Source organism: Ranitomeya variabilis, chromosome 8 (assembly GCF_051348905.1).
Source record: "Ranitomeya variabilis isolate aRanVar5 chromosome 8, aRanVar5.hap1, whole genome shotgun sequence".
In the NCBI taxonomy this organism is placed as follows: Eukaryota; Metazoa; Chordata; class Amphibia; order Anura; family Dendrobatidae; genus Ranitomeya; species Ranitomeya variabilis.
In genome coordinates, this window is record NC_135239.1 from 205,993,220 (window position 1) to 206,065,308 (window position 72,089).

Genomic DNA, 72,089 nt, shown 5'->3' on the forward strand with positions numbered 1-72,089 from the left:
ATTCTTCGGGTCAGTACGATTACAGCGATACCTCATTTATATTTTTTTTATGTTTTGGCGCTTTTATACGATAAAAGCTATTTTATAGAAAAAATAATTATTTTGGTATCGCTTTATTCTCAGGACTATAACTTTTTTATTTTTTTGCTGATGATGCTGTATGGCGGCTCGTTTTTTGCGGGACAAGATGACGTTTTCAGCGGTACCATGGTTATTTATATCTGTCTTTTTGATCGTGTGTTATTCCACTTTTTGTTCGGCGGTATGGTAATAAAGCGTTGTTTTTTTGCCTCTTTTTCTTTCTTAAGGGGTTAACTAGTGGGGCAGTTTTATAGGTTGGGTCGTTACGGACGCGGCGATACTAAATGTGTACTTTTATTGTTTTGGTTTTTTTATTTAAAGAAATGTATTTATGGGAATAATATATATACTTTTTTTCTTTATTTAGGAATTTATTTTTTATTTATTTTTTTACACATGTGGAAAAATTTTTTTTTTTTACTTTGCACAGCACTCTTGTCAGATCACCGATCTCACTTAGAGTGCAGCAGGCTTACCAGCGCCTGCTCTGAGCAGGCACTCGGTAAGCCACCTCCCTCCCTGCAGGACCCGGATGCCGCGGCCATCTTGGATCCGGGACCTGCGGCGAGGAGGGAGGTAGGAGACCCTCGGAGCAACGCGATCACATCGCGTTGCTGCGGGGGTCTCAGGGAAGCCCGCAGGGAGCCCCCTCCCTGCGCGATGCTTCCCTATACCGCCGGTACACCGCGATCATGTTTGATTGCGGTGTGCCGGGGGTTAATGTGCTGGGGGCGGTCCGTGACTGCTCCTGGCACATAGTGCCGGATGTCAGCTGCAATATGCAGCTGACACCCGGCCGCGCCCCCCCCCCCCCCCCATGAGCGCGGCCGATCGCGTATGACGTACTATCCCGTCGGTGGTCATACAGGCCCACCCCACCTCGACGGGATAGTACGTCAGATGTCAGAAAGGGGTTAAAAAAAAGAATTTCGGAACATATAGCAAATATAAAAAAATCATAATTTAGGTTATTCTGGGGCTACTAAACATTTTATTTCTGTGCACAAAGGCGATCAGATTTTTTTGGGGGGCATTGAAAGGGTTAGTCAGTCACCTAGAGGTGGAGATTGGAGGAAGCAATTAGCTCTGCGGGAAGCCTTTTGGATTCTAACTTTAGACACCAAATATCCACACGGTATGAATTACAAAAACGATCTTTTTTATATATTGAATTGACAAACAGATTTTGTGGATATTTAAAACATTCATGTATTTTCAATATATTTGGAGAAAAATAAGATAAAGTTCTGTTATGTGAGTCTAGCTGCAGCCTTTTCCAATGTAATTGATTGCTATGTCTGTGATTGGTTCCCTGTCACATACAAACCTGTTTATCCATGTTGTATTAGTTCCTATGACTAAGGGCGCTGTGGTGCGCCAGACAAAGAGGGTTCTTCTCTCTTTTTTTAAAATTGTCTTTTAAAATGTTCTAATAAATTTTGGTTATTTTACTTACACTGGATGGACGTGCTGAATATTCCCATTTCTCCTCTCTTCGACCTTTAGTGACACTATGGTCACATGTTCAAAAAGGTCCTTTATATTGCAGGAATATGGAAGAACTGAACAGGGGAGAACCACAATCTGCGTCGATCACACTTCAGGAAGGGTTAAACACAGGGATTGGGAATTTACCCATGTACTTCATGATACAGAAAGGGTTTTTTTATTTTGCTTTGTAAGTTAACAAGCTAATGAAAATTTTGCAGCTTTGATAAGAAAGGGCCAGATGCAAACCTATAGAAATCAACAAGATAGTATTTGTTCTTACCTTCTTCCGAGAAGATGGGTGTGACAAAAAGGCAGCGTCATGTAAATGGCAGCAGAAGGCTACGTTCAGATGAGGGCTGAAACTATTGGAGCAGTCATGTCTGCAATTAGAGGTCGAGACTAGGCCTGTGCACATTGCAGAAGGGCGCAAACACCATCATAGTGACTTGTGCGTCACCCATCACAGACCCTTGTGCTAACGGACAGGACGCAGACGGAAAACATTATCGACTTATGCTAATGGCACATTCAGATGACCACCGATCAGCCCATCTAAAGCAACCCTAACAGTATGTGCATGTGGGGGCAGGCAGCAGATTTTTCATAGCAAAACTTTTACAAGACCATAAATTGAGCTGCACTACGTTAAATGATGCAAGTTGTGTCCTTTGCAATAGAAAGGGGGTAATTGAGCACCAAATATACGGCCTTTGCCGAATGGCAGGGGCATCTGCATTAATTGCACCCGTCATTGGCCTCCTATGGGTGCCGGGCTCTGACATATGGCATATGTACATATGTGCGGACAGGCAGCCACCTCTCGCTCTGCTCACAGGTCCCATCGGTGCATATTCATCACAAGCAGAAGTAAATGTCGTTTTTAGGCATTTTTTTCCCCCTTCTTTTGGTAATTGCTCCACATTGTGCCGGCTCGGATAAGTCGCCACCAGATGGTCACATACGATACCAACATCAGTTCTTCCCCTCATCAGTGAAAGGGTTAAGAGCCAGAGGGATGAAGCACAAAACCTTAAGTTATCATCTTGCTTTATTTTAATAATCAAACATTGCATACCCAAATGTGTCAGAAAATGACGCACAGCTATTCAGGGAGCCGAGCAACCGCGCCGCATCCAATAAACCCCCCCAAAAATCCCCAAACCGAAGACCCCGTCGCACAGTGTATCAAGAGATCAGAGGAGCTGAAAGACCATGGACCAGACGACTCAATAAGAACTTTGCCATTTATTAATAAAACTTAAGTCGCAGAAATCCTGTGGAAAGGAGCGGTCACATGACGGCGCAGGAAGTTCAATTCTCCATCGCTTCCCTTTCTCTGGTAAATACTGTTGGAGTGAAAAGGACATGAAAATCCAAGAACAGAACCAAACTTTTTCTTTTATTAAAGAGGATCGGTCACATGCACGCGGTGTAGGCAGCCATCGTGCGGGAAGTGGACAACGTCGGCCATCAATCTGATAGGACTTAGCAGAAAATCACCAGGACAGACCCCTTTAAATTAGGAATGACACCCAACTTTCTCATAAAGCCAAATCAAAGGGCAAAAAGCAGTCACCTGACCACACAGCTGTCACTTTAAGAATGAAAAAAAAAAACATGGCTGCCTTCCTACAAAAACAAAACCAGCGTCACCTCTGTCCACAGGTTGTGAGATTTTGCAGTTCAGCCTCATTTCCTTTAAGAGCGGAGATGCAATACCACACGCAACCTGTGAACATGGGTGGCGCTGCTCTTGTAGACAACCGTGTTTATAGATTACTGGAGAATCCCTTTAACGAAACGATGTCTTACATTTGTATAAAGCGAACACCCCCCCCAAGTTGCCCCAGTAGTCAGTTAGAATTTTCACAATAGCATCAGGTTGGAGGATGCCCGATTTAAAGGAATTGTCCAGAAGTAGAAAAAAAACAAAAACATGGCTGCTTTCTTCAGAAGACAGCAGTGCGTGTCTATGGGTGGTGGCAGGTATTGCAGACCAGTTGCATTGATGTGAATGGGTAGAGGTTGCAATACCGCGCACAACCCTGTAGACAGACGTGGCGCCATCTTCAGAAGACATCAGCCATGATTTTGAATCCCGGTCAACCCCTTAACAGGCACAAACTGCACCAACGAACTCTGTCCATAAAGAGAGTCTGCCCCGGTGATCAGACCCCTTACTCATTAGCCAAATACCAGTGCATTAGCCCCGATGGCCGCCTGCGTTGTGCTCTAATGACAGGTACAGATCAATGCAACACAGAAATGAGCAGTAGTAACACGGGGGCGCATTCACAGGTGAGATCATTTCGCAAAGCACTTAACACCTTGAGGTAGCTTCTTTTAGGCAAAAAGTCAGTTGTGTGTTGGTAGAAGCAAACTGGGGGAGGTAAAAAATAGTATAGTGTATTTCCACTTTTATTTTTTTTCCCCTCAAAAATCACACTAAGATTACGGAATACGCGGAGCCGTCCCCGCATCCCTCGATATAGCCCTGTAGCGTGAACTAAAACGATCGCTATAAACCAAAAGGAAGGCCTCAAGGAGAAAGAAATAAAGGTGACCCATGTAAAAACATCCTGCAGCGGAAGATACAGCAAAACCAAAGCTGCAAGACCCCCCTGGAGCTGAATGGAATTTTAACATGCCCCTCTCCCCCCCCCAAAAAAAAAAAACTATTTTGGCAAAACTGGTTTACATACACGTCGATATCACAAAAAAAATAAATAAATAAAAGAATCACAAGTTCATCTGAAAACAGGAGAAGAATGAAGGTGACATTCAGAGTTGTAATTTTTTTCTATTTTTTTTTTGTAAGTTTTTATCTGTGCAGAACAGTTTGTGTTTCAACAAGAGCAAACTTTATATATTAAATTGTTAAAATGTGAAATCTGTGCGGTGACATATAAAAAAAACCCAAAAAGACAATAGAAGTGCGGTCGGCCAGGAAAACGTGTGAATCCTAAGAAGAGGGGGGGGGGGGGGAATAAAATAAATAATAGATAAGAGAAAAAAACCTCCTTCCACCAACAGCAAGAACGGACGACGTTTCCCCTCCCCTAGACACACTTTTTGCTGCTGAGTTCTCCCTATTGACCTCTCTGGTGTTTCTGAAGCCGTCGTGTCCCCAACTAATTAAATCACAAGACTGCAAAGAAGAAAAAAAAAAACGTGCAGAAAGCAATGCGGAGTGTGAACACGTCTATCACGGCAGCTGACAGATGCATTTGCGGTTATAGGGATATTCTATTAAGTTTTTTTTTTTTTTTCTTTTAAAAGGGAATGTTAGCAAAGGAGTCCTCCAGGAATAAAAAATAAGCAGGTGTGTCTGGGAAGGGTGGACACAAGGACTCCGTCATGCTTCTGCATTGAACATGACGTAGTATTAGTTTTACCTGGTGCGTCCCTTTAAGTGGAGAGGCAAGCTGGCCACAACATTAAAGTCTGTTGCGACTGTCAATCCTTGCACATGAGGGTCACCACGTACCTCATTAATACTCCTAAGTTCTCCGGGACAGAATATGGGGGTCCTAAGCTCCACGACTGCATTTTCAGTACTACATGCACTAGTTGGTTGGCTCTTAGTCGCCAGTCTAGGTTACATCCTGAAGAAGCCTAACAAAGAAATGGAAAGGCTTAGAAGTCTGCATAAGGCACTAGGGAAAATTGTAATATGCAGTCAGGCAGCTTAGGAACACGAGGAGGAAGAGATCCCATCAGAGAAGCGCAAGAACATGTGCGTCCCATCTTATGGGGTCAGTGCCGACAGTGTCACCACGGCAGGGACCGTCTTCACCTTTATGTAATAGTGACTACTCAATACCTGTAATGTCAGCACCCGAGCCTTTACCAATCATCTCCAGCTAACCCGAGACAATATGGCGGGGAATTCGCTTCCTGGAAATACTGCACAGTGTGACGCAAAAAAAAATGCAAATTTATTACTTATATTAATACTTGACCCAAAGGGGGACAAAAAGAGGAATGCAGTGAAAACTGAGTAACAAATCCTGCCAGATAAAATGGGTACCGTACAAAAACCAAGGACGGGGGAAGGGAGAGCTAGCAATCTGACTTTAATAAATACTTTCAAGTTTAAAAGTGTTCTAAAACTAGTACGCCAACCCCTGCAGGATGAGCAGAGCCGTCACTGCGCTCCACAGGATGCAGGACCCCCACCGGGTGGCACAAAGTCACGGCCGTAAGACAACGTCACAGGGAAACATCATATAAAAACACTGGTTTCCTCTTATCAGATGGTTTTGTGTTTCTGGCCTTTCAGGAAGGTCTGCTAAAATGCTGACTTGATAAAATCTGAAAAGTGGGAAAAAAGTGCCAACATATAAGGTGATAATTTTAGTATTTAACAAAGCTATTAAAGGGAACCATCATTTCATAAAATGGAAAATTTCAGAAGTCCAAATCGGAGAGGATCTTTGTGGTGAAACTAAGTGGCAGAAGTGCTTAGAGGAGCACCGTGCCCCTTTGGTGCAGTGAGAGGTAAGCCCATACATCCACCAGCCCAATACCTAGCTGAGCGCTTCTGCCGCATTGTGGGGGCTCAGCATTTGGTTCCTACAGATTGAAGCTTCTGACATGGGTCAAGTTTTTGAAAATGATAGGTTCCCTTTTAAACAAATCAGTATTAAAGGTGGATGTGGTGGGAGAGGAATTAGGGGCGGGGGAACTTGACTCAAAACTGAGAGTCACAAAGCTAAGCAAAAGCAAACCTAACAAGCCTGTAGGGACGGTGGAGCAGCAGCCAGCTGGGGGTCTGCAGGGGGTTATGCTGAGACCCGTTCTGGAGCAGGGCAGTATACTCTTTTATAAAAGGCACATTTATAGATGGTCTTATAATGGGATCTCAGCAGCAAAATGATCGCACAGATTGGATTTCTACCCCAGCCTCTGGTGCTGAATTCTTCCATTTGTAAATTGTTTCCTAATATTTAAAAAAAAAAATGCCCAAGACAGCAGCAGTGTCTGTCCATGGCGGCGCTTTGTCCCTTGTTGTACAGCTGACAGGAGGCTTCTGTCTGTGTCTTGAACAGAGAAGGCACTGAGGTAACAAGGTGCCTACTTTCCGGGATCCCGGAGGTCCATACTAGAACCAAATAACGCCACCAGCTGCTCCTCGTAATGTGTGATGTTTCTCTTCATAATGTCCTTGCAGGGGCCCAGCAATCGCTCAAAGGCCTGTACATCCATAACTGAGAAAGGAAAACAAACAAACATAAGATTACAATAAATTGTTCTCTGAATTCAATTTACTATTCTCTGTTATCAGCCATTTCAACCATAAGAGTTATTTTAATTTTTTTTTTAACTTTTTTTGAAAACTATATATAAAAAAAAAAAAGTTCACAAAAAATAAATAAATGGTATACAGAACAAATCTCACCTTCCCATTAAATCTAATAACTGGTTACACGTTGTGCATTGACAAGTTAGAAAACAGAATATAAAAATAATACGACAGTCCAATTTCCCTTGAGATCAGTGAAGTATCACAGCAGCACAACAAACAAGAACATGAATCACTTAATTAAAAAAAACAAAAAAAAAAACAAAAAAACATAACAAAAAAACACATAGAATTGACAGAAGAATGTCATCCATTACGATTTTTCCCAGCAGGTTACACACGCTCATACACACTTGGCGGATTTTCCACTCCGGTGATGGTTAGACCCATAGCAGTCGGCACAAGATTTCCTGCATCTTTCCTTCTTAAGGTACCTTCACACTGAGCAACTTTACAACGAGAACGACAACGATCCGTGACCGTTGCAGCGTTACAGCTCAGCTTGCCTTCTTGATAAGCTTCTTAGCATCAGACACCCGCACTAAACATCCCCAAGGATGGCACTTGCCACTACAGACTGGTAGAACTTTTCTAACATTTAGATGCACACACTAAACGACCTTAGCTTCTGTAAGACGTACAGTTTGCTCATCCCCTTGTTGTAAGCCTACTCTATATGGCACCTCCAATCAAGTTTACGATCCAAGCGGACCCTCAAATATTTTTAAACTGTCCACCTGCTCCACTTCCTGACCAGCTACATGACAGGAGAACCTTCCACCGTTCTCCAGCTATAGTTCACCAACAACTACTAGTTTTCTTTAGGTTTAGTTAAAAATAGTTAGCCTGGCACCAGTCACCGTTCTAATACTCCTCATCACCCCAGCCAGCCCTCCTAATATAACTAATATATTTGACTACCACGGACTCATCCAAGAGTTTTTGAAAGTGGCTCCTTCCAATTGTTACAAATCCATCAAATCAGAATGAGTGCACCTCCAATGCTTCTTAACCCCTTCACCCCCGGAGCTTTTTCCGTTTTTTCGTTTTTCGCTCCCCTCCTTCCCAGAGCCATAACTTTTTTATTTTTCCGTCAATATGGCCATGTGAGGGCTTATTTTTTGCGGGACGAGATGTACTTTTGAACGATACCATTGGTTCTACCATGCCGTGTAACAGAAAACGGGAAAAAAATTCCAAGTGTGATGAAATTGCAAAAAAAGTGCAATCTCACACTTGTTTTTTGCTTGGCTTTTTTGCTAGGTTCACCAAATGCTAAAACTAACCTGCCATTATGATTCTCCAGGTCATTACGAGTTCATAGACACCTAACATGTCTAGGTTATTTTTTATCTAAGTGGTGGAAATAAATTCCAAAGTTTGCAAAAAAAAATAAAAAATTGTGCGATTTTCCGATACCCGTAGCGTCTCCAATTTTCGTGATCTGGGGTCAGGTGAGGGCTTATCTTTTGCGTGCCAAGTTGGCGTTTTTAATGATACCATTTTGGTGTAGATACGTTCTTTTGATTGCCCGTTATTGCATTTTAATGCAATGTCGCGGCGACCAAAAAAACGTAATTTTGGCGTTTTGATTTTTTTTCTCGCTACGCCATTTAGCGGTCAGGTTAATCCTTTGTTTTTGTTGATAGATCGGGCGATTCTGAACGCGGCGATACCAAATATGTGTAGGTTTGATTTTTTTTTTATTGTTTTATTTTGATTGGGGCGAAAGGGGGGTGATTTAAACTTTTATATATATTTTTTTTTTTATATTTTTAAACACTTTTTTAATTTTGGCATGCTTCAATAGCCTCCGATCATGTGACGGGGGCCAGCGGTGCGAGCACGTACGGCCGCGCGGCCGGGAGCGCTAGTTAAATGCCGCTGTCAGCGCTTGACAGCGGCATTTAACTAGTTAATGGGCGCGGGCGGATCGAGATTCCGCTCGCGCTCATTGCGCGCACATGTCAGCTGTACAAAACAGCTGACATGTCGCAGCTTTAAGGTGGGCTCACCGCCGGAGCTCGGCTCCGTACATGGTTTATATCCAGCTACAGCTAATAACCGCTAATCACTGGGGGTGTCGGACTTCCACAGATCTGATATCGATGAGCAATCCTAAGCTTAGATCATCAATATCAAACACCATTAAGCAGAAGTGTGCACACTTAATCTTTCACGATTCTTACCTAAACACTTGACATTATCTACTGCATATGCAGAGGCAGCGCGGGGCTTGTTGGTAACAAGAGCAAGTTCTCCGAAATACTGGCCTCTCCTACAGCGAGTGAGCTCCACTTCTTGGTTGCTTTCTTGGCCAGACTTTGTCTAAAAGAGGAGAACAGCACATTACAAGCGACGTCACCACACCGTCCTGGGGCCCAAGAAATGCTTTCATCTGACATCGGTTTCTGGCAGACATAATTGTGACAAGGGAAGGAGATAAAACAACGAGAAAACTCCATGGACTGTTCGCATAGTGTTCATTCCCCTAATACAGTTTCCAAAGGAATAAGTGTGACTTTATAGAGTGCACAAAGTGTGATAATTCACATCTACACATCACAGGACTAATAGGCAGCAGATTAGCACCATGCCTGTGTCAATGTCATGAGCACCGTTTACCTCCAGATACAGGAGAGAACAATGCCAAACAAACAATCCTATTAATGAAGGACCTTAATTGCACCATAATAGCGTGCTGTAGGTAAAAAACAAACAAACACAAGTTTAACTTTTTACATTGTTTTCGCTCTGGCAGAGGATATAAGAAATAACCCCTCCCCCACTCACCTTGCTTTTCATCATTATTTTTACTTCTCCCGATTCGACGATGTAGAAGCAGTCCGCCTTGTCACCCTGCAGAATAAAACACAATCTTAGGATCGCAGATGACCCTCATTCTCTCGGGCTCGAAGTGCAAACGTGGGCGGCTCTCACCTGTGCGATAATGCGGTCTCCATCTTTATAAATCTTCTCACCTATTACATCTACAATTTTCATTCGCTCAGAAACCTGGGAGGAAAAAAAATTTTTTTTATGTGGACAATGTAAGAAATCATTGAACGCACTATAGAAGATAAGTGACCAAGTCTCACCTCTAATGACTTTAGAATGGGCACAGATTCTACAAAGATCTCATACATCTTCCTTTTTCTGGCATTGTTTTTCAGAATTATTCTTCTGAAAGTGACTCGATCCTGTTAAATTAAAACAAATTATATATACATAATATATAAACACACACAAAAATGCAGAATTTTCTAAACTAATGTACAACCTCTATATTATTTTGTAGAGCCTGCAGATCTAGACAAACAATCTATGGTGACCTGTATTTATTACTGTACTTACAGGGCTGTTGCCTAATGTAGTTATATACAGAAAGGAACCTGATAAAATTAAAGAAAATACTACATATGCTGGAAGCATCACATCCTGCAGCCTCTCGTCCCGTTCTAAGGGTAGTTTCATTAGTCGTCCACCAGGTGGCTCTGTTCCATTACACAAGTCCCATCAGGTGACCCCATCGCAGCCCACAAGCTTATAGATCACTAGATGGTGGCCCGATTCTAACGTACCGGGTATTCTAGAATATGTATGTAGTATATAGCACAGGCTACGTACTATATTGCACAGTGACGTAGTATATAACACAACCAACATAGTATATAACATAGCTACGCAGTATATAACAGAGCTACGTAGTATGTAACAGCGTACGTAGTATATAGCAGAGCTATGTAGTATATAACAGCGTACGTAGTATATAGCAGAGCTATGTAGTATATAACACAGCCACATAGTATATTGCACAGGTATGTAGTATATTGGTCAGCCACGTAGTATATAGCAGAGCTACGTAGTATATTGTAGGGCCACGTAGCATATTGCACAGGCACGTAGTATATAGCACAGTCACGTAGTATATAGCACAGTCACGTAGTATATTGCACAGCTACGTAGTATATTGCACAGCTATGTAGTATATTGGTCAGCGACATAGTATATAGCAGAGCCACGTAGTATACTGTAGAGGCACGTAGTATATTGCACAGCCACGTAGTATATAACAGAGCCACGTAGTATATAACAGAGCCACGTAGTATATTGCAGTCGACTTAGTATATAAACAGAACCGACACAGCCACATAGTATATTGCACAGCTACATAGTATATAACACAGAGCACGTAGTATATTGCACAGCCATGTAGTATATTGGACAGTCACGTTGTATATTGCCCAGCTACATAGTATATAGCACAGAGATGTAGTATATAACAGAGCCCACGCAGTATGTAACACAGCCCACGTAGTATATAGCAATGTGGGCACTATATGCGTGGTTAAAAAAAAAAGACTTAAAATAAAAAATAAACATATACTCACCTTCCGAAGGCCCCTTGAAGTCCTGGCGCCTGTGTGCGGTGCACGTGGCAGCTTCCGGTCCCAGGGTTGGTATGAGCGCAGGACCTGTGATGACGTCGGTCACATGACCGTGACGTCATGGCAGGTTCTTCTCGCATAGCATCCTTGGCACCGGAACCTGCCGCTTGCACTGCCGAGGACAGCGCGCGACGTCTGAGGGTGAGAATAACCTTTTTTTTATTATTATTATTATTATTTCTAACATTAGATTTTTTTACTATTGATGCTGCATACGCAGCATCAATAGTAAAAAGTTGGTCACACAGGGTTAATAGCTGCGTTAACCGAGTGCGTTACACCGCGGTTCGTTAACGCTGGCATTAACCCTGTGTTAGCGCTCAGCGCTGACTGCAGGGCAGTAAAGCAGCGGCCATTTCGCTGCCAGACTATGGCCGTCGCTGACTGGTCGTGGCAATGGTTGTGGGCGTTTTGCCACGACCAATCAGCGACTTGGATTTCCATGACAGAGGCCGCGACCAATGAATATCCGTGACAGACAGAAAGACGGAAAAACCCTTAGACAATTATATATATAGATTTCCAGATGTGGAATATCAGACGTTTTTTTCTCCTCCATCCCAATAATGATGATTCTGCACACTGGTGCATTAAGTGGCTGCATCGCTGCGAGAGGCTGGAACTTTCCACCACAGGGAATGTCAAGTGAAGCTTCACCTTTGACAACACACTTTACATCCATGAGATTATCGTAACAGGCTGGGGTATGCTGATATGTGAGCTGTCAATAAGCGGAGACCTCATCTATGAAGACCACATGCCCTAATAAAGTGGAAAACTACCAACATTAACAGTCCCGGGATAAGGTCTAAATTCCTTGGAAACACCGGGACATCACCCTCCAGCCAGTCTTGTACAAATCTGTCCTGTTTCTGATTATTTGCCGCTAACAAAGGCTTTCCTCCACAATGGCAGAAACTGAACCACTTCATTCATTCCGATTCCACACAGAAATGGTAAGAATACAATGGATCTACTGTTCACTTGCAGAACACAACCCGCCCCTCTGGTAGCAGGAGGAGGTGAGGCCGTGGGCACACAATACCAGCGAGGATGCACTTCTGGCACAATGTAATGGGCAGTAGCAATATTGAACGTATAGGGTTAACCCATAGCTACAATAAGAGCAAAGACCCTTAAATGCCCAGCTGTGCAGGTATACAGCTGCAACGATGGGGGCCAGAGCACTGGTAGCAGCTCTGCAGAGACCCATCTGGGACACCTATTGCTGGACCCACAGCGATCAGAAAAAGTTACCCCATCCTATAATTTTCAGGTAAGAACCACTCCAGCAGCTTTTTTTATTATTGACACCCTTGTTAGCAATCAGTCATTTTGTACAGCACATGGATTAAAATACTCACCGCTTGCAGTCTTCTGCCATTTCCAGCAAAGCTCTGGTCCCCGCCTGCATCATCTGATCGCAGTTGTGACCAGCCGACTGTCACAACGTTTCTGCGTGGACCGGAAGTCACTTTCTCAGTGCAAGTCTATGCGACTTAGACCAAAGCACTCATAATAATAATAATAATCATCTTTATTTTATATAGCGCTAACATATTACGCAGCGCTTTACAGTTTGTACACATTATCATCACTGTCCCCGATGGGGCTCACAATCTAAATTCCCTATCAGTATGTCTTTGGAATGTGGGAGGAAACCGGAGTGCCCGGAGGAAACCCACGCAAACACTGAGAGAACATACAAACTCTTTGCAGATATTGTCCAAGGTGGGATTAGAACCCAGGACTCCAGCGCTGCAAGGCTGCTGTGCTAACCACTGCGCCACCATGCTGCACTCATAGGTTTATTCTAAGAAGGGAACGAACAGCAACACAGCCAGAAAAAAAACTGCAGTCACATAATGCAGGAACGGACCGGAGCAGTGCTGAAAACAGCAGAAGACAACGCCAGGTAGGAATGTTAAGGCACATACTACACATATTACTGACTGCTAACAGAGGGGGCAAAAACCCGCTGGAGTGGTCCTTTAAATCTTGGCACAAGTCCTGTAAGTCTACGTTACCTTCCACAATGCACCAACTTCTCATACCCCGACACAATTAGGACTCCTGCTGATTACAGGCAATTGTTATAACAATAAAGAAAAGCTAGAATGTAGACACTGCCGGCTGTGGAGGACAAGTGCATTTCTCTTTAAAGCTCTATCTGTATAATGCAAAAAAAAATAAAAAAATTTCAAAATGTGTCCTAAGCCTTTAGTTAGGATGATCTAAGGAACAAAGACCGAATATATATATATCTGGTGCTTTTGTTGCCACTATGACTTCACTTCTCCACCTGATCTCAAGGATCTGTACAATTCCCTCTCTGAAGATTTATGGTCGGTGTTACAGATAACATCAGTATTTAGGCATAGAGGCCAGGTGCGGTTAGTAAGTCAGATATGACCACCTCAGATAGTCAGCATCTCTTCACTCACCAGCCCCCACAGAGCTCCATCAGTTGTGGCTACAATCGTAGCAGCCCTCGGAGTGTTGTACATCAAGGCGAGCTCACCAAAGCTGCCATGATTATCGTATCTTCCTACACAGCGGGACTGTCCATCTCTAGCTACAAAAATGTCATACAGCCCCCTGGAGAAGAAAGTCAAAGAGACAATGTTATTATAGTTTCAGAGTTTGTTATTACATCTCTTGAAGCAGCGACAGAGAAATTGCTGTAAGAAATGAAACCCCGACACACGCTCATTACATCAGGCTAGAGAGCAACTTACCGCTCAATAACATAGAAGTTATCGCCGTCGTCCCCCTGGTCGATCACATGTTCCTGAGGTTCTACTCTCCGCTCAAACATTGCATCAAGAACCTGAGAGAGCTGCTCCTAAAGGGGAAATCAAATGTACGGCAGCGTTATACAGGAACCATCGATGGAGCCAGTATCTACATAGAGCTGTGTGCTGAGCCGCTATGAACACTGATCTGCGGTGCAGACGGGTGCAGGAGCTGCCCGTTATTACATGCGCTCTTCTGGTCTATATGGTCCGTGTGCACCGCAGACAAGACACTGAGGGAACGTTTCGGGTGATGTGCTATACTTATATACAAAGATGTGAAATCCTACCTGGTCGAGGTTTTTAAAGATAAGAATATCTTTACACGCCTCCTGTAATCTACATCTCTGCTCATCTGTTTTCGGGTGAACTACCTAAAGATAAAAATATAAGAATGAAGAACAAGGAAGAGAAAAATAATAAAACCGACATGTATCGATGCACAAAATCAACATAAAAATTACAGGACGTAGAAAAGTAGGAATGAGTTTAGATTTACCCGAGGTTCTGTGTCCTCCTCATCTTCATCTGGGTTAAAGGCTTCAGCACAAACTAATTGGAGGAGAAAATAAAACTGGTTTATTCCTGAGTTTGAGGCACTGACAATTGTTAAAGAAAATGTACCATGATTAGATGTTACCTCCCCCCAGCCCTATATTGGAAACTCCACCAGTCCATGGTTATCCTAGATATATTAGCATCTCGTACACAGAGCTCTGCTCTTTTCACTGGTGTCAACCATTAATCTAATGTCTAAGGGTGCGTGTCCACGGTCCGTAATCACGGCGCTTTGGAAGAAACGGAAAACCCGCTCCGCCTAAAGCGCCGCCCCCTTCTGTACACACGGTGATTCTGGATGTGTTCATTGCACACATCCAGAATCTCCGCACCCCATATATAGGGCCCTGTGATTTACATTGTGGCGACGGAGCGTCGCTGCAAGGTAAACAGATATGCTGTGTTCTAAAAAGACGCGCCACATGTCCGGAAACGCAGGGCCGCCGGGTGCATGTTCGCACGCATAGTGGAGACGGGATTTCATAAAATCCCCTCCACTATGCTGTAACATCTGGATGCTGCGGGTTGAACGCTGCGGCTGTACACAGTGTTCAATCCGCATGTAATCCTGAACGTGGACACATACCACATGTACATGACTTGAGCGGATACCAATCGAGGATGGGAATTAAAGAATAAAATCCGACAGGCTAGCGAGCACATCGGCAGTGTGCGGGTATTGCCACATGGAGGTGTACTGATTATAACGTGATTTTCCAGATGTTTAGCTGCTAGTTAACCACTTGCTGTGCTGGATGAGCTCTGCCGCCATTTGTCCGCTGTAGCCCTTCGTTAGTAAATCGAGATGTGCATTTAATCAGAATCGTTCCAGGACATGACCATAAATAATGTCCCATGAAACACATTGGGTCACACTAACAGACCGCTGATAGAAGCAGCTCCACCACAGTGAGCAGGAAAGTGTCTCCATCTTTGCGGTATGTTTATTTTGTTTTTTTTTTTTTTTTATTGAAGGCCGTGCAGGAATGGAAGGTCACTCCAGCTGTTATCAAGACCTCAGGATTCTACGGCGACAGAACAGACTGATATTTTCCCTTTGTATCGGCCTTGAGTGCCAAGAAACTATTTTCTCAGCAAGGTCAAAATCGGGCTGAAAGTTGCCAACGTTATGAAATGGATTTCATATATCTAAACAATAACCAGCAAATTCAGAACCTTTACAAGAAAATCATGTGGCAAAAAGGCATTAAAAGGTAAAAATACAAGTCTGTTATTACCGGCCAGTCCAGCACAGGAGACCAGGATGGAGGGGGAACCTTGGAATCTACTAAAAAATACTTTTTTTGCAATGGGAGTCAATGAGTGTATGTCTATGGTATATAGAGCGTAAACGTGAATAGACATGAGCAAATTGATTCTCAGGACCCTGGTGCAGCGGACATGTTAGTAGTCTGTGATTGGTGGATGAGAGTCCTACGACCATCCTCCTAGCTGCTGGAACCCCTTCTGATTTGTAGTCCCAGCATGACGACATTGTTGCGACCTCATGCACCACGCCAACTAATCAGAAGCGTAGGGGATGCCGGCAGGTTGGGGATTCGAGGAACTCCTGACCTGCAGCCACAGACTAATAACATAACCGCTGGACCAGGGTCCAAAGAATATCTGCTCATCACTGGTATAAAGTAACATGTATGCCACAAAGTATAGAAGAAAGAAACGTAAGCATGAGTGGAGGACTCCAGACCTGCACCCATATGATGCCATTACAGCAAGAATCAGGTCAGCGCTGCGGACACTCACCTGACACTCTTCTACTGTACCGATTGATGACCGGAGCTGCAAAACAAAAAAACAAAACCAGAAATGAAATAAACCAGAAGAGAACAAAGTGACCTGCAAACACACACAGGGCAGGATTACAAATCCCTATAGTTAGAACAGATTATGAGATTATTACAGGACAGTAACAAACACAGCTGTAGCCCCATTCTAACCTTACATATTTGGACTAATTTAATCATCTAAAGGGTTTATTAGAACAATATGGCTGCCATCTCCCAATAAGACCCCCTGACGAAGGCAGACGCCGAAACGCGCGTCGAGGAAGACACTTCATCGCCACACTCATTTCCCTCTGCTATACAGGTACAGTCTACCAAGGGTTCTATGTTATGTATATTATTGGATATAGCCCGCGGGTAATCCTTATGACATATACCATGTATGTTCTTTTCATAATTGGAGAATGAAAAAAAAAAAAAAAAATATATATATATATATATATATATACACATATATATATATATATATATATATATATATATATATATATATATATATATATATACATATACATATACATATACACACATACATATACACACATATACTCGAGTATAAGCCGACCCGAGTATAAGCCGACCCCCCCTAATTTTGCCACAAAAAACTGGGAAAACTTATTGACTCGAGTATAAGCCTAGGGGGGAAAATGCAGCAGCTACCGGTAAATGTCAAAAGTAATAATAGATACCAATAAAAGTAAAATTAATTGAGACATCAGTAGGTTAAGTGTCTTTGAATATCCATATTGAATCAGGAGCCCCATATAATGCTCCATACTGTTCATTATGGCCCCATAAGATGTTCCATATTAAAATATGCCCCATATAATCCTGCATAAAGGTTAATAAAGGCCCAATAAGATGCTCCATAGACACATTTGCCCAATATAATGCTGCACAAATGCTGATTATGGCCCCATAAGATGCTCTATAAAGATATTTGCCCCTTATAGTGCTGCACAAACGTTATGGCCCTATAAGATGCTCCATACAGACACTCGCCCCATATGCCGTAGTGCCCTACAAATGTTAATTATGGCCCCATACAGACACTTGCCCCATATAGTGCTGCACAAACATTATGCCCCTATATAGTGCTGCAGGAACGTTATGGCCCCCATATAGTGCTGCAGGAACGTTATGGCCCCCATATAGTGCTGCAGGAACGTTATGGCCCCATATAGTGCTGCAGGAACGTTATGGCCCCATATAGTGCTGCAGGAACGTTATGGCCCCATATAGTGCTGCAGGAACGTTATGGCCCCATATAGTGCTGCAGGAACGTTATGGCCCCATATAGTGCTGCAGGAACGTTATGGCCCCATATAGTGCTGCAGGAACGTTATGGCCCCATATAGTGCTGCAGGAACGTTATGGCCCCATATAGTGCTGCAGGAACGTTATGGCCCCATATAGTGCTGCAGGAACGTTATGGCCCCATATAGTGCTGCAGGAACGTTATGGCCCCATATAGTGCTGCAGGAACGTTACGGCCCCATATAGTGCTGCAGGAACGTTACGGCCCCATATAGTGCTGCAGGAACGTTACGGCCCCATATAGTGCTGCAGGAACGTTATGGCCCCATATAGTGCTGCAGGAATGTTATGGCCCCATATAGTGCTGCAGGAACGTTATGGCCCCATAGATGCTCCATACAGACACTTGCCCCATTTGCTGCGATAAAAAAAAAAAAAAGAATCACATACTCACCTCTCCGTCGCTCAGGCCCCCGCACTTTCAATAGTCACCTGCTCCTCGTTCCGGGCGCCGATCTGTCTCCAGCACTGACGTTCAGCAGAGGGCGCGCACTGACCACGTCACCGCGCCCTCTGACCTCAGCGTCACTGCTGGAGACAGATCGGCGCCCGGAACGAGGAGCAGGTGACTATCGCGCAGCGCTGCGCTCCCCTCCCCGTATACTCACCTGGTCCTGCCGCTGTGTAGATCCTGCTTCCCCCGACGCCGCAGCGCTTCATCCTGTACTCAGCGGTCACATGGTCCTGCTGATTACAGTAATGAATAGGCGGCTCCACCCCTATGGGAGGTGGAGCCGAATATTCATTTACTGTAATGAGCGGGACCATGTGACCGCTGAGTACAAGAAGCAGCTGAAGCTGCCGGCGCCGGGGAAGCAGGGACCGCGCCTGGACTAGGTATTTTTAGACAGCCCCCGCTCCCCCTCCCCTGCCGACCCCCGGTATGACTCGAGTATAAGCCGAGAGGGGCAATTTCAGCCCAAAAAAGTGGGCTGAAAATCTCGGCTTATACGGTATGTATGTATGTATGTATGTATGTATGTATGTATGTATGTATGTATGTATGTATGTATGTATGTATGTATGTATGTATGTATGTACACACACATACATACACACACACACACACACACACATATATACACACATATACACACTGGCACATGCAGCTTTTTTCAAACACTTTTTCCAAGTACTTATGCTTCCTTTATTATTAACTGCATGCATTGATATAGACCAATGGTCAATAAACAGTGTTGATATCTTTATACTAATGTCAGCTATAGCACACTTGCACTTTAACAAATTTCTTTTCTCATTTGGATTTATACTTTTATACCAATGTTTATTACTTATAGCAACTATTAAGAATATGTCCTTAATTATACATTTTTTGAGAGTTTTCTTGAAATTGCGTCCGTTCTACTACCAATTCCTTTTTCTCCTCATACCTTTTAATATACCGTATATACTCGAGTATAAGCCGAGATTTTCAGCCCAAATTTTTGGGCTGAAAGTGCCCCTCTCGGCTTATACTTGAGTCACGGTCGGCGGGTGAGGGGGAGAGAGGTCTGTCACATACTCACCTGCTTCCGGAGCACCCCCTGCCTGTCCCATGGTCTTCGGGTGCCGCAGCTCTTCCCCTGTTCAGCGGTCACGTGGGACCGCTCATTAAAGTTATGAATATGGACTCCACTCCCATAGGGGTGGAGCCGCATATTCATTTCTCTAATGAGCGGTAACGGTGACCGCTGACAGAGGAAGAGGCTGCGGCACCCGGAGACCAACTGTCCGGGATAAGGAGCCAGGGACGGGAGCAGGTGAGTATGTCATATTTACCTGTCCACATTCCACACGCCGGGCGCCGCTCCGTCTTCCCGTCCTCTTGCTCTGACTGTTCAGGTCAGAGGGCGCGATGAAATACTAGTGTGCGCGCCGCCCTCTGCCTGAACAGTCAGTGCGGAGAGACGCCTAGACGGGACGCTGAGGACCTGTGGGCAGCAAGAGAGGCGAGTATGTCTTTTTTTTTTATTGCAGCAGCAGCATTATATATTGCACACCTTTATATGGAGCATCTATGGGGCCATAATGAACGGTGCAGAGCATTATATATGGCACAGCTTTATATGGAGCATCTTATGGGGCAATAATGAACAGTATGGAGCATTATATGTGGCAGTTTTATGTGGAGCATCTGTGGGGCAATAATGAAATGTATGGAGCATTATATGTGGCACAGTTTTATATGGAGCATCTTATGGGGCCATAATGAAATGTATGGAGCATTCTATATGGCAGAGTTTTATATGGAGCATCTATGGGGCCATAATGAAATGTATGGAGCATTATATGTGGCACAGTTTTATATGGAGCATCTTATGGGGCCATAATGAAATGTATGGAGCATTCTATATGGCAGAGTTTTATATGGAGCATCTATGGGGCCATAATGAAATGTATGGAGCATTATATGTGGCACAGCTTTATATAGAGCATCTTATGGGGCAATAATGAACGGTATGGAGCATCTATTTTTATTTTTGAAATTCACCAGTAGCTGCTGCATTTCCTACCCTAGGCTTATACTCGAGTCAATAAGTTTTCTTAGTTTTTTTGTGGCAAAATTAGGGGGGGGGGGGTCGGCTTATACTCGGGTCGGCTTATACTCGGGTCGGCTTATACTCGGGTCGGCTTATACTCGGGTATATACGGTATTTGACTAAATAAAGTTGCATATTTTTAAGTTACACAATTGGACTTGTATGCTCGGTTCTTCCTTCTTTTGCATGTATGTTTACCGATGAGTCCACAATAGATCCATAAATACACGTGTTGTTAGTAGAGGATATCTTCTTTTATTTCATTTCACACTCTTATTGCAGTTGCATCCTACCTACATGCGTATTCTACTTTCACATTCACCCTCCCCTCTTTTTCTGAACTCTTGGAGCCACTCTTGCCTGTGGGTTCTGTCATATACTAGAGTTAAATCCACTCCTGTCACCAGATCAAAAGGGATCAGTTTTTGCTCGTTTCATTTCTGCTGCCGATTATAACATTTTTGTTTAAAATCATATATTAACCCCTTAAGCCCCGAGGGTGGTTTGCACGTTAATGACCAGGCCAATTTTTACAATTCTGACCACTGTCCCTTTATGAGGTTATAACTCTGGAACGCTTCAACGGATCTTGGCGATTCTGACATTGTTTTCTCGTGACATATTGTACTTCATGTTAGTGGTAAAATTTGTTCGATATAACTTGCGTTTATTTGTGAAAAAAATGAATATTTGGCGAAAATTTGGAAAATTTCGCAATTTTCCAACTTTGAATTTTTATGCCCTTAAATCACAGACATATGTCACACAAAATACTTAATAAATAACATTTTCCACATGTCTACTTTACATCAGCACAATTTTGGAACCAAAATTTTTTTTTGTGACGGAGTTATAAGGGTTAAAAGTTGACCAGCAATTTCTCATTTTTACAACACCATTTTTTTTTAGGGACCACATCTCATTTGAAGTCATTTTGACGGGTCTATATGATAGAAAATACCCAAGTGTGACACCATTCTAAAAACTGCACCCCTCAAGGTACTCAAAACCACTTTCAAGAAGTTTATTAACCCTTCAGGTGTTTCACAGGAATTTTTGGAATGTTTAAATAAAAATGAACATTTAACTTTTTTTCACACAAAATTTATTTCAGCTCCAATTTGTTTTATTTTACCAAGGGTAACAGGAGAAAATAGACCCCAAAAGTTGTTGTACAATTTGTCCTGAGTACGCTGATACCCCATATGTGGGGGTAAACCACAGTTTGGGCGCATGGCAGAGCTTGGAAGCAAAGGAGCGCCATTTGACTTTTCAATGCAAAATTGACTGGAATTGAGATGGGACGCCATGTTGCATTTGGAGAGCCCCTGATGTGCCTAAACATTGAAACCCCTAACAAGTGACACCATTTTGGAAAGTAGACCCCCTAAGGAACTTATCTAGATGTGTGGTGAGCACTTTGACCCAACAAGTGCTTTACAGAAGTTTATAATGCAAAGCCGTAAAAATAAAAAATCATATTTTTTCACAAAAATGATCTTTTCACCCCCAATTTTTTATTTTCCCAAGGGTGAGAGAAGAAATTGGACCCCAAAAATTGTTGTGCAATTTGTCCTGAGTACGCTGATACCCCATATGTGGGTGTAAACCATTGTTTGGGCGCAGGGCAGAGCTCGGAAGGGAAGGAGCGCCATTTGACTTTTCAATGCAAAATTGACTGGAATTGAGATGGGACGCCATGTTGCATTTAGAGAGCCCTTGATGTGCCTAAACATTGAAACCCCTAACAAGTGACACCATTTTGGAAAGTAGACCCCCTAAGGAACTTATCTAGATGTGTGGTGAGCACTTTGACCCAACAAGTGCTTTACAGAAGTTTATAATGCAGAGCCGTAAAAATAAAAAATCATATTTTTTCACAAAAATGATCTTTTCACCCCCAATTTTTTATTTTCCCAAGGGTAAGAGAAGAAATTGGACCCCAAAAATTGTTGTGCAATTTGTCCTGAGTACACTGATACCCCATATGTGGGTGTAAACCATTGTTTGGGCGCAGGGCAGAGCTCAGAAGGGAAGGAGCGCCATTTGACTTTTCAATGCAAAATTGACTGGAATTGAGATGGGACGCCATGTTGCGTTTGGAGAGCCCCTAATGTGCCTAAACATTGAAACCCCCCACGAGTGACACCATTTTGGAAAGTAGACCCCTTAAGGAACTTATCTAGATGTGTGTTGAGCACTTTGACCCAACAAGTGCTTCACAGAAGTTTATAATGCAGAGCCGTAAAAATAAAAAATCATATTTTTTCACAAAAATGATCTTTTCACCCCCATTTTTTTATTTCCCCAAGGGTAAGAGAAGAAATTAGACCACAAAAGTTGTTGTACAATTTGTCCTGAGTACGCTGATACCCAATATGTGGGTGTAAACCATTGTTTGGGTGCATAGCAGAGCTCAGAAGGGAAGAAGCGCTATTTTACTTTTCAATGCAAAATTGACTGGAATTAAGATGGGATGCCATGTTGCGTTTGGAGAGCCCCTGATGTGCCTAAACATTAAACCCCCCCACAAGTGACACCATTTTGGAAAGTAGACCCCCTAAGGAACTTATCTAGATGTGTTTTGAGAGCTTTGAACCCCCAAGTGTTTCACTACAGTTTATAACGCAGAGCCGTGAAAATAAAAATATTTTTTTTTTTCACAAAAATGATTTTTTAGCCCCCAAGTTTTGTATTTTCACAAGGGTATCAGGATAAATTGGACCCCAAAAGTTGTTGTCCAATTTGTCTGGAGTACGCTGAAACCCCATTTGTGGGGGGGGACCACTGTTTGGGCGCATGACAGAGCTCGGAAGTGAAGGAGCGCCATTTGGAATGCAGACTTAAATGGATTGGTCTGCAGGCGTCACGTTGCATTTGCAGAGCCCCTGATGTACCCAAACAGTACAAACCCCCCACAAGTGACCCCATATTGGAAACTAGACCCCCCAAGGAACTTATCTAGATGTGTTGTGAGAACTTTGAACCCCCAAGTGTTTCACTACAGTTTATAACGCAGAGCCGTGAAAATAATATTTTTTTTTTTCCACAAAAATGAAATTTAGCCCCCAGTTTTGTATTTTCACAAGGGTATCAGGATAAATTGGACCCTAAAAGTTGTTGTCCAATTTGTCCTGAGTACGCTGATACCCCCTATGTGGGGGGGAACCACTGTTTGGGCGCATGACAGAGCTCGGAAGGGAAGGAGCGCCATTTGGAATGCAGACTTAAATGGATTGGTCTGCAGGCATCACGTTGCATTTGCAGAGCCCCTGATGTACCCAAACAGTACAAACCCCCCACAAGTGACCCCATATTGGAAACTAGACCCCCAAGGAACTTATCTAGATGTGTTGTGAGAACTTTGAACCCCCAAGTGTTTCACTACAGTTTATAACGCAGAGCCGTGAAAATATTATTTTTTTTTTTTTTCACAAAAATGAAATTTAGCCCCCAGTTTTGTATTTTCACAAGGGTATCAGGATAAATTGGACCCTAAAAGTTGTTGTCCAATTTGTCCTGAGTACGCTGATACCCCCTATGTGGGGGGGAACCACTGTTTGGGCGCATGACAGAGCTCGGAAGGGAAGGAGCGCCATTTGGAATGCAGACTTAAATGGATTGGTCTGCAGGCGTCACGTTGCATTTGCAGAGCCCCTGATGTACCCAAACAGTACAAACCCCCCACAAGTGACCCCATATTGGAAAGTAGACCTCCCAAGGAACTTATCTAGATGTGTTGTGAGAACTTTGAACCCCCAAGTGTTTCACTACAGTTTACAACGCAGAGCCGTGAAAATAAAACATATTTTTTTTCCCACAAAAATGATTTTTAGCCCCCCAAATTTTTATTTTCCCAAGGATAACAAGAGAACTTGGACCCCAGAAGTTGTTGTTCAATTTGTCCCTAGTACGCTGATACCCCATATGTTGGGGTAAACCCCTTTTTGGACGCACGGGAGAGCTCGGAAGGGAAGGAGCACTGTTTTACTTTTTCAACGCAGAATTGGCTGGAATTGAGATTGGACGCCATGTCGCGTTTGGAGAGCCCCTGATGTGCCTGAACAGTGGAAGCTCCCCAATTCTACCTGAAACCCTACCCCTAACCTCACCCCTAACCGTTTACTGAACATTTTCTGACAGTCATAAGTGCCACGTATATAAGTGCCACGTATTTAAGAGCCACGTATTTCAGTGCCACGTATTTCAGTGCCACGTATTTCAGTGCCACGTATTTCAGTGCCACGTATTTCAGTGCCACGTATTTCAGTGCCACGTATTTCAGTGCCACGTATTTCAGTGCCACGTATTTCAGTGCCACGTATTTCAGTGCCACGTATTTCAGTGCCACGTATTTCAGTGCCACGTATTTCAGTGCCACGTATTTCAGTGCCACGTATTTCAGTGCCACGTATTTCAGTGCCACGTATTTCAGTGCCACGTATTTCAGTGCCACGTATTTCAGTGCCACGTATTTCAGTGCCACGATATTTCAGTGCCACGTATTTCAGTGCCACGTATTTCAGTGCCACGTATTTCAGGCACTGAAAAATACGTGGCACGTAAATACTTCAGTGCCACGATATTTCAGTGCCACGATATTTCAGTGCCACGAATTTCAGTGCCACGAATTTCAGTGCCACGAATTTCAGGCACTGAAAAATACGTGGCACGTAAATACTTCAGTGCCACGATATTTCAGTGCCACGATATTTCAGTGCCACGAATTTCAGTGCCACGAATTTCAGTGCCACGAATTTCAGGCACTGAAAAATACGTGGCACGTAAATACGTGGCACGTAAATACGTGGCACTTAAATACGTGGCACTTAAATACGTGGCACTTAAATACGTGGCACTTAAATACGTGGCACTTAAATACGTGGCACTTAAATACGTGGCACTTAAATACGTGGCACTTAAATACGTGGCACTTAAATACGTGGCACTTAAATACGTGGCACTTAAATACGTGGCACTTAAATACGTGGCACTTAAATACGTGGCACTTAAATACGTGGCACTTAAATACGTGGCACTTAAATACGTGGCACTTAAATACGTGGCACTTAAATACGTGGCACTTAAATACGTGGCACTTAAATACGTGGCACTTAAATACGTGGCACTTAAATACGTGGCACTTAAATACGTGGCACTTAAATACGTGGCACTTAAATACGTGGCACTTAAATACGTGGCACTTAAATACGTGGCACTTAAATACGTGGCACTTAAATACGTGGCACTTAAATACGTGGCACTTAAATACGTGGCACTTAAATACGTGGCACTTAAATACGTGGCACTTAAATACGTGGCACTTAAATACGTGGCACTTAAATACGTGGCACTTAAATACGTGGCACTTAAATACGTGGCACTTAAATACGTGGCACTTAAATACGTGGCACTTAAATACGTGGCACTTAAATACGTGGCACTTAAATACGTGGCACTTAAATACGTGGCACTTAAATACGTGGCACTTAAATACGTGGCACTTAAATACGTGGCACTTAAATACGTGGCACTTAAATACGTGGCACTTAAATACGTGGCACTTAAATACGTGGCACTTAAATACGTGGCACTTAAATACGTGGCACTTAAATACGTGGCACTTAAATACGTGGCACTTAAATACGTGGCACTTAAATACGTGGCACTTAAATACGTGGCACTTAAATACGTGGCACTTAAATACGTGGCCACTGAAATATCGTGGCACTTATATACGTATATACGTATATAAACGTATATTTCAGTGCCACGTATTTCAGGTTAGGGGTAGGGTTAGGGGTAGGGTTAGGGTTTTTTGTTTTTTTCTTGTTTTCTTGTGTTTTTCTATAAAAACGCATGCGTTTTACCGCGTTTACATGCATTTTTTCACACATGCGTTTTTTTTAAAAAACGCATGCAGATAAAAACGCAAGTGTGAAACCAGACTAAAAGACGCTTTTTATAGCAAAAAAGTTTTTGCGTCTCCACATTTTGAGACCTATAATTTTTCCACATTTTGGTCCACAGAGTCATGTGAGGTCTTGTTTTTTGCGGGACGAGTTGACGTTTTTATTGGTAACATTTTCGGACACGTGACAGTTTTTGATCGCTTTTTATTCCGATTTTTGTGAGGCAGAAAGACCAAAAACCAGCTATTCATGAATTTCTTTTGGGGGAGGCGTTTATACCGTTCCGCGTTTGGTAAAATTGATAAAGCAGTTTTATTCTTCGGGTCAGTACGATTACAGCGATACCTCATTTATATCTTTTTTTATGTTTTGACGCTTTTATACGATAAAAACTATTTTATAGAAAAAATAATTATTTTGGCATCGCTTTATTCTGAGGACTATAACTTTTTAATTTTTTTGCTGATGATGCTGTATGGCGGCTCGTTTTTTGCGGGACAAGATGACGTTTTCAGTGGTACCATGGTTATTTATATCCGTCTTTTTGATCGCGTGTTATTCCACTTTTTGTTCGGCGGTATGGTAATAAAGCGTTGTTTTTTGCCTCGTTTTTTTTTTTTTTTTCTTACGGTGTTTACTGAAGGGGTTAACTAGTGGGCCAGTTTTATAGGTTGGGTCGTTACGGACGCGGCGATACTAAATATGTGTACTTTTATTGTTTTTGTTTGTTTTTTTTAGATAAAGAAATGTATTTATGGGAATAATATTTTTTTTTTTATTATTATTTAGGAATTTTTTTTTTTTTTTTTTTTACACATGTGGAAATTTTTTTTTTTACTTTTTTACTTTGTCCCAGGGGGGGACATCACAGATCGCAGATCTGATAGTGTGCACAGCACTCTATCAGATCCGCGATCATACTTTCATTGGAGCAGGCTGCAGCTTTCATCTGCAGCCTGCTCCGACCCGGAAGTGCTCCCTGCCGGATACAGCCCCTCGGCCATTTTGGATCCGGGGCCTGCAGGGAGAAGACGTTCGGTACGAGGTGAGTACATCACCTTGTACCGATCGTCTCAGGGAAGCCCGCAGGGAGCCCCCTCCCTGCGCGATGCTTCCCTGTACCGCCGGTACACCGCGATCATGTTTGATCGCGGTGTGCCGGGGGTTAATGTGCCGGGGGCGGTCCGTGACCGCTCCTGGCACATAGTGCTGGATGTCAGCTGCGATATGCAGCCGACACCCGGCCGCGATCGGCCGCGCTCCCCCCGTGAGCGCGGCCGATCGCGTATGACGTACTATCCCGTCACCGGGAATTAAGGCCCACCCCACCTCGACGGGATAGTACGTCATACGGGCTTAAGGGGTTAAATAAAAAGGCAAAATCTCCAGAACTGTATGAAAAAAAAAAAAAAAAAAAAAAAGAATACTCAGGAAAGCAGCTGGACTAAAACATGACCAAGAACTGGTCACTTTTGCCTTGTGACGGGTCCTCTTTAAATATTTTTGCACCTTGTTTTATTGCAGCCGATGGTTCAGTTTCAGACGTCTGACTCGTTCTCCGGAGATCCCTGACAAGTATGAGGGGCTTCCCCTTGTACAGAATAAGCACACAGCTAGGAGGGATGGACGGATCTCAGCCCTCCAAGTGAAGGGGAACACACCATCTAAGGCCAGTAACACTGCAGCAATGAACCTTCCCTTAAATACCGAACAGGGGGCCGGGTGCTCATGTTTGCATCGCAGATCCCTGCACGACTGAACATCACACAAAGCCGAGAGCGGCAACAGGACAGTGATGCAGACTTGCAGCATTAACAGAGTCATTTTTTAGGGGGAGCTCGTGTGTCTTTTGGGCTCCACACTAATACTAAGCACCAATTTCACTGCAGCCTGCGGACACACATAGCAGCGCACCTCCTGAACCATTACTGTGATGTCAGTGCTGCAAGATACCGATCATTTCTTGTATGGAAAAACGAAAGGCGCTGCACATATACAGTGCAGCATACATGACCTGGCGCTGATCTGGTTGAGCTGTATTTCGGCATATAATAGATACCATCTAAATAGACATATGAGGAATACTGGAGGAGAAAATAAAATCTAACCACATCCATAATACTGATCCATAGCTGATGAGTTACCTGGGAAACACGAGAACAAAACTGATGAGGGATAGCGCCGGGGAAAAGAATGAGGAATGTCAGACACACAAGGGGAAGACACTTGAAAGCCGATGACATCAGCGATCCCGGATGGATCCGCCACACTGCAGCTTCGCTGGAGCGATCAATGTTTTACAGGTCAGAATTAATGCTCTGTGTTTTTTGTTCCCCAGAGAATAACATGTTTGACACAGCCGCAAGAAGGAAGAAAGTGAAGATATAATTGCACCATTTACAGCTAATGAGTCATTCACATGATGGGAAGCGAGGAGATGAGTGAAGTTTTCAGAATTTTTTCCACCTAGGAAATATGTACTTGCGCAAAGCAGAATCCTCAGAACAGAATGAGCAGTCGCAAACAAGGCAGATTTGTTGTATTTCGGACACTGAGCAGCTATAGATCATATTACCATCACCTATACAAGAGAATCTTCACCCTCAGAGTGACTACTGAGAATAACTGCACTAAGCACAACAAAGCCCATTGAGATGTAGGAAACAGACCTTGTGGCATGCCAAAATGCTGCAGATTTGCAAAAATAAAGCACATATTGGTGTGGTTTGTACAACTATGGAAAATCTGTGGTCCGTCAGTCCCATGTGGTCATAGCATTAAAATAAATGCATACGGTGCATATTTGCATTGGGAAAAATCAGCAGCACATTAAATTAGTAGCCATGTAGCTTGATTGATCGCTCAAGGTAAGCGACAAGTCAGGTACCAGGCTAGGAGACCATCAATCATGCTAAAGAAGCTGGTGCTGAGCACAGACAAGTTCAGGAGGCAAAGGCTGCGGATTAAAACACTAATTTCTTGAGGATGCAGCAACAGATGGAAGATATAAAAGTTGTCAATTGCTGCACATTTCAAAGACAAGCATGCAGCTGGAGGGAGGGCTGTGGAGCCAGTAAGCCAAACCTCAGACTCCTCAATTTCCCTGACTTCCGACTCCACAGCACTGGTCACTACTAAACATGTGCATAAAGTGCAGCACAGATTCATCTCCACTAAAACCCTAGATTCTTAGGTCAGGAACAGAACAGACATTTATAGGACATTTCCTAATTTTCCAAATTTTGTATAAAAAACAAAACAGCACAGCACATCCTGAACTGAATTACTGTACCCAATTCATTATATATTTTAGAAGTCTGTCCATTTTATAACGACTTCACCAAAATGGACACCAACTACACAGCCCTGGTTGGAGGAGGGGAGGGGATTAAACTTCCTCTTTAAAAATCTAATTTACACACTGTAGACATTTCCAGAGTGAATACACAAATTTTACGACAAAATCTATATACAGGTGTTATATATACCTTAAGTGCTGATCTTACATCAGGGGGTCAAGAAGAAGCACTGTAAAGGTAGTATCCAAGGTTTAGCTATGAAGTGATCCTTAGGATTCATCATCATTATTGAATCAGAGGAGATGCAACATCTGGCAGCCCACCAATCTCCTGTTTGCAGCTCCCGCGGAGGATGGGCGTACTCCCGCTGAGGATGGGCGTAACACCAAAGCTCCCTACACCGTATAGTGGCCGTTTTAAGGTACATCAGCTCAGATCTTATTAACAGCCTGACCTAAGGAAAGCCATCAATATGTAAGTAGTGAGCGACCCCTTGAAATATGACATCACCTCGTGCCTCAGAGGCACAATGTGAACAGAGCCCCAGAAAGTCTCAGTTTTGTAGATGTCTATAGGAAGGAACGCGTGTGATGGCAGAGTCTTACAATCCCCTTTAATGCTGCTCGTCTTACTTTATTCCTATGTGACTTATGTGCAGAGCCTATGCAGATAGGCACAGTTCGCCCATACACAGCACCCGTCCTTTCCATTTTAAAGGTCAATATTTGCCTTTATAGATTCCCACTTCCGTCTTGGGCCGAACAAATACCTGGTTGTCATGGAGAGGCAAAAATGCAGCTGGGATAGCACATCCTCATTTGCGCACTGTGGCTCTTGTAACTAAGGCCTTACAGCCAGGAACTCCCATCCGGAAGAGACATATGCCAACAGCTCCTTGTCCAGTGATAAAATGTATAATACAACAGCCAAAAAGCCAGGACTTATGTTTTCTTGTTTTTTTTTTTTTGCTTTTCGATGATGTTAGTCTAAAGGGGATTATATTGCAGAAGTCTATAGAACATTGATCTACCTGCAACGTCCTACTGTTTTCTAAACTACAACTCCTAGCATGCACAGGTGGCCTGTAGCTGCTTTACTTGAATTTTCTTACAAATAGATGGCATATCAGCTCCTGGGCCTTTCCTGTAGTTCCCTGAGAAGAGGCTTCATGGCAGCTGCTTATCTCTGTGCTTGCTCAACAAGGCCAATCCCTGGGTAGAGGAAAACAGCAGTTCAGATTTATTGCCCATGTCTTTACGCAGATTATCTACGGAAGTGTATGTAAATCACTGCTACATCATTATGGCGGCTGTGTGTAGATAATACCCTGAGGAGACATGCCAGCAACCCTCATCATCTGCTCATGTAAAATACGGTACATCAGACGGCTCCAGGTGGATGTCACAACGTGAAAGCAATCCACAGACTGACCTGCAGCCACCCACACATCGCGCTGCTCAACCACTAAGATATCTAATAAATATATGGGAACGCTTGCAGATCAGCCATTGTTCTCCCTAGCTGATACACCCACACACCTGACAACGCTACCTGATCAATTGTGGCAAAAATGCAAAACGGACATTTGCCAATGAAAAGCAGGATGGCGCCGCACCGTGACTGTTGCTGTGCAGCGTTGTGGTCCTGGGTTCAGGTGCCAATAAGGACAACATCTGCAAGGAGTTTGTATGTTCTTCCCATGTTTGCACAGTGTTTCCTTAATGTTCTCTGGTTTCCTCCCACACTCCAAAGACTTAAGGTACCTTCACACTAAAGGACTTTGCAGCGAGAACGACAACGATCCGTGACGTTGCAGCGTCCTGGATAGCGATATCGTTGTGTTTGACACGCAGCAGCGATCTGGATCCTGCTGTGATATCGCTGGTCATTGCTGAAAGTCCAGAACTATTTGGTCGTCAGGTCGGCGTGTATCGTCGTGTTTGACACCAAAAGCAACGATGCCAGCAACGTTTTACAAAGGTAACCAGGGTAAATATCGGGTGCGCTTAGTAACCCGATATTTACCCTGGTTACCATTGTAAAAGTAAAAAAAAAAAACAAAACAGTACATACTCACCCTCTGATGTCGGTCACGTCCCCCGGCGTCCGCGCTGCTGCTCAGAGCTTCCTGCACTGACTGTCAGTGCCGGCCGGAAAGCAAAGCACAGCGGTGACGTCACCGCTCTGCTGTTAGGGCCGGCGCTCACACAGTGCAGGGAAGCGGACGCCGGGGGACGCGAATGTAAGTATGTAGTGTTTGTTTTTTTACATTTAACACTGGTAACCAGGGTAAACATCGGGTTACTAAGCGCGGCCCTGTGCTTAGTAACCCGATGTTTACCCGGGGACTTCGGCATCGTTGGTCGCTGGAGAGCTGTCTGTGTCACAGCTCTCCAGCGACGAAACAGCGACGCTGCAGCGATCGGCATCGTTGTCGATATCGCTGCAGCGTCGCTTAGTGTGAAGGTACCTTTACTGATAGGGAATCTAGATTTTGATCGCCAATAGGGACAGTGATTATGTCTGTACACTACAGAGCTGCAGAATACAATGGCGCTATACAAGCCACATAAATAAATCTGCAATGGCCCAGTGTGTAGATCTGAAAGCTGTACACAGAAAAGTGTTGGACATTTTTAAAAAGGCATGCCCCCCGCCGAGGAAGCAACATTGCGAAACGCGTGTTGGGGTCTGCTTTTCCACGTCCTGCATCCAGGTTGGTTCATTATGGGCATCTCTTCCCCTTTATTATGTTTGACATAACTCACTGCATGTCATTTATGGATTTGTGTTCCAGTATAACCTTATTAGTATCGGCCTTATTCTACAATACGTGTTCGTTGGACTTCGTTATTTTCTCTGCATCATTACTCTGACCCGGATGTTCACCTGTATTACACAGTTATTTTATACTCTGGGTTTCTGTATGAATTTCTGAAAAGAAACTTCCAACGGTCACCACTAGATGATTTTGTAATATACTCGGCTATCTGCATTGGGATTATACATGCATATGTGTATTATTTCTTTTTGACTACAACCTTACCAATTGTTTTGCGGACGTGGCACCTTGATGTCACTACACCGATTTTCTCTGTATTTAATTGCTTTTATGATAACATTATTGTCTTGTCAGAATTTTTTCAATAAAATTTCTATATATGTTTTCAAGAATTGCTCTAAGGCCCACTATTTTCTTTTGGTTTAAGTTTTAAAAAGGCGTTATACCACTTTCAGGAAAGAGAAGCCAAAGCGATATACACCTAAAATAACAAATTAAGCATGTACTAACCCTCCCTGGGGCAGCATCGGCTTCCCGCGTCTCGGCTGCAGCAGTGATGCGTCCTGTCAACGTGATATCACCACCGCAGACAGAACACAGACCCGAACAGCGGCAGGGAGGCAGCATTGGCCCCAGGGAGGGCTAATACATGCTCTTATTATTATAGGTGTATAAGAGCGTTTGAGTCCACTTTTCTTAGATTGGAAAACCCCTTTATTATAAGACCATTTGCAAAGTTGCATTCATTCTTACTTTGGATTTAATGTGGAATTACACAAAATGCTCAGGTTCCAGCGCTGTGACACTGCCCATAAAATCCAGGACTGTGGAGTTGAAGTCAGTATAGAATGAACCGACTCCAAAAATAAATAAATTGGGTTCAGTGCAGGATGTGCTGTAAATGTTTTCATAATTTGGGAAAGTTATAAAATGTCCTTTTCCTGATCTAAGGTTCTCGACTTTTAGTGGAGATGAATCTGTGCTGCACTTTATGTACATGCTCAGGGTGACCAGTGCTGTGGAGTTGTAGTAAGTAGTCAGTGAAATTGAGTTGTCAGTCGGTGGCTTGGCTTACTGACTCCACAGACCTGATACAAACTAGGCGAATATGGCCTTGGATGGCTAAACAATAATATTTTGTATCCAACCCTGTCCGAACCGTCCACAGCTGACAATCCTTACTAATGCAAGTCTGCACTAAGCCCCAGCAAATACAAGGCTTCAGTGTAACAGCGAGAAGACGCTGGGTGAAAACACGTCCCTACCACTCTACAAATATGTAACATGCTAACGACAAGTCATATTTGTGTCCCACAAAGACTTGAGCCCAGATCCTCTGGTGCACACAACACAGGATTTCCTGCCGTCACTCTTAGGGTATGTGTCCACGTTCAGGATTGCATCAGGATTTGGTCAGGATTTTTCATCAGTTTTTGTAAGCCAAAACCAGGAGTGGAACAATTAGAGGAAAAGTATAACAGAAACATATGCACCACTTCCAGGGCTGGCTCCAGGTTTTTGAGAGCCCCGGGGTTCATTCCATGTCAAGTGAACCAATGATTTTTACCACTGTATTTTTAATTCTTTTGAGATTTTGTTATTTGGTAATAGTGTGTCAGAGAATGCAAAATGTGAAGAAAAAAAAATTCTAGATATTTTTTTTTTTATTGATTTTCAAAGTTCGGAAAAAGTGCGAATTTCGGTGTTGCCTGCCTTTACATTTCTCCCCATAACTCAGGCTAGAAAAGAGATAGAGAAACAAAATAAACACCATTCTACTCAGAACTGTACAGGCTTTCACCAGATATGTCACAAGAGTATCTTTAATAATATTTTACCTATGTGAACGCAAGCGCAAAACTTTAAAACACATTTCCGAAAAAAACGTTTAATTTAAAAATTTCAAAAACTGCACATGTACCTGTTATGCTCCTAGCCACTTCTGTACCAAAACACAAGCTGGGATCATGATGGGATCTTATTTTAAAAAATAAAACTATTACAGTGTCAGTGCAAAAATCTTGATTTCAGGTCTGTTCAGCCTGTGGTGTAGAAGTGTGGGGTCTAGATTTACCAAATAATCCATGATTGTTAGATATTCCTGTATTATTTTATTATGTTAGAGCTTAGAAGCAGGAGAGGACAGAGGAGGAAGCTTTGTTAGGGCCCAACCTGAGATTGAACAGGGGTAGACAGTGACTGCAGAGCAGATGACAGGCCGGCAGCTCGGGCCTCCACAGACCGTATTCACACCAAATCTTACCACCCAGGCAACGCCTCAAATGGAGGGAGAAAAATATTCTTAACATCCAGTTCATGTATTGTACAAACCAGGACTACGAAGAGGAAAGATTGTGAAAACCTCGGTTACAGGAAGCAGAACCCATCACAGGGACTCAGCAATACCGGACTGTCATCCCATGTAGTGGAAATAAAGACAGTGACGTCCATGAGGTGGTAGAAGGCGGCACAAGATCGGCAATGGATGACACAACTGGCTATGTGACCTGTGAATATGATTGGCGCTGATGGCTACTGGACTCTCCAAAGATTGTGAAAATGAAGACGTAGAAGTGACTTTTCTGCACCTTCTGGTCCAGCGCCGTCCTTTGTGTATCCAAGAAAATCAGACATTGTAAAAGTGAACAAAAAACAGATATAACTCAGGTGGAGCCGAACACCATGACAGCCGCACATACTCTGACAGAAGGAAACGGCCATTGCTAGTTAGCGCTTATGGGCAAGATGACATTTCATCCTCCAGAAGGGACACATTGATGATAGAAGGCCAGTGTAAAAACCTACTATTAATTGTTTGATTAGTTCATATTTTATAGTACGAGGATTTAACTACTGAACTATTCTTCTTAAACACTTCATAAATGAAATGTTTAGTGATATAGTAGAAAAAAAATTGTTCCATGTATAAATAGGTGGTAAAAATATTGGCTCTTTTAATCTTGTTTTTAACATATAATTAGGATCAGACTGTATTTAGAAAATCAGACTTGAGGATGTGATTTTTCTTTTGGCTTGTTCAATGAATTCAGGTTGAAAATGCTGAGCAAGTTGTGTTATGATGATTAAGATGTATTTATTCTGGCACTTTGGTATTTGTTTTTTGCGTTTCTTTATTGTTACATATAAATGTTGAATGCAATAAGTTGTAATTTGAAAAGAAAAAGGGAAGAAACTCACACAAACATAAAATCAGATGATTCAAGGCTTAAAAAAAAATACAAATGTGATAGATCCCAAGTTGAGTCCCTGTACAAATATAAACAAGGACACAAGTAACACACATGCATGTTTTCACAATTTTAAAATATACGTTTTTTTCAGAATTGCGCATCAAAATGTTTAATGTGATTTCACCAAAACAAAATATAAAGAAACATAGTCTTGTGACATATCAAATGAAAGCTGGCACCGTTCTGAGAAAAATGATGCCTCTCCCACCTCTATATCTTAATCCTAGCCCGAGATATGATAAAAAATGTAAAGCCATACCAGGCCAAAATCTGCCCTTTTTTAACACTTTAAAAATCTGTAAAAAATTAACTGATGAAGAAAAAAATTCTAAACTTTTAATTTGTAATTAACTAAAGTTGTACTTCATAAAACCAAAAAATAAAAAAAATCTAAAGACGTCAGGTAAAAAAAAAATTAATATTTGGATCACTTGACATGGAATGACCCCCGGGCAAAAGAGTCTCAGTGGGCCCCCCCTTTAACACATACCACGATTCATGATCGCATATAACACGGCCCACGTAGCATATAACACGGCCCACGTAGCATATAACACGGCCCACGTAGCATATAACACGGCCCACGTAGCATATAACACGGCCCACGTAGCATATAACACGGCCCACGTAGCATATAACACGGCCCACGTAGCATATAACACGGCCCACGTAGCATATAACACGGCCCACGTAGCATATAACACGGCCCACGTAGCATATAACACGGCCCACGTAGCATATAACACGGCCCACGTAGCATATAACACGGCCCACGTAGCATATAACACGGCCCACGTAGCATATAACACGGCCCACGTAGCATATAACACGGCCCACGTAGCATATAACACGGCCCACGTAGCATATAACACGGCCCACGTAGCATATAACACGGCCCACGTAGCATATAACACGGCCCACGTAGCATATAACACGGCCCACGTAGCATATAACACGGCCCACGTAGCATATAACACGGCCCACGTAGCATATAACACGGCCCACGTAGCATATAACACGGCCCACGTAGCATATAACACGGCCCACGTAGCATATAACACGGCCCACGTAGCATATAACACGGCCCACGTAGCATATAACACGGCCCACGTAGCATATAACACGGCCCACGTAGCATATAACACGGCCCACGTAGCATATAACACGGCCCACGTAGCATATAACACGGCCCACGTAGCATATAACACGGCCCACGTAGCATATAACACGGCCCACGTAGCATATAACACGGCCCACGTAGCATATAACACGGCCCACGTAGCATATAACACGGCCCACGTAGCATATAACACGGCCCACGTAGTATATAACACGGCCCACGTAGTATATAACACGGCCCACGTAGTATATAACACGGCCCACGTAGTATATAACACGGCCCACGTAGTATATAACACGGCCCACGTAGTATATAACACAGCCATGTTGTATATAACACAGCCATGTAGTATATAGCACAGCCATGTAGTATATAGCACAGCCATGTAGCATATAACAGCCCACGTAGTATATAGCACATCCATGTAGTATATAGCACAGCCCACGTAGCATAACAGCCCACGTAGTATATAACATGGCCCACATAGTATATAGCACAGGGGCCCCATAGTGGCTGCGTGATGTGCCGCTAGCTGAGGGCCCCTGGGGGAGCGGGGGCCCTAGGCACTGGCAGCTGCCTGCCCCTAATGCCGGCCCTGAATGGGCCCCCCTGTCTCGCCAGGGCCCCGGCGCTTGCCCGGTTACGCCGGGTGCTGACGCCGGCCCTGACCACTTCTGCATTTATCACCCACTCCTGGTTTTGGCTTACAAATACTGATGAAAAATCCTGACCAAATCCTGATGCAATCCTGAACGTGGACACATACCCTTACCGTCTACTACTTCTGAGTGTCGGCCTCCAAGAGGAGTATACACCCAAAAATGATGCACGCCAGAGGGCACGTTGGCTCTGCAGCATTACAGTCTATGGCTACTTCTGAATAAGCATCCGAATCCCAGGATCAGACGCACGCCCTGACAGGACCCACAAATGTGGGAGGTAAGCACAATGTGGAAGCACCCTTACACATTCCCCCTATGGCTGAGAAGGATTTTACATCTGGCGAAGCTGCTATAATCCCAAATCTTGTTTCTTACTTCTGAGCTTTTGCTGCACTACATCCAGCCAGCAAGCAGGCAACCAATGCTCCATGTATTCCCTGTTATCCACAAATGAGCATGACACGACCCAATGGATATCTACCAGAAAGTTTATCTGACGCTAATGATTATTTTTTGTAGTTAAAAAGTCATTCATGCCACATAAGAGGTTTGCATCTCATGAAAGGAAGCCTGGAACAGGCCACGGCAGGGAGCGATCCGAAGCTATAACTCACAGCATTATCACCCAAGACGATGACCTTCAGAAGGATCCCATGCACAAAACACCAGTCTAAAATCCTTAGTGTGTGACGTGACCATCTTTAAGTCTATTTACTATTGAAACCAATAAACTTTATGCCTGGCCACTAGTCAAACCATCTCCTACCATTCATATAAATCGGTTCTCAGACACCTCTCACTTCTATAATGGTAGGCACTGTAGCTCCACGCATGGTGAAAGGCACATGCTAACGCAAGTACATCAGCACCTTCCAATAGAGACGAGGCATGGGACACCCCTTTACAGCTAAAAAAGAACAGACTCCAATTTGGAGCCTTTAGAAACAGAGCAATAACAGTATCATAGCCAGTACCATAAACAATGACGCTGCTTATTATACAAGGAAATGAACACTAGGTCTCAAGTTACGGCGCTAGCTCTGGTTTCTCAGATATATGAATGCTCGATGCTCCTTTCCTGCACAAGCTCAGATACATACCGCTAGACCTGAGCTCCTGACATCATCACACCGTAGGAATGCAATAGGAGATGCATTATTTCACTGGTCACTTAAGGCCCCGTCTCACTAAGCGATTTACCAACGATCACAACCAGCGATACGACCTGGCCGTGATCGTTGGTAAGTCGCTGTGTGGTCGCTGGGGAGCTGTCACACAGACCGCTCTCTCCAGCGACCAACGATCAGGGGAACGACTTCGGCATCGTTGAAACTGTCTTCAACGATGCCGAAGTCCCCCTGCAGCACCCGGGTAACCAGGGTAAACATCGGGTTACTAAGCGCAGGGCCGCGCTTAGTAACCCGATGTTTACCCTGGTTACCAAAAAAAACAAACAGTACATACTCGCCTTTCGGTGTCCAGGTCCCTTGCCGTCTGCTTCCTGCTCTGACTGAGATCCGGCCGTACAGTGAGAGCAGAGCGCAGCGGTGACGTCACCGCTGTGCTCTCACTTCTCACTGTACGGCCGGCAGTCAGTGAGAGCAGGAAGCAGACGGCAAGGGACCTGGACACCGAAAGGCGAGTATGTATTGTTTGTTTTTTTTTACATTTACGCTGGTAACCAGGGTAAACATCGGGTTACTAAGCGCGGCCCTGCGCTTAGTAACCCGATGTTTACCCTGGTTACCAGTGAAGACATCGCTGGATCGGTGTCACACACACCGATTCAGCGATGTCAGCGGGGCCTCAACGACCAAAAAAAGGTCCAGGCCATTCCGACACGACCAGCGATCTCACAGCAGGGGCCTGATCGCTGGTACGTGTCACACATAGCGAGATCGCTACTGAGGTCGCTGTTGCGTCACAAAACTTGTGACTCAGCAGCGATCTCGCTATGTGAGACGGGGCCTTTACAGGGCAGCTAAACAAGAAAGAAAAAAAACATTGCTTTGAAGAAGTTCCATTGTGTGAACAAGTACGTAATGCCCAGGATACAGATCTACTCCACTCCTCTGCAGCTCTACTTGTCATGCCCTGTATGTAATGCAAAATACAGGGGGCCCCATTACTTCAAGGAGAGCTGTTTGTCTAGGGGTGCACAAAGAAAATGGAAAAAAAATCCTGCAGATTGTGTTATAGGCAGAGGATTTGCTGCAGACTTGTGAATTAAAACCATATACTGTACTGGAAGGTGAGAACTTGCAGCACAGTCAATGATTTCTGTGCAAAAGTAAGTAAAATGTGTGAAACTGGTCTTATGTTCACTTTCGGATTTCCATCAGGGGGTAAATTTGGACTAACCTGGATCGATCATATGCTTTATATCGCAGTTCAGAGACAGATAAAACAATCTGTGGGTATAATTCATCCACTTGAATTTGCTTATATCAGGCTAGCCCTCGCCACCTGAGAAATGGCATTTCCATCTGCAGGGAAAACACTAACATTTTTTTGCTTTGTACAAGGGGTTAATGTGAAAAGGACGAGATATTTAGCCACAGTCACAGCCCGTCCCCTCCTTTACAGCTTTGTAAACTTGATCCTGGCTGATTCTGCATCTCCAGTGTTTACACAATGTACAGAACAGACCTAAATATTTATAAGAACATCCTGTCCTTCTTCTATAGGCCCCACATGGAATAAGACAGCAGAGGTCCTAGCACATGGCAGCTCCCTCCTGACCTGCAAGAGCTTGTGCTAACAGAACGCCAGCGCTCTTTGTATGGTCAGTCAATGTGCACGCCGTATGCCAGCCTTTATCTAGAAAATGTCACATATCCAATTAAGACGGCCTCGCTCACGATGGTGAGCAGGGCACGCTGGGGTATCATGCCAGCTACATTCCTGGAATTAGAGCCATATGTCAGGCACGGAGAGAAGCCATGCCCAACAGCGGGTAAACACCCTGGTTAGTATTATAATAAGTCTTTGCACTTGGCCTACAGTATACGTCAGGAGATTTTCCCAATGTATACTGTTATGTTGCATAGGCCCAAATCTCCAGATGGAGGTCAAAACGGTTTTGTGGACTCTGTATAAAGCCTGTTTAACTGTATAGGAAAGTGGAGCAGACTGGGTTAGAGCAAAGGAGCATATACGCGTGGCATGTTTCTTTACAGTGGGTATTCCTCGCCATACATCCTGACAGCGGCAACTGCTGGGCCCAAACCAGAGTATGCACCCGACAATAACCACAAGGGTAATGTGCACCCAGCCTCACTGACTAAGGATGGACATGTGGTGAACGGGATAATGCATAAATGGTTAAGGCTGCAGACGCACATTCCACTCCATCTGCGGGAATTATGAGCATGGACACAAGCAAATCATATAATTACCGATTACCATATGCCACTATGCTGCCAAGCCCTTTAATTATTAACATGCCAACAGGCTGGGAGACTGCGGTTACATATCACAAAGAGGTGATGAGCAGAGGACATGAGGCCCACAACAAATTACAGTGTCACCCTCAGTGTCACCCTCCTGGATAACAATATATTACTGACCACCTATTATCCGATCTGGTAATGGTACACAGCGCTGACCAGGAAATATGATGCCACTGACAAGCGCAAAAAAAAAAAAAAAGTTTGACAAGTCAGGGCTTGGCTAATCCAGAGATGAAGGGCGCCCAATTAGTATTCTAACTTATAAGAGATAAACAGCAGGAAACTTATTTTGTCAGAGAGAGCTACACATATGCAGATAACACCCTGTCCTATGTAATGTGTATGAGCACAGCCGATGTGTCCAAATCCTGAAGCCCTGGAAAATTAACGGATAATGCTGAGGGAAGCCATTGCCGGCCGTGTATTTCCTGTATGGGTAATGTAGCATCACACTGCATCCACGACCATGCCAAGCAGCATTACATTGGGGCTGGTAGCGGGCTTCCTTCACCTCACTAATAAGATTAGCAATATAATCTGTCTAATCCCGTGTGGAGATGTTCAGTTGCAATCTCACCCCAACCGATACCTAACCCAGCATCCATCAGTACCCAAAGAGCTACTATATGGTCACAATACAAGACCCTAACGAGAGAACGGACACTATATCAAAGTCCCTCCGGCTAAACTGCACACCGGCCACTCCACAGATGAAAAGACTATGGCCACCAAACATCTCAGGGAAGAATAAAGCTTTACTCCACACCTACAGACGCTAGGTGGATAGAGCAATTAGGAGATTTGTATTTAAGTCAAATAGTGGTTACCTATCCAAGTTGTTTTTTTTTTAGGACAGTGAAACAGGAATACATCCACACATTTTTATGTACCAGCACTTCAATTACCGGAGATCGACATGTTACGATAGGAGCCCCTGCAAATCCCAGGACATCCAGTGCTAGGACAATGCAGAACATTGTCATGCTGTGGCATGCAACAGCACAGGATCGCCAGTTCCCAGGCAATAGTAGCGGATCCACGATCTGTACAACACATGATATGGGCATCCACAGGTTTCACATCCTGTATCAGCCTCACTGTAGAGACGTCACATTACAGGTGGGGGGTGATTTTATGTATTATTATTATAGCGCCATTTATTCCATGGCGCTTTACATGTGAGGAGGGGTATACCAATCCTCCCTTCTAAACTAACAATCACAGGCAGAGTAGTGACTGGTGTCATACAGATCAGTCCTGTCACATTATATAAACCATAAGGCCGCAGCGGCCATTTAATTGCAGTAAGACCTCCATTCATGTAGCCTGGCATCAGTCGTCAAAGCTACCACCTGTAGCATCCTCACAATGCCATCTATGGCCGTGTGCCTATGCGCCAAGACAATGACAGTCTCTCACCGTACAGGAGGGTTGTTCCCATTACTAGGAAGAGATCCCTCTAGGAATCATTGTGACAGTTCAACATATACATATGTAATTTTAAAGGGAGACTCAACTTACAAATATATAAACTCTCCCCCCTCCTGTACGATAAACAATGGACGATTTCATTTTGTTACAAAGTTCCCAGATACTATACAACCCCAAAAATCATACGGCAGTGGCCGATCTCCAGCCACATTAAAGAACCATCTGTCCGATCCTTACATCCTCTGGCGCCATCAGTCTGGGACCCCCTACATGCTGGAGAGCGAGCAGACACGGACACCATCAGTGTGGGACCCCCATACATGCTAGAGAGCCAGCAGACACAGGCACCATCAGTCTGGGACCCCCATACATGCTGGAGAGCGAGCAGACACGGGCACCATCAGTCTGGGACCCCCATACATGCTAGAGAGCCAGCAGACACAGGCACCATCAGTCTGGGACCCCCATACATGCTGGAGAGCCAGCAGACACGGACACCATCAGTCTGGGAAGTTTGGGAACCCCATACATGCTAGAGAGCCAGCAGACATGGGCGCCATCAGTCTGGGACCCCCATACATGCTAGAGAGCCAACAGACACGGGCGCCATCAGTCTGGGACCCCCATACATGCTAGAGAGCCAGCAGACACAAACGCCATCAGTCTGGGACCCCCATACATGCTAGAGAGCGAGCAGACACGACCACCATCAGTCTGGGACACCCATACATGCTAGAGAGCCAGCAGAAACGGACACCATCAGTCTGGGACCCCCATACATGCTAGAGAGCAAGCAGACACGGACACCATCAGTCTGGGACCCCCATACATGCTGGAGAGCCAGCAGACAGACACCATCAGTCTGGGACCCCCATACATGCTGGAGAGCCAGCAGACACCATCAGTCTGGGACCCCCATACATGCTGGAGAGCCAGCAGACACCATCAGTCTGGGACCCCCATACATGCTGGAGAGCCAGCAGACACCATCAGTCTGGGACCCCCATACATGCTGGAGAGCCAGCAGACACGGACACCATCAGTCTGGGAAGTTTGGGAACCCCATACATGCTAGAGAGCCAGCAGACACGGGCGCCATCAGTCTGGGACCCCCATACATGCTAGAGAGCCAGCAGACACGACCGCCATCAGTCTGGGACCCCCATACATGCTAGAGAGCCAGCAGACACGACCGCCATCAGTCTGGGACCCCCATACATGCTAGAGAGCCAGCAGACACGACCACCATCAGTCTGGGACCCCCATACACGCTGGAGAGCCAGCAGACAGACACCATCAGTCTGGGACCCCCATACATGCTAGAGAGCCAGCAGACACGGACACCATCGGTCTGGCACCCCCATACACGCTGGAGAGCCAGCAGACATGGACACCATCAGTCTGGGACCCCCATACATGCTAGAGAGCCAGCAGACACGGACACCATCGGTCTGGGACCCCCATACACGCTGGAGAGCCAGCAGACATGGACACCATCAGTCTGGGACCCCCATACATGCTAGAGCCAGCAGACATGGACACCATCAGTCTGGGACCCCCACACATGCTAGAGAGCCAGCAGACACGGACACCATCAGTCTGGGACACCCATACATGCTGGAGAGCCAGCAGACACGGACACCATCAGTCTGGGAAGTTTGGGAACCCCATACATGCTAGAGAGCCAGCAGACACGGGCGCCATCAGTCTGGGACCCCCATACATGCTAGAGAGCCAGCAGACACGGACACCATCAGTCTGGGACCCCCATACATGCTGGAGAGCCAGCAGACACGGACACCATCAGTCTGGGACCCCCATACATGCTGGAGAGCCAGCAGACACGGACACCATCAGTCTGGGACCCCCATACATGCTGGAGATCCAGCAGACACGGGCAAGACAGGACATTTATCATCGGTAATGGTTCTAGGTCCTTTCTTGTGACCCCTAGTGTTCAGTCCCCCTGCAGCGCCCTCCACAGGAGACAGCGCTCACTGCACCAAACAAGGATGGCTCCTGTCAGGTTTAAAGGGATCCTGTGAACAGTGAAAAATACCATTATAAATGCTTGTAACTGCAGAAAGACATCCCCTTTAAGAGTGACATCTGATTGCTTGGGGTGCATGGGGCCCAAGGACATAAGATTGGGAGGTGAGGGGACAGCTTTAAAGGAGAAATAGACGCAAACGCCTATAAATTAGGGCTGCACGTCCCCTTTAAGAGAGCAGTGAGGATGAGTGACAGCGGTGAGGTGCCGCAGCAGCCGCGGTCGGGCATAGGTGCTCGGGCTCTTACGTTCGAAGTCGGAGTCGTCGTCTTCCTCGTCGTCGTCCCCGTTGGACTCGGTCTGCATCGGCTCTCCGTCAAAGTTGACCCCGCGGCCGTGAGGCCGTTGCTCGGCGGCCCCGGCGCCATCCTGCAGCCGCTTCTCCTGGAGCCGCGTGAAGTAGCACACGGCGAAATCGACCAGATCGTGAGGCCGTTGTCGCAGAACCTCCACCGTGTAACCCTGCAGCAACTCCGTCAGGCCGGGCGGGATCTCGATGCTCATCGTCCCCCGGGGGGCTGCTCCGTCACCGGCTCCGTACAGACGCGCACCGCACCCTCCCTTCTTCCAGCGGAGAACCCCCCTCCCTCCCTGCCCCCGTCACACACGCACACACAGCGGCCGCTGTGGGGGCTGACGGCAGCGGCTCCGGTATTCACCTCACACACACAGCCGAGACGCACCGGCGCACTAATCCTGCTAAACCCAGGAGGTGGAGCGGCTCCGGGTGTGCGCGCAGCAAGAGGGCGGGAAAAAGAGGGCTGACCTATTGGAGGAGAGGGAGGGACGTAGCACTGACGTCATGAGCATTTCTTCCGCAGGGACTCATTTTTTTTCTTGGGCATGGCACGTCTGGGTGGATTTGCATGAAAAGATACCGCCTTCTCCACTTGACCCAATCATAATGGGCCACTGGCGAATAACCACGCCTTTTTGACGTCATCATTACTAGCGTTTAGCCTTGAGGGATGTTGTGTTGTCATTGTCAGTGCGGGCTGTGATGTGGGCAGAGGAGGTTCTAGGTAGTGGCGGGGCGTGAGGGGAGCGAGCAGCAGTGTTATATGGCGGTGTAGTTACTGTCACACATCAGGTTTTTGCCATCAGGCACAGTCCGGCGAATTTTGAAAAAAACAGATCCATTTTTTTTTCACATAGACTTTTAGCGCCAGGTGGCCTAACCTATCCGGCGAAAAACGGGTTCTCTCCTCCCTCTCTCTCCGGACCAGTTAGTGCCCGGAAATCAGCTAGTAGGATCCAGCAAAAAAAAACAATCCGTTGCACCAGTTTTTCACAATTTGCAACGGGTCCGTTTTTTTCAAAAGTCGCCGGATTCAGCCTGATGGCGAAAACCAACCTTAGACGGAGACAGAGTTAGGGCCTGGTTATAAGGGCCGATGTCCCCGATATACGGCAGGTCTTGTGGGGTGTCCCCGGTATATGGCAGGTCTTGTGTCGTGTCCCCGGTATATGGCAGGTCTTGTGGGGTGTCCCCGGTATATGGCAGGCCTTCTGGGGTGTCCCCGGTATATGGCAGGTCTTGTGGGGTGTCCCCAGTATATGGCAGGTCTTGTGGGGTGTCCCCGGTATATGGCAGGTCTTGTGTTGTGTCCTTGGTATAAGGCAGGTCTTGTGGGGTGTCCTCGGTATATGGCAGGTCTTGTGGGGTGTCCTCGGTATATGGCAGGTCTTGTGGGGTGTCCCCGGTATATGGCAGGTCTTGTGTTGTGTCCTTGGTATAAGGCAGGTCTTGTGGGGTGTCTTCGGTAAATGGCAGGTCTTGTAGGGTGTCCCCGGTATATGGCAGGTCTTGTGTTGTGTCCTTGGTATAAGGCAGGTCTTGTGGGGTGTCCCCGGTATATGGCAGGTCTTGTGGGGTGTCCCCGGTATATGGCAGGCCTTGTGGGGTGTCCCCGGTATATGGCAGGTCTTGTGTTGTGTCCTTGGTATATGGCAGGTCTTGTGTTGTGTCCTTGGTATAAGGCAGGTCTTGTGGGGTGTCTTCGGTAAATGGCAGGCCTTGTGGGGTGTCCCCGGTATATGGCAGGTCTTGTGGGGTGTCCCCGGTATATGGCAGGTCTTGTGTTGTGTCCCCGGTATAAGGCAGGTCTTGTGGGGTGTCCCCGGTATATGGCAGGCCTTGTGAGGTGTCCCCGGTATATGGCAGGTCTTGTGTTGTGTCCCCGGTGTATGGCAGGTCTTGTCTTGTGTCCCTGGTATATGGCAGGTCTTGTGTTGTGTCCCCGGTATACGGCAGGTCTTGTGTTGTGTCCCCGGTATATGGCAGGTCTTGTGGGGTGTTCCCGGTATACGGCAGGTCTTGTGTTGTGTCCCCGGTATATGGCAGGTCTTGTGGGGTGTCCCCGGTATATGGCAGGTCTTGGGTGTCCCTGGTATATGGCAGGTCTTGTGGGGTGTCCCCGGTATAAGGCAGGTCTTGTGGGGTGTCCCCGGTATATGGCAGGTCTTGTGGGGTGTCCCCGGTATATGGCAGGTCTTGTGGGGTGTCCCCAGTATATGGCAGGTCTTGTGGGGTGTCCCCGGTATATGGCAGGTCTTGTGGGGTGTCCCCGGTATATGGCAGGTCTTGTGTTGTGTCCTTGGTATAAGGCAGGTCTTGTGGGGTGTCCCCGGTATATGGCAGTTCTTGTGGGGTGTCCCCGGTATATGGCAGGCCTTGTGGGGTGTCCCCGGTATATGGCAGGTCTTGTGGGGTGTCCCCGGTATAAGGCAGGTCTTGTGGGGTGTCCCCGGTATATGGCAGGTCTTGTGGGGTGTCCCCGGTATAAGGCAGGTCTTGTGGGGTGTCCTCGGTATACGGCAGGTCTTGTGGGGTGTCCCCGGTATATGGCAGGTCTTGTGTTGTGTCCTTGGTATAAGGCAGGTCTTGTGGGGTGTCCCCGGTATAAGGCAGGTCTTGTGGGGTGTCCCCGGTATATGGCAGGTCTTGTGTTGTGTCCTTGGTATAAGGCAGGTCTTGTGGGGTGTCCCCGGTATAAGGCAGGTCTTGTGGGGTGTCCCCGGTATATGGCAGGCCTTGTGGGGTGTCCCCGGTATATGGCAGGTCTTGTGTTGTGTCCCCGGTATATGGCAGGTCTTGTGGGGTGTCCTCGGTATATGGCAGGTCTTGTGGGGTGTCCTCGGCATACGGCAGGTCTTGTGGGGTGTCCCCGGTATATGGCAGGTCTTGTGGGGTGTCACCGGTATATGGCAGGTCTTGTGTTGTGTCCTTGGTATAAGGCAGGTCTTGTGGGGTGTCCCCGGTATAAGGCAGGTCTTGTGGGGTGTCCTCAGTATACGGCAGGTCTTGTGGGGTGTCCCCGGTATATGGCAGGTCTTGTGGGGTGTCCCCGGTATATGGCAGGTCTTGTGTTGTGTCCTTGGTATAAGGCAGGTCTTGTGGGGTGTCCCCGGTATAAGGCAGGTCTTGTGGGGTGTCCTCGGTATATGGCAGGTCTTGTGTCGTGTCCCCGGTATATGGCAGGTCTTGTGGGGTGTCCTCGGTATATGGCAGTTCTTGTGGGGTGTCCTCAGTATACGGCAGGTCTTGTGGGGTGTCCCCGGTATATGGCAGGTCTTGTGGGGTGTCCCCGGTATATGGCAGGTCTTGTGTCCTTGGTATAAGGCAGGTCTTGTGGGGTGTCCTCGGTATATGGCAGGTCTTGTGGGGTGTCCTCGGTATATGGCAGGTCTTGTGGGGTGTCCCCAGTATATGGCAGGTCTTGTGTTGTGTCCTTGGTATAAGGCAGGTCTTGTGGGGTGTCTTCGGTAAATGGCAGGTCTTGTAGGGTGTCCCCGGTATATGGCAGGTCTTGTGTTGTGTCCTTGGTATAAGGCAGGTCTTGTGGGGTGTCCTCGGTATATGGCAGGTCTTGTGGGGTGTCTCCGGTATAAGGCAGGTCTTGTGGGGTGTCCCCGGTATAAGGCAGGTCTTGTGGGGTGTCACCGGTATATGGCAAGTCTTGTGCAGTGTCCCCGGTATACGGCAGGTCTTGTGGGGTGTCCCTGGTATATGGCAGGTCTTGTGGGGTGTCCTCGGTATATGGCAGGTCTTGTGGGGTGTCCCCGGTATATGGCAGGTCTTGTGGGGTGTCCCCGGTATACGGCAGGTCTTGTAGGGTGTCCCTGGTATATGGCAGGTCTTGTGGGGTGTCCTCGGTATATGGCAGGTCTTGTGGGGTGTCCCCGGTATAAGGCAGGTCTTGTGGGGTGTCCTCAGTATTCGACAGGTCTTGTGGGGTGTCCCCGGTATATGGCAGGTCTTGTGGGGTGTCCCCGGTATATGGCAGGTCTTGTGGGGTGTCCCCGGTATATGGCAGGTCTTGTGGGGTGTCCCCGGTATACGGCAGGTCTTGTGGGGTGTCCCTGGTATATGGCAGGTCTTGTGGGGTGTCCTCGGTATATGGCAGGTCTTGTGGGATGTTCACGGTATACGTCAGTTCTTGTGGGGTGTCCTCGGTATATGGCAGGTCTTGTGGGGTGTTCACGGTAGACGTCAGTTCTTGTGGGGTGTCCTCGGTATGTGGCAGGTCTTGTGGAGTGTCTACAGTATACGACAGGTCTTGTGCGATGTCCCGGTACGTGGCGGGTCTTGTGGGGTGTTCCTGGTTTATGGAGGGTCTTGTGGGGTGTCCTCAGTATAAGGCAGGCCTTGTGGGGTGTCTCCGGTATAAGGCAGGTCTTGTGGGGTGTCCTTGGTATATGGCAGGTCTTGTGGGGTGTCACCAATGTATGGCAGGTTTTGGACTTTCCCGAAGTATCGTGGGTCTTGAGGGGCGTTCCCTGTGTACGGTGGGTCTCGAGGGGCTCTCCCAGTATACAGTGGGGTGTCTCTTCTGTATGGCGGGTCTAGTGGTGCGTTACCAATATATGTTGTTTCTTGTGGGGCATTTCTGCTGTATGGCGGATCTGGTGGGGCATTCCTCTGTGCAATGGTGATGCCAGAACTAGTGCTAGGGTCTTGGTTGACCAGGTCTGGTTGTTGGGAGTAAACATGCAGAGCATTGCAGCACACTGTGGATCCGCAGACTTGTCAGAGCGCCTGTGCTGACCCCTGTCCACCGCTGAACGTGCCTACAATGGGCACATAATCATCAGACCTACTGTAGACTATGGACTAATAGAGGAGGGCACCTGGTCTGATGAGCCACGTTCTCTATCCTGAAGACGGCCGGGTGCGTCACATATTTAAGGAAGAAATGGCGCCAGAATGAATGGCACCTTGGGAGACAGACAAGCTGGCAGAGGCCGTGTGATGTGTCCTGGTATCGTGGATGTGACACGGACCACCGATCTGATATTGTACAGTGCCCCCTCATCTCATGCAGTGCCTGCTCCTCTCTACTGCAAATTGTCCCTCTTATCCTCCCAGTCAGACATCGGGTATATAAATTGCTATATTCATAGATAACTTTTTTTTTTGGCGCGCCACTCACCCACCTTGTGTGAACCCTGTCTAATGCATTTTTTACAAGCAATCCTGCTGGAGCAGTAGATACCGATCTCATAAAACTCACATCAAGTCTCAAACCAGCAGTCTGCGGGGAGAAGTATTCCCATCTACTCCAATATTGTGCACTAGGTAGTGGGAAAGCGGCAGCTGCTTACCATAAGCAATTATCAGGTTGAGAGTGAATGCAAATTGCCCATTATCCTGAGCGTTATCCACGATGTGACATCACACAGAAATAAAATGTCCATCACGCGGTGAGCAGAGCTGAAGTGGCAGCTGTTTATTTCAGAAAAGCAGCAACATTTTAGTCATAATCCCAATTATTGATGCGATAGGTCTGAAAATCATACAAAAAACTTCCAAGACCACATCGCCCAGCAGAACACACAGAATGGCAAAATGATTGCTGGAGGGCAGTTGCTGAGCGCCCAGATTATAAAGGTCTGAGAAATAATATAGTCAGATTGTGCTGCTTTCTAGTAAGTGTAAATATCACCCCAGAGCTGGATTCAAAGCTGCAGTGTTCAATACTGCTGTACAATGTTCTCTATATTGCTGCCTCTTCTGCTATATAGAGGCAGGAATTCCTCATGTCTGTGTGTTCTGTGTATGGGAGACATCATAGCAGGTAGTTATTTTTGCTGCTGCTTTCTAGCAAGTGTTTATCTCACCCTGGTGCTGGATTAACAGCTACACTGCTCAGTACTGCTGTAGAATGTCCTCCATGCTGCTGCTTATGAACATCTACTATATAGAGATAGGAGAGTAGGAATCCCTCATGTCTGTGTGGTGTGTAATGGAGACATCATAGCTGGTAGTCTGCACCCACCAGCTCAGAGTCAATAATATGGATGGTCTTTTTACCAAAGTTTCCATTAATAGGGTCTTCGTAATGGCCAGAAATGGTGTTTTTCCTCATGCACAAAGATTGATTTCTCTCAGTGGGAGAAACAAAGTAATAATCTTATCGTTATGGACGGTAAAAAAATGTGGTATTATTATAAGCAATGGATAAGACTACTTAGGTCTCTTCATTGGGCAAGATATAAGAAAGTATCTGAAGAAACACACACACACATATATATCAAATACATACATCAAATACATACAACAAACACAATATATATAACAAAGGCAGAGGAACAAGAGATGTGATTGCTTACATTAGATGGAAAAGACCAAATACAACAAGGAGATCTATTTTTGCTTAATCGACAACAGCAAAGCCTTCGATTGTGTTCATCACCAGAAACTTTGGAATACCATGAAGGATATGGGAGTGCTGAACCATCTGATCAGCCTCATAAGGAACCTTTACATCAACCAAGAAGCAACAGTTCGAGTTCAAAGTAGACCAAGGCGTCAGACAAGGATGCATCGTGTCACCCTTTCTCTTCAATGTATATGCAGAAACTATTTTCAGGAAGGCTGGACTTGCCGTAAAAGAAGGAATCAAAATTACTAGACAAATTATTAACAATCTTAAATACGCAGAAGATACAACATTAATAGCAACAAGTGTAGATGGAATGAAGGACTTATTACAGAGTGTCAAGATGGAAAGCTTGAGCATGGTCCTCCTACTCAATGCAAGGAAGACAAAGATATTGACTACTGCCAGGTACGACCGGGACACATTTAACATTGACAGCGATGACCTGGAAGTTGTAAAGGGCTTCAGCCTACTCAGAAAGATTATATCATGGGTTGCAGTGACAACACCAGAGGTCAATAGGAGAATAGTTATGGGCAAATCAACAATGGAGTCACTGGACAGGATCTTCAAATCGAGGAACATTTCACTGGTGATGAAGACACGGCTCGTACGTAGTCTGGTCTTTTCTGTAGTAACATATGGATGCGAAACCTGGACGATAAAGGAACAAGACAGAAGAAGAGTTGACACCTTCGAAATGTGTTGCTGGAGAAGGATATTATCAATACCTTGGATGGAAAGAAGAACAAACAAAACAATTTTGGAATAAATCAAGGCAGACATATAACTTGGAGCAAGGATCACCAAGCTATGACTTGCCTACTTTGGACACATATGAAGAGAGCAATCACTGGAGAAAGACATCATGGAAGAGTAGAAGGAACAAGGTGAAGGGATAAGACAAGCAACCTGATGGCTTGATAGTATTAAAATAATGGTGGAGAAGACCCTGTTGCAAAAGATCGATTTTCCTACAGAGTGTTCATCCATTACGTCGCCATGGCTCGAGACTGACCCGAAGGCCATTAAATAATAATAATTCATCTTTGTCTACTTTGCTTGTTAAAATTTGAATATTTTGTACATAATTTGAATGTTACAAATGTATAAAACTTAATATTATAAAAAAAGAACAAAAAAAAAAAATCAGATTCAGGTCAGATTATTAAGATGTCATCGATGTAACCAAAATAGGCCAAGGGTTTGGTGGAGCAGGATGCTAAAGTTGGCATATTGGGGTGCCATTTTGCTGCTCATAGCAGTTCCAGTGCATTTTAGATATAGCTCCTCACCGAAAGAGAAAAAGTTATGCATGAGGATAAATCTGGTGAGTCCTAATACAGATCCAGAAAGGATCCCATTGGCTTCAAGAAACATTTGGCAGGTGGTTAGTCCACCTTCATGTGGGATGTTAGAATATAGAGTTTCCACATGATGGCTTAGATGGCACCTTTTGGCGTGACCTATTGTACAGTCCTTGGTGTCCTGTATATTGGCTCCTTGTGTTGCTTGGTTTATGAATCTTTGGAAGCAGATATAAAACTTCTATCTTATGATATCATTCTTGGGTATAAAGTCCAAAAAGATTGTGGAATCTGTACGCAGGTCTTTGATGACCCTTTTCAACTGCCCCATATATTTTGGAGTTGGGTCATCACCCAGTTTGGTGTAGGACTATGTCTGGCAGTTGTCTGGGTGCTTCTTTAATGTAGTCTGTTGTACACGCAGTGACGGCTTCGCTTTACAAAGGACAGTCAGGGAAGCAGCGCTACGTTCTGCCGCTGCAGTCTGGAAGATGTACACCGAGATTTGGGTGAGTAGATGAAGGGTTTATGTTTGAGCATTTACGTATCACTTCATGGTGCTTTACATCCAGCCCCGCTCACGCCCGGTTCACTGTGTTCTCTGATTATACTTTTTAGGCTTCATCATTTTTTTTTTATTTCACGACTTGGAATGAGATGATTTTAATAAATGGGAGAGCGGAAAAGTCAGGAGTGGACTAGGAATGTATCAGTGCACAGTGTAGTAAGAGCAGGACGTGGCACATATCTGGGCAGCCATCGCTTGCTGTCTTATCTATTGTAACACAACGTGTGTGTTTCTGCAAGAAGACAATTGTGGCAAGCTACTATGCATGTCATTATAGGGAGGCATTGACTCATGGAGGCACCATACGGCAGCACAATTTAGGGTCTATGCACATAGCAATGTCATGCATCGATCCGCAGGACATTATACCTACATTTGGAGTAAGACCAAATATCAAAAGGAGAACGTATATATTCTATAGGGATACAGCCCTGGTCAAACCACAACCACCATATATCCCCATTCAAACTATTTTTTGTCACCAACCCATCTACATCTATACAATCTAGACAAACTTTGTGTAGTCACATTCTATTCATCCGCCCCATACGTTTCCTTCTTGCTTATCTAATAACTTCTTGTGCTGTTCCTCTATTATTCGCCCTGAACATTAATAAATTGACAACTGGGTGTTGTCATTCCTCTAGTTAATGAGGTATACTATGAGTTCAGCTTCATACATCCAACATTCACTGTCGGAGTACGGACCGGCTCTGGGTCTCCTGACTTGTGGCCGCTCCCTACTTACATCTTGAATGTTGGACGTGTGAATCCAGCTCCAATGACAAGGGGGAATGGTAACGCCCAGTTGTCAATATATGTTATACCTTTCCAGGAGAAATAATGGGAACAGCACAACAAAGGGATCTAATTGAATTGCTAAGGAAATACTAATATTTGCAAATGCCGGGAGAGTGTAATGATCCAAGATCGACCATCGCTGAAAATCATTGAGGAGGGCGGAAGTGGCTAATATTTGGCTTTTTATCATAATTTGGGTGGAGATCTCCTCTAATTAGAGGTGTCGCGCTGAACATCATTCCTTGTAATTCTCTGTAGACCGTGCTAGGACATAACAGGATCTCGTTGTTTCTGATAAAAGACCGGCAAGCTCTCCGCACAGGAAACAGCTAATGACTATCAGCGCGCCGCTGGGAATAGGCTCTCTAGGATAAATGACATTTTCTGAGCTGATCAGGAAGCCTGCATCAGCCTCGGCCCTCGTCGTGATCAGCTCCCACATCGGCCCCGACGATTTCATCATACAGTAATAATAACAACGAACAAGGCGAAATTATAGCCCAGCCTCGGCTGAGTAAGGAGGATTGCAACATGGAAAACTTTACAGCAAGAAGAGTCGTGAAGGAGCTGAACTATCCACTATTCTGGGTTATCAGATATTCTGAACTGTTAAATATTGTCAGAAAAGTATCAAAAGTAATATAAAAAGAATCAGTTTTTCCCTCCAATGCAAAGTGATATACTGCAATGCAATGGAACTTGCTATCACTTTCTCATTACAGGGATATGAGCGATGTGGCTCCCCTGCACAGCCAGCAGGCAGACCTAATCCATAATGTATGATAATTAGCAGCTTAATACCTAATTATTAATATGTTAATGAGCTGGGCATCTAGATAATTAGCAGCTTAATACCTAATTAATATGTTAATGAGCTGGGCATCTAGGGGGCATTAAATGCAGCGGCTTAACTAGAGTCCATGGACCCCTGCCCCAGCATGCTGGTCAGATTTATGGGCCCTTGTAGTGTTTCACATCTTGGTATATATTTCCTCCATCATGGGCCCCTTCTTTGTCTATATGCTCCCCATCATGGTATACAGTATATGTCCTCCATCATGGACCCCTTCCTGGAACATACACCCCCCATTCTATGCCCTTTCCTTATATATACGCCCCTCATCCTGGGCCCTTTCCTGGTATATATGTCCCCATTTTGTGCCCATCCTGGTATATATCTCCCCCATCCTGGGCGCCTTCCTGATATATATGTCTCCCAATCCTGGGTCCTTTCCTGGTATATATATCCTCCATCCCAGGCCCCTTCCTGGTAAATGTATTCCCAATCCTGATATACATGTCCCTCCATCCTGGGTCCTTTCCTGGTATATACGTCCCTATCCTGGTATATATGTCCCCATTCTGGGTCCTTTCCTAGTATATAGATCCCTCATCCTTAACCCCTTCCTGGTATATATCCCTGTTCTGCTGCTGTTCTCCAATGCATAAAAAGATAAAATAAACATTTTACTCACCTTCCCCGCTCCCACGACGTGTGGCATTTTCTTCTGGACCCGGCGAGCCTCTGCACCTCAATACATTTCAGCTGAATTTGCGTTGGACACACATCCATCTGCAATGGGCTGGTGCCAGCATCAGCAGGGCTCCTTCCCCCGCGGGGCCGCAATTATTGCACCCGATTAAACCCCTGATTAAAGGCATTCTCCAGGGCTTCTCACATCAGCATTGAGAGGTGAGAGACGCTGATGATGGGGTATTCGAAGTCTACATGTCATATTTTAATTCACTGGCCAATTGCATAATATCTGCCTGGCATGAGCAAGAATTGAATGACGGATGTCAGGTCAGCTGCGCCTCCGGATGCACGAGTGATAGGGGCTGATGCTCCCCTTTAGGCTATGTGCCCACGTTCAGGATTGTTAGCATTTTTTAGCGTTTTTCTGCTGCAAAAACGCTAAAAAAAAACGCTTACTTTAAGCATCCCATTATTTTAATGCATTCCGCAATGATTGTGCCCATGCTGCGTTTTTTTCTGCCAAAAAAACGCAGCATGTTCATTTATTTTGCCGAAATTCTGCGGATTTGCCACTATATTATTGTGTTAGGACGCCCTGGAAAAAAAAACATGAAAAATCCGCAAAAAAAAAAAAGCGAGAAAAACGCAAGAAGATTTCCTGCGAAAGGAGTCCGGATTTGTTCAGGAAAATTCTGCAAACAATCCTGAACGTGGGCACATGGCCTTAAGGTGCTACAGAAGATAGATTAAAACTAAAAGAAAAAACGAACTGAAAATTGCAAAAGGAGCAATAGATTCATTCATATTTAGAAGATGTCGCAGCTTTGTGTCTGCTTTTTGATCCTGTCGAATTCTTTCTATTGCATTTTTACCGTGACCTCTGCCTCTTCTTTGTTTTACCGTCTCTTGCACATTTCCAGTAAGTTTCACCTTCTGGACAACGGCCCGATGTATTTTTAGTAGCCGAGAGTTTATAGAATGAAATTAATCTGTTTGTTTAAAGGGATACGCAGAAAGAATCGAAGGCTTGATAAAATCATAAGGGCAAGGTGCCATTGTCATAACTCAAACTTAAAGGGGATGTCTCATCAAGCACAAATCCTACAGATCACAGCCGATCTAGTGATCTGGCTGTGATCTACTTCTAACAAGAGAAACCTCTGTCAGACAGACAATTCCCCTACAGCGGCCACTAGAGGACAAATCCAGTATTGCATGGCGGTCATTTAAATAAATGGTCAACCATGTAATGTACAGCTCAAATCTGACATTACTTTGGTTCATAAAAGGGGAACTAATCTGCAGGACTTACCTCTATATACCACAACAGGAGTTTCTTGTGGAGTAAATCTTTTAGGATGTGCCTAAAATAAAATTTCACTTAATTTTACGGTATCTGAATGCAGTTTTGAGTGGTAGCAATGTCCTTGTTTTACTTACCTTGGACTGATTTTTAACGTTTTTTGCTCTAGTCACATCCAAAGCAGCATTTAGAATTGCCAGAGAGCACTGCATTCTGGGAGATTGGATGGCAGGTGCCTTTTTTAGGGCTAATAGTGAAAGATGGTATAGTAGAGTACCCCTTTATTGCCATTCCAAAGCTGGGGTCCCTAAACGTGCTAGGGAAGAGTAGTCGCACCCCATCGGAGCCTCTCAGGAAATGCACATGCAGAAAATAAGAAAAAAACAGCGTTATTTAGGAAGAGGAATGGACGTGTGCTTCTTTCTCTTTGCCACGACATCACTGGGGATCTGCTTTCCTCCTGCCACTGCCACATTTAGGATTAAAATAAATGTTAGTTTCAGACCACCCCTTTAATTTTAAGAATTGCCAGGTCCTAGCTAGTTGGACGTTGGCTTCATTTCTTTGCACTATTGTCACCACTGCCTTTAATCACTGTACAATAGGAAGTTCTGCAATTTTCTCATATACCCTGTGTTTCATTTCCGCCCCTCCGATATCTGAACTTGCCATCAATTAATGGAAACCTGCCTCTTTAAAACCCAAAGGCTGAAACCCAGTCCGGAGCAGGGTGCATTACATGGGATCAGAGCTCCCTCATTGACAATCCTTACACTTGTGCCAGTCAGACATTACATGGGCAGGTCTCCATCTCCGGGTGTACTCGATGATATTTCCATTCACTGACAGCAAGCATGGATTTACAAAAATAGTGAAAACTGAAGCGCAAAGGGGGACTTTTATCAACATTTTTGTGAAATTTGCAACATTCGAGATGAAGTTATTTGTGCCAGTTTTTTTCGTGTTCTCATTTCAGCGCCGCCACTTTATGGTAAATTTGCAGCTAATTACATTTGCACAACTTTTTAATCAACATTTTACACTTTCGAATGTTAGAAAAGAGCGAGAGACCGATGTGTGAAATGTCGGGCTGCAATGTAGAATTTGTTTTGTACATTTTGCAAATTTTCATGCATTTGAAAAATGGTCACAATGGAAGTGTATTCAATCCAGGCCTCTTTAAGAACACTACGAATCCTGTAGACTACGCACATTTTCTGCAATTATTAACATGTTGCCCTTCACACCAAAAGGCCCCCTTTTCTTGGCATTTTTAAGATTTGGCAAACATACTAAAACTGCAGCAAAATAAACATGAAATAATAAAATGTTGCATCTTGCATCAACATTTTGGTGCAACTACAATAACAAATGTTTCCAAAAGGGTGTTAAAAGTTGCAAAATTTGGCAACTGTAGCAGGTGGAGAACTTTCTTCAACCCCCATTCACGTGGGAACATACCTTTAAAGGGACAAATGTCTGCATGCCTGAATTGGGGCATGATGGGAAGGAATTGCGCGGCTGTATGGCTTTTCGCTATCCGTTCCCCACACTTTGTAACTAAACTGGAATTATCAGCGCCCAGTAATGTTTACTGGCGAGACCTCGGAACCGCAAACCACAGAAGTCTCTCTGTACCTTCCAGATAAGAGCTTGCATCAATAACCACGTTAATTAGAGAGTGGATACTGCCCGGCAACATTTACAGAAACATCCTCTGTTTTCACTTACTGAGTCATTAAAGAGAAATGTGCAACATGAAGAAATTCTGAGAGAGACGGCTGCTACATTGTAGTATGTGCGGATGAAATACTGAAAGTGTTGGCACCCTTGAAACTGATCCAGAAAATTAAGTATTTCTCCTAGAAAATTCGTGCAATTACACATACGCAAAACATCTCTGACCCTCCACTATATTTGACTGTAGGTATTGTGTTCTTATCTTTGTAGGCCTCATTACATTTTTGGCAAATGATGTGTTTCACCAAATAGCTCTATCTTGGTCTCACCTGTTCACCAGATGACTTCCCAGAAGGATTTTGCTTTACTCACATACATTTTGGTAAACTGCAGTAATTCAAATGTTGACGGATAGTTCACACTGATGCACCGTTAGCTTGCAGAACAGCATGGATTTCTTTGTAACTTGATTGGGGCTTATCCACCATCCGGACTATCCTGCATTGCAACCTTTCATCAATCTTTCTGCATTGTCCACATCCAGGGAGATTAGCTACAGTGCCATCGGTTGTAAACTTCTTGATTATATTGTGCACCGTGGAAGAGGGAACATCAAGATCTCTGGAGATGGACTTGTAACCTTGAGATTGTTGATATTGGTAAAAAATGTTGGTTCTCAGGTCCTCAGACAGTTATTTTCTCTTTCTGTTCTCCATGCTTAGTGTGACACACACAGACACACAATGCAAAGATTGAGTCAACGTCTCTTTTTTATCTGGTTTCAGGTGTGATTTTCATATTACCTGCACCTGTTACTTGCCACAGGTGAGTTTGAACAAGCATCAAACGCTTGAAACAAAGTTGTTTACCCACAATTTTGGAAAGGTGCCAACAATTTTGTCCAATTTACCTTTTGTTATGTTTTTTTTGTGTTGTTCCAATACACACACAGTAAATAAACATGTGTATCATAAAACATGTCTAAGTGTAATAATTTTCTGGGAGAAATAATTTATTTTCTGGAACAATTTTAAAGGTGCCAACACTTTCGGCCATGACTGTATGTATGTATCTATGTGGTTAAATGGCAATATCATGGTGGTCCACTTCTAGTTTTCTTAGATGAGGTCCTTTGGCATTACCTGATCACAGTCATAAGCAGTGAAAGTATCAATTTGTGCTTTATTATTCTGCAGCGCCACCACAGGAGATAAGAGGTATTGCACAGATTCTCTAGTGTCTACATAATGCTACCATATAGCTCAAGATATCAATACTATTAAACTTCCATATGGTGCAGAAATTATGTCATACAATTAAAGGGGTTGTCTGTGCAATAAGAACAGTTGGATCTGTAAGAGAAAAAATAATAATAATTCTCACCTACCGGCATCCACCTGGATTCAGTGCAGGCTACTCTATGGTCTGCACCGACACAGGAAGAGAAGTTACCGTTCCACTAGCAGCAGGAGCCTGTGATTGGCTGCAGCGGTCAGATGACTTGAGCAGCACGTCAGCAGAAAAAGAACTGATCATGCGCTGCTCAAGCCACTTGACCGCTGCAGCCAATCACAGGTCAGAACAATTATGCACTGTTCATGTCATCTGACCACTACAGCCAATCACAGGCGAGAACCAATGACGCACTGTTCAAGTTATCTGACTGCTGCAGCCAATCACATTATGCAGCACTCGTGCTGCAGGGGGAACAGTAGCGTATCAACTTCCTATGTCAGCAAAGACCACCAAACGCCCATGCTGGATCCAAGTTGGTCTCGGTAGATGGGTATCAATTAGTTGTTTTTTTTTATAGATCCAAGTCCCTGGGAAATTTCTTTTTGCCCAGACAGTCCCTTTAAGACATAAATGTACATTCATACATACTAGTACCATGGCAGGGTGGTACCTGTCTATAAATTAAAGTGTGACTACCACTTTATTTACTGTTGGTTCACGGGTGCGCACTCCCACTCTCATAGAAGTGAATGGAGCAACAATTTTGCATGCACATTACTGCTGCCGGTACCAGGGAGGTAGAATACGGTACCTTCATTCTCAATGTGGGGAGGTGTCCAACAGTCATAAAATAAGTTTATATCCAGTGGATAGGTGATCTTGTTTTTAAGACAATCCATTTTAGATAGGAATAGAAAAACATGACCGATTTCTATAACAGCGCCACACCAATCAACAGGTTGAGCCTAGTATTACACCGCAGCCCTATTTACTTTATTGGAGTTGCAATACCATATACAACCTGTGTACAGATGTGGCACTGTGTTTTTTTTTTTTTATATTATTATTGTGTTTATTTTAAAGACAGCCATGTTTTTCCAAATCCGATGATCAAAACGACAGACTTTTATAAACAATAAAGAAAACAGGACCAAACGATGAACCTAGAATATGAGGCGCTTGAACGTCCTTTACTCCTGTTTTAATTATTAGTTGCAGCCAAGTGAAATAAAGACACTAAATAATAATTACGGCCGGTCCCTCCCTGCTCTCTGCCCCATTGTTGTGGAAACATCTCTTTCCTTCCGTCAGTTTCTCCACGTCGTGTTTTGGATACACATTCATAAAGAGAAAAAAAAAATGTGAAAAAGACGATCCTGTAAGGGGGAGCCCAAAATATCTGCATACCCTATAAAATCACCAAGTAGAAGAATACGCCGAAAAAAGGGGGCTGCGAGATGACTAATGCCCCCCTTGGTCATGGTGCAGGTCCTCATTCCCTCCTTCCATACTTTGCTGCCGCCACCACCGAGATCCAGTCTTCCATGGAGATCCGCAGCTGTATACCTCCACTGCTGGATCCCAGTAAAATATATAGAACCACCCATCCCGAAAAATAACCGCTTTTTGGAATCCTATATGTGCTCAGCGTAATATTTACTTCCCTGCCCCACTAAATATTGCAGCTGAAACTAATTGAATTATTCAGCAGGGGAACAACAAGGAAAAATTGCAAATGTAAAAATTAAAAAAATATATTTTAATTAACATATTAATGATAATATCAAGTGTGACTGACAATACTCTTTAAAATTTAATGTTATAACGCAGTTTTTCTAATACAGAGTTCCAAACTCCCTGCATAGAGATAAATTGGAAACATAAGATGTTGTCTACAGGCAGCCACCACTAGGGGGAGCTCAGGAGCATACTGCATACTTCATTCAGCTCAATGTAAAAACAGTATGCAGTAAGCTCCCTCTGGTGGTGACCTCTGGCAGTTGCAGGTTATAAATTTTTATTTTTATTTTAAATAATGAAAGTTCTAAATATTTTTGGATAGTCACTTTGTAAAGTGAAGCAATTGTGCCAGGACATCTTTACTTTCTGCAAACGAATAAAAAGAATTTCACAACTTCGGCAGTCGAAATAAAAGCTGCCTTCCCACACAACACAAACATTATTTACAACCAAACACTCATTATCTGTTGCACCATTCTGTGTTTTTCCCTAAGCAGCACAGATATTAATCCACCATTTATCCCGCAGCTTCACTCGTCCTTGTTGTTTGTACCTGCTGAAAGGATACGGACATCTTCTGTGCCCCTGTATGCTTGTACTGCTGGCTTCAGAATGAGTTAACTGAGGATCCATGAGTGAGGTCGCTCTGACTTTTTAACTCTTATCTTCCTTGTACTGAGCTTTGTTTGCTGATTTATGACCTTATGAAAGTGAACTGAACCTTTAGATCATAAATGAGCCAAGAGGAGCTCACTAACAAGATAAGAGGCATTAACTCGCTCAGCAGAATGAGCTCACTATTGGATTCCCAGTTAACTCATTCTGCAGCCAGCAAAACAGAGACTATAGAAGGCAAACAATGCTAAACTTTTCATTAAATCCATTCAGAAAAATGATTTTTAGCCCAAAACATATGAAGTTAAATAAAACAAACAAAGATTTCCCCAAAGGTGTCCATATCTTTTAATTAAATTTGTACACTTTAAAGTATCTAGTAGTGCCCCCCAGTAATTAGCTGATTACAGATTGTCACTGGGACCTCCAGCAATCAACTGTGATCTGTGCAGCATGTTTTCACTCTCTCTTCAGCGCCACCATCAGGTGAAACGACGAATTACAAAGTGTCTAAAGAAATCAATGAATTGTTCATGTAAAGCGTAGACAGGTCGGGTCCTCCAGAGTGAGAAATGCTCCATGTAGCAGTTCTCTGAGCCCCCTTTATTAACCAGAGCTTCCTAATAAGGTATTTATTAATGTATTTTTTATAATTTATGATTGCATTTAAATAATTGTATAATGACCCATTTTGCAATGATACTTTTAGAAACAGAATGTATAACCGAAGGCTGCTTACACAGGTGCAGGCATCGTTACAATGTATCAGAGAGTCATTAGCATTACACTGTATATAATATGCCATAAATAAAGACCCCCGTGTTCATGCAAACCTTCCTTAGAGCCCCCATCCCCCATTCACAATGCCCACCACCATTACTTAGCATTTTTACCATCCGACCGGCTACAGTGAAGGATTATGGGAGGACATTAGAAATCATAAAAAATGTATTTCTGGCTATTTATTATTAATAAAAAGAGCATCATACATGTTTGATGCACAAGATGATTTTTAGTGAATGGATTTGCTCTCGGGCTGTACGCTTTAATTTAGTTGTCTCATTCAATCGCAATCAAATAAAAAAAGGGGGAAAAAAAAGTTTCTATATATTGGTGAAAAAAAGAGAGAAAATAATAAAATCTGACCACCACGATTGTTTGTAAAATTATTTTTTGGCTCTGTGTGTTTCCATTGATATTATACTAAATTAAATCCATATTATTAAAAATATTAATTTCAGTTATAAGGAGCAAACTTCTTACCAAAATAACCAGGCGCTTTCAATTGTTTTTCTGATTCATAGCTCCAAATGCCCTGCAGAGATGTAAAGTTCCAGAGTCACCACTAGTGGGAGCTCTGGAGTTTGCCTTACTATCGAAGATTAATCAATATTTCAGAATTAGCCGTCCTGTGTGTGTACATGAGGAATAGCACTATTTCTGGCCTCTGCATGTGCTCTCTCTCATTTTTCAGTTGTCTCTGAGCTAGTGGGTATAGACGAGCTGCTATGTCATTGTCATCTCCCAAACACAGCACACACAGCCATGAGGGGATTCCTGCTCTACTGTCTCTAAATAATATATGCCCAGAAGCAGCAACATGGAGGATATTCTACAGCAATACTGAGCAGTGCAGATGTGAGTCTAGCACCAGGGTAAGATAAAATACTTACTAGAAAGCTGAACAAAAAGAACATTATACAGCAGTGTAGTTGTGAAGGAAACACTTACTGGAAGCAGCAGCTTGGATGATGTTATATAGCAGTAATGTGCAGTGTAACTGGGAATCCAGCTCTAGGGTGAATTAAACACTTACTAGAAATGTGCATGTATGTGCCATGTTCTTTACTGCTTTTTTTCCCCATCTCCATAGACCTCACTTAACAGCTTTATTCTGATCCCTCAGTAAGCTAAATGTCCATCATGTCTAGAGCAACCCAAATATTAACAGTTATTTTTTTTTCCAGAATTAATTATGAATTCAGTAGAAGAGGGAATAAGTGGCCAATGATGGTTTCTATTATCCAATATGTATAAGTTTGTTATACTTACTTGTATTATTGATTTATGCAAAGTTTATTGTTAGGCTCAATGTGCAGCAGTATAGAGTTTGCTCTTGAGCTCCCCCTAGTGGTGGCTGCATGCAGTCAGCATGTTATGTTTTAATTGTTACATTTATGCAAAGGATTTGGAACTCGGAACTGGGAAGTTTTGCTCTTCAAATATAGAAAGAAGCTTTGTTGTCTTGAGTTTCATTACATCGCTGATGCCTGACAGGCCTGGACAGATCCCAATGATTGACAGGAAGAATGACAGCACAGGCAGAGCACTGTTCTTAATGTCAAATCTGACTTTGCAGTGGAGTCTCAAATGTAAATGTGAACAAAGGGGGTATGGAGCTCATTAGATTCCATTTATGTAATAGATTTACTGCCACTGAAGGTTAGTGTGATTCACCAGTCCCGGCTCCAGCATTGGACCTTGCAATGGGCCCTGAGCCCTTCTCCTATGACAAACTCCCTCTGCACTAGTCCATCTCTGTTATCAACAGCCAAGGTCTTTTAAGGCCAGCTCGGGCAACCTGAGTATTCAGTAAAGTATACCACCGTGCTATTGCAAGAGTTAGCCTCATCATCCTCTAGTCTAGACTCTTCTAATTATCCTCCCTGCAACTCATACCTGCTTTCCTGCATCCAACTACTACTGCTTAGCTCAGATCAGAGAATCTCTGATCAGCTCTGCTGACTCAAGCTACAAGTTAGAAACTCAATTCAAGGTACTTAATGACATACATATTCTTGTGGTTAAACATATCACTGCTGCAAGTTACTGCTTGCATATTCATCTCTTCCAATACTGTATCTAACTGTATCCCTGCTGAAAGTTTCTGATTGCATGTACGTTTCTGCTATTCCTGAGGTTAACTGTTCACCTGCTCCAAATCCCGATTGCATATCTGTGTTTGCTATTCCTGAGGTTAACTGTGGCCCTGCTGCAAGTTTCTGATTGCATATACGGTACATTTTCTGCTATTCCTGAGGTTAACTGTGGCCCTGCTGCAAATTCTGATTACATATACTTTTCTGCTATTCCTGTTTTAACTACACTCCAGTTAATCTACTGCTTCCGTCAATTTACAGGTTAGAGAATCCACTCCACTGGGTGAACCCATAACAGAATAGTCACCTATTTAAAAATGGACCTTTCACAGAATACAAAATACATTATAATATCATTTTTTTTTGCGGTGATAACTTTTTGAAGCCTCAGTAATTTTATGACAAATCACAAATCTGGAAAGTTTATTAATGCAGTAATATAGAATATCAGAGCTATTCCAGGGAGCGCCCACAGATTGCAGCCACAGATGCAGAGCCAATTGCTAAGGATAATAATCACTTCAGAAACATTTTAGGTAAATTCGATCTTTTTTTTTAATAACAATTCAATCTCACCAGCTGCTCATCTGGAGCCTCCAGATTCATGGATAAAATTCCAACCTAGGGGGTCAAAGCAGTAGGAGGAAAGCAAAATGTGACTGTTTGAAAGCTGTGTGGCATAGGAGAGGAAAATGTTGCAAACATTATTGTTACCGATCAGTTACCCCTTAAGGTAAACATTAAAAAATTATATAGGGAAACAAAGTGATGAGGTTTAAAGTAAAGAGATATTTCAGCCCATGGTGTAAGACCCCTACCAATCTCCAGAATGCAGGATTTCATTCCCCTATTCTGCACTGGTCCTTTAAATTTAAAGATGCAGGCCATGGCTGCTTTTAATTTTCGTTCTTTCCTCCCCTTCTTCCAAAAACCAAAACTTTTTTATTTTTCTGTCAATATGGCCATATGAGGACTTGTCTTTTTGTGGGACAAGTTGTACTTTTGAATGACACAACTGATTTTACTATATAGTGTGCTGGAAAACGGGGAAAAAAATTCCAAGTGCGGTGAAATTGCAAAAAAAAAAAACCAGAAAACAAAAGTACAATTCCACAATTTTATTTTATTTTTTAATTTACCATGTTCACTGTATGGCAAAACTGACTTGGCAATATGATTCTCCAGGTCAGAACGAGTATGCCGATACCCAACATGTATAGGTTATTTTTTTTTAATTTAAATTGTAAAAAAATTTTGGGAAATTTGCATGAAAAAAAGTTTTTGCATTTGTCGCCATTTTCCAAAATCCATAGCGTTTTAATTTTTTCAGGATCTGGGGCTGGGTGAGGGCTTATTCTTTGCGCCCTGAGCTGATAATTTTATTGACACCATTTTGTAGTAGATAAGATGTTATTAACACCTTTTATTGCCTGTTTAGATTTTTTTCTTGTTATGCCGTTTACCGATTTGATTAATTTACTTTATATTTTGATAGATCGGACATTTCTGAACTTGGCGATACCAAATATGTGTATTTGTTTATTGTTTTATTATCAGTGGTGCTAAAGAAAATGGTTTGAACTTTTGTGGGGGGGGGGGTTCATATTTTTTAAAATTTTATTTACTTTATTTAATGGTCCCCTTAGGAGACTTGAAGCTGCGATCGTCCAATCACCTTTTCTACACATAGCAGTGTATCAGCACAGCTATGTACAGCAAAAATCACTATCTCCTGTGAACGTCGGCCCCGAGCCGGCGTTCACAGGAGATTCACAATGACAGACACGGGGGTCTTCTGCAGACCTCCGGTTGTCAGGACAACCCATTAGCGACCCCTATTTCATGACAGGGGCACTAATTGGTGGGATTTGTGATGTTCTCCCAGCAGGCGCGTATTAAATCCCACTGTGAGAGATTGACAGTGTGATTTAACTGGTTAACAGCCGCGGGTGGAGCTCCTGCAGATATATAATAACTTGCTATTAGTGGACAAGCCCTTTAAAATTGCAATTCTCAGCACATAGGAACCGACTTGCATTATCCAGTTTTATTTTGACTCTGACATGGACTTCCTTCCTCTCATCACCCAGAGTGAAACTTTGAAGCCAGAGAGGCGTGGAGAGGTGCCAAGCAGACTGTGCGCAGGGAGAACAGCACAGACCCGCGGTAAGCCAGCGCACGGAGTATAAATATCATCATTTGTGTTCATAAAACAAAGAAGGAAATTATTATCTCCCAGATTGTTTCCAAAGAACCCTTGGCAGCAACAGAAAAAATAACACACGAGCAGCAAACTTGGCTGCGGACGGGGCTAAAAAAACCGTAACGACTCCATGGCCTGAGCCTTATGGCGGATGTGCAGATCTCATAGTGTCCATTTATAAAGAGGAACCAATGTGACAGTACAGAGGGCAAGGAGCCAAGGGGAAATGGGAAAAGGTGTCCACTATCAGCCTCGGCGCCATACTGCGACCCCTGACCCATAATACTAAACACTGGGCTCCATGTTCCTCAGATACAGCAGGTTAGAGAAAGACGGAAATTTACTGCACTGCCACCAACTTCTCTGGATTCTTCAAGAAAGGGTTAACTAAGTTCAGCGTTGACAGATCTGGGATCCTGAATACTTAAGCACTGTATAGCAACATTAATTCGGTAATACTTGGCACTACTTTAGTAGTTTATCATAGTATTAGTTGGGCTCTTGCACCATATCATAATAATTTTAATAATATAATAATAAATAATAATATAATGGTATTGTATAAGCTCGGTGTTGCACTATAATTTGCACACTGTATAGCGTGGTCTTTTATTCATGTACAGTATAATTACTTGGGCATTATATGTGTAGTAATGTTTGGATACAGTCACGGGTTTACCGTGACAGAGAGGAGCCAGAAGACCGCAGTGTCTGATTTCTCCTACTCCTGGACTGATTAGAAGCGCTTCACCCTCATATTAAACGGTGCAGGTTTCTTTTAGCAGTGCAGGGGTTAATCTGCTCAGTTGAGAGCTCTTGGAAGCTTTCCTGCGTGAAGGCTCCCAGCTGTTCACTGTTAGCCACTCCCATCTCCTATATAATCTGGGACCTGGTTAGCACTCATTGTCAGAGTTAGCTTATGCTGCATGGCTGGAGGTTGTTGGTGGTTATTGGAGAAGGCGTTTGGAGGATTTATCTATGACTGTTGCTAGGTTTTGAGTGTGTGATAATTCCCTTTCTTCTCCTACTTTGGTTGAACCCCATCCTACACTCCCATGTGTTCACCTCTGTTATTTTGTGTGAGTTTATTTGTATAATTGGTATTTTCCTTTATCCCTGTTGGTATTACCTTGTTAGTCTGGTTGCTGTATTACTCTACACTACTGCTCCCCTCTTCCCTGAGTGGGGGAAGGGTGCAGACTAAGGGTGGATTCAGGAGCTAAGGCAACAGTCGTCCAGATGCTACATGGCTGCATTATTGACTATAGGATGATACCATTGTGCTGTATTATAATTTGATTTGGACATAGTATAGTAGTGGTAATTTGGAACTGGCTGCATAATTTGGATGCTTGACATTTTTGATAGTATATGGACACTGCCTGGCAGTATTATTGATGATTGCTTGGTGGCATTATTTTTTGCTGTATATTAGTTATATTAAGACTCCATATGATGTTATTTTTCATGCACTGTGTAGGGCTACAAATTGATTTGGGCACTGTATGGCAGTGGTTTGTTATTTGGGTGATGTAATCTGTGCAGTGTATGCAGGGCATTGTTTAGTGTGGTGATATTATTTACTGATCTATGGCAAAATATAATAGAATTTGGACACCGTATAGCGGTGGTGTTTTGCTTAGGTATTATACTGTTATATAGGCATTTTATGATAGTGCTATCTGGGCACTGTATAGATGGAATTATTTAGACACTGCGTATGGTGGTAATATTTGGCTACTAACTAGAACTATTATTTGGTGACCTATAATGGCAATATTAGTTCACAAACATTACATACGGTAATCATCTGGACACTGTCAAGTGGTGATTTTTTGTTGTTTTGTTATTTGGGTGCTGTATGCACACTAGATGGCTGTATTATTGAATATGGCAGTGTATAGCACTATTGTTTGGTAATGTTATCACTTGGATACTGTCAAGTTTAGATTTTTTAGGCTATGTGTTGTATTGTAATTTGGGCGTTGTATGCAGGGTATGACGTGAACACTACATGGCAGTATTAATGAACATTACACTGTACAGCACTATTATTTAGACCTCTGAATGAGTTATAATGGGTGCACTGTGCAGCACTGTGACATGGTGATTGCCTCATAGATGTATTTATGCTCTCCCTAATAAAAAGAGACAATATTTTTTATTTTTTTTTGTCCATGATGGAACGAATCGCAAAAAGTTCTATAACTTTCTCAGCTACTATTTTAATACTTTTGGCTGTAATTTTCAACTAAATAACGCGTTGTCATTATGCAGCTCTTTACCGTCAGGTTGGCCAAAGAAAACTGCACACTTTTTTTTTTCGTTGGCCTCAGAGACGTATGTCTGAGCGGTTCATCTACAATTAACCTTTAAACTGTGACATCAATGACTGAACTCCATGACGCAAGCGACTCCACTCACTTTCCAGTGCTTGCTCAATAATTCTGTCAAGTCCCTCGTAAACAGTAATAAATCCAACGGCATGCACCTTATCTGGTGGGAAAAATGAGAACATGGAGATCACCTGTAAACCTCGGCCTCACAGAACACTAGAATATTCAATAAAGGCGGCCTTCTACCCGGCGCTGAACAATAGCCACTTGTGTCCTCGCTGAGGCCGACAACCATATGATTGAATGTGGTGTCTAAATATACCACCAGTAAAGCACAAAGCGTTCTGATAGAAGAAGGTTGGACTCTCCATTGCTCACATCAAGTAGGTCCCTTGCAAAAAAATAAGTCAAAATATGATTCAGGTGGTTGTGCAGGAGCTACATCCTTCATTCATTCGAGCTGTCTATCCCACGATCACTGAACCTATTTGACTCTTGGAAAGTCTCCAGAACTCCAAACCTTTGGCACTGCTCGCTGATTTCTATCATTGTACTGGGCTTTGGGGGGCCATTTTGTTGGGGATATCCATTGATGAAAATATCTGAGCAGCTCAAAAAGTCTTTCATGTTGAAGACATCACAAAGGCGGATTTGTTTGGGAAATTGATGGGGTTCTCGGATGCGTTAAATGCGTCAGAAGAATAATTTACGCAAAATTGGGAAACACCATGGGAACGAACATCGGTCTGAGTTACCCAAGCAGTTTATGGTTTCAAGATCAGGTTACGGAAATTAACCATTGTAATTCTATTTGTGGCCAAAAATGGGTCATCCGTAAGGTGGAAATACACCGAAAATAAAGCTACACTGATAAGCAAAAGGGTAACAATGTTCTGACCTTCTGACTCTCAGGCTCTATATTATTTTATAGACAATCATCTTGGCTTTCTCGCACATAAATTTGACTTGCAACTATTTAGCATATGATTAGTTATGCAGATTCTTGTTACGTTGCTGCATTGTTACTATTTTGCTCCTGGTGGTGGAAAAATCTGTTTCTTCCTGTAAGCTACAAAATTACAACCTGTTCTCACATTCCCTAATATCTCAGTGGGTTATTAGGTTGATTCCTAAACGTCACCGATTAGAATCGAGGAGCAGCCGTGAAGATTTCCCAAGAAAAGAGTAACAGCATCATCCAGCTCATCGATAGTTGTCCCTCGGCCTAGAAAATTGCCAAACTGCATAATGTGAGGCCATGACAGCTGGAAGAATATGAGATGAAGTCCGTCCATCCATTTAAAAGCAAAGATGTGGACGTCCAGGCAAAATATCGGAGTAAACAAGTCGGCTCATCCCAAGGTCTATCAGGCCTGGGGGACAAACGCGGTAGTGGAGGCTCATATGCTTCATCGTAGTGAGATCTCAGACATCCATGAAAGCACCGGGAGACGTATGTTACACAAGTCTAGAATGGTGGCCAGGAAAAAGGTGAAGAAGCCTCAACTTCAATGTCAAGAAGTGTTGGGTCGAGTATGAAAAAAAGTATGAAAAGTGGACAGTAGAAAATTATAAACGGGTGATTTGGAGCAATGAGACGAAAGGCAATAGACTAGGGTGCAAATGGGTCTGGAAGACACAAGGAGAAAAGGGTGCTAACAGACTGAGAAATTGAAGGAACTGTTTAGTTCGATGGAGAATGACTGATGATATGGGGTTGTTTCACAGCCGTTGGATAATTGACCAGGATTGTTGGTGGTCTCAGTGCTGAGCTGTATGAGTTTCCTCGTAGACCAGAGTACTATGTGTCACGGTGCTCCTTCAGTGTGTCTGGGATGGAGTTACTGACAGCTCAGCTGTCCAATCTGGTACAGGGGCGTGCTGAGCTGTCAGTGTGTTGATTGACAGCTCAGCTGTCCAGTCTGAGACTGGGAGGCTCTGGCTGTCTCCAGGTGAGATGTACTTTCAGCTACTGTATGGATTGACTCTCTGTGCCCTGCGTTCTGTTGGTAGATCTTCCATTGCCTGACCTCTGACCTCTTAACCCCTCTGCCTTATGGCTAGTCCGTGAGTAGTGACTAGCATCACACTATGGGTATGAAAAACAACAACAAAGTGTTCGAGAAAGACAACCACCCAAAGCATACGTCAAGATTGGTGAAGAAATGCTTCAATGACAATGAAGTAGAGGTACTGGATTGCCCCCACAGTCCCCAGACCTCAACCCAATTGAAAACTTGCTGGTAGAGTTGAAGAAAAAGCTGTACACAGACCCATGTGAGGCGACCAGTATGCACCAACTTTGAAGAGACCCGAGATGAGATCTCGGTGGAGACAGGCTTGAATCTGATCGAGAGCATAGTTCTAACCAGACCACTGGACCAAGGTCCTGCAAAATCAATTTGCTTGTTTCTACTCCTGACATGTATGCTCGACACAGTTTAGCATGTATGCGTTTAGTCGGAAGCATGTCCTTTTGAGACATGAATAGCTATTGGTTATTTTCGTGATGAACTGAAAGATTGAACATATTGACAATGCTTCTTACTGTCATCGGGAAGAATCAGGAAACACTTTCATACATAAGGTCGGCCATTCCCGCTTCATAAGCAGAATTCTTAGTGCAGTCAATGTGGTTTGAGTCAGTACCTTTTGCGTGGCTCTTATCTGCTAACTTCTGCTACATTACGTCATAGCTAGTATCAGTAGCTACAACTTCACTGCATTGTCTACTGGGGTCTTCGGTTGTCCGAAATCCACAAACTTCAGCTCTGCCTGTTCTGATTGGCTGCTGCGTATTAGGACAAGCCCAAGAGAACCTCAGCTGGAAAACTGCTGAATATATTAAGGAACTGGAGCCTCAGATAATGGGGGTTTTGTAGCTCCTTCTTACGCATGGATGACGGTCTCATGGTGATACCGTAGACACAAGGAACAGTGATACAATAACTCATGTAACTTGGGATATTACAACGTCGTTAGA

General features: G+C 44.1%; 1 protein-coding gene across 1 annotated transcript; it reads right to left on the minus strand.

Annotated features, from left to right (window-relative positions):
- Nucleotides 1–4,352: 4,352 nt before the first annotated feature.
- Nucleotides 4,353–45,039, minus strand: PRKAR2A (protein kinase cAMP-dependent type II regulatory subunit alpha). The gene is made up of 11 exons (XM_077276507.1): nt 44,548–45,039; nt 16,443–16,478; nt 14,620–14,672; nt 14,411–14,494; nt 14,064–14,170; nt 13,770–13,923; nt 9,976–10,077; nt 9,818–9,892; nt 9,671–9,736; nt 9,067–9,205; nt 4,353–6,782 (listed from the first exon to the last, which is right to left on the minus strand). The coding sequence occupies exons 1-11, from the start codon at nt 44,801–44,803 to the stop codon at nt 6,649–6,651; spliced, it is 1,206 nt and encodes a 401-aa protein (XP_077132622.1). The 5' UTR covers nt 44,804–45,039; the 3' UTR covers nt 4,353–6,648.
- Nucleotides 45,040–72,089: the final 27,050 nt, after the last annotated feature.

Coding starts and splice junctions, on each gene's coding strand:
- PRKAR2A (XM_077276507.1), bottom strand. CDS start 44,803: ATGAGCATCGAGATCCCGCCCGGCCTGACGGAGTTGCTGCAGGGTTAC. Junction 14,495..14,619: donor AGGAGGACACAGAACCTCGG/GTAAATCTAAAC, acceptor TTTTATCTTTAG/GTAGTTCACCCGAAAACAGA. Junction 10,078..13,769: donor ATGGAGCTCTGTGGGGGCTG/GTGAGTGAAGAG, acceptor TTAATTTAACAG/GATCGAGTCACTTTCAGAAG.